The 71,904-nt window shown below is 43.5% G+C and overlaps 1 protein-coding gene and 2 long non-coding RNA genes across 50 annotated transcripts; 2 read left to right on the forward strand and 1 right to left on the reverse strand.

Moving 5' to 3' along the window:
- The first annotated feature begins 11,006 nt into the window (after window positions 1-11,006).
- On the forward strand, window positions 11,007-30,609 carry LOC145543835 (uncharacterized). The gene is made up of 6 exons (XR_014081088.1): window positions 11,007-11,357; window positions 14,050-14,127; window positions 20,943-21,154; window positions 25,850-26,137; window positions 28,128-29,476; window positions 30,412-30,609. It is a non-coding gene; the product is annotated as an uncharacterized LOC145543835 (long non-coding RNA).
- A 583-nt stretch (window positions 30,610-31,192) lies between these two features.
- Window positions 31,193-33,955, forward strand: LOC145543836 (uncharacterized). Its single transcript, XR_014081090.1, has 3 exons — window positions 31,193-32,767; window positions 33,104-33,416; window positions 33,636-33,955. It is a non-coding gene; the product is annotated as an uncharacterized LOC145543836 (long non-coding RNA).
- A 6,010-nt stretch (window positions 33,956-39,965) lies between these two features.
- SRRM1 (serine and arginine repetitive matrix 1) lies at window positions 39,966-69,580 on the reverse strand. Of its 48 annotated transcripts, none has more exons than XM_081586722.1 (19): window positions 69,526-69,580; window positions 66,807-66,896; window positions 66,374-66,496; window positions 65,955-66,084; window positions 64,103-64,273; window positions 63,029-63,144; window positions 60,703-60,879; window positions 60,035-60,229; window positions 59,625-59,744; window positions 57,319-57,587; window positions 52,503-52,583; window positions 51,910-51,996; window positions 50,599-50,743; window positions 50,204-50,245; window positions 46,836-46,946; window positions 44,369-44,830; window positions 43,595-43,790; window positions 41,332-41,541; window positions 39,966-40,991 (listed from the first exon to the last, which is right to left on the reverse strand). In XM_081586722.1, exons 5-19 carry the CDS (start codon window positions 64,256-64,258, stop codon window positions 40,887-40,889), a joined length of 2,472 nt encoding a protein of 823 aa, XP_081442848.1. In that variant the 5' UTR covers window positions 64,259-64,273; window positions 65,955-66,084; window positions 66,374-66,496; window positions 66,807-66,896; window positions 69,526-69,580; the 3' UTR covers window positions 39,966-40,886. The 48 variants fall into 48 exon arrangements, with proteins under 48 accessions (XP_081442848.1, XP_081442847.1, XP_081442846.1 ...); XM_081586721.1 differs by having other exon boundaries at window positions 51,910-51,993; window positions 57,313-57,587; XM_081586720.1 differs by having other exon boundaries at window positions 57,313-57,587.
- Window positions 69,581-71,904: the final 2,324 nt, after the last annotated feature.

A 71,904-nucleotide genomic window follows, 5' to 3' on the forward strand; every position in this document is an offset into this window, starting at 1 on the left:
ACACAGAAATACTGCACAAAAAAGATCTTCATGACCCAGATAATCAGGATGGTGTGATCACTCACCTAGAGCCAGACATCCTGGAATGTGAAGTCAAATGGGCCTTAGAAAGCATCACTACGAACAAAGCTAGTGGAGATGATGGAATTCCAGTTGAGCTATTTCAAATCCTGAAAGATGATGCTGTGAAAGTGTTGCACTCGATTTGCCAGCAAATCTGGAAAACTCAGCTGTGGCCACAGGACTGGAAAAGGTCAGTATTCATTCCAGTCCCAAAGAAAAGCAATGCCAAAGAATGCTCAAACTACTGCACAATTGCACTCATCTCACATGCTAGTAAAGTAACGCTCAAAATTCTCCAAGCCAGGCTTCAGCAATACGTGAACCGTGAACTTCCAGATGTTCAAGCTGGTTTTAGAAAAGGCAGAGGAACCAGAGATCAAATTGCCAACATCCGCTGGATCATCAAAAAAGCAAGAGAGTTCCAGAAACACATCTATTTCTGCTTTATTGACTATGCCAAAGCCTTTGACTGTGTGGATCACAATAAACTGTGGAAAATTCTGAAAGAGATGGGAATACCAGACCACCTGACCTGCCTCTTGAGAAACCTGTATGCAGGTCAGGAAGCAACAGTTAGAACTGGACATGGAACAACAGACTGGTTCCAAATAGGAAAAGGAGTACGTCAAGGCTGTATATTGTCACCCTGCTTATTTAACTTATATGCAGAATACATCATGAGAAACTCTGGGCTGGAGGAAGCACAAGCTGGAATCAAGATTGCCGGGAGAAATATCAATAACCTCAGATATGCAGATGACACCACCCTTATGGCAGAAAGTGAAGAAGAACTAAAGAGCCTCTTGATGAAAGTGAAAGAGGAGAGTGAAAAAGTTGGCTTAAAGCTCAACGTTCAGAAAACTAAGATCATGGCATCTGGTCCCATCACTTCATGGCAAATAGATGGGGAAACAGTGGAAACAGTGTCAGACTTTATTTTTTGGGGCCCCAAAATCACTGCTGATGGTGATTGCAGCCATGAAATTAAAAGACGCTTACTCCTTGGAAGAAAGGTTATGACCAACCTAGATAGCATATTTAAAAGCAGAGACATTACTTTGCCAACAAAAGTCCGTCTAGTCAAGGCTATGGTTTTTCCAGTGCTCATGTATGGATGTGTGAGTTGGACGGTGAAGAAAGCTGAGTGCCGAAGAATTGATGCTTTTGAACTGTGGTGTTGGAGAAGACTCTTGAGAGTCCCTTAGACTGCAAGAAGATCCAACCAGTCCATCCTAAAGGAGATCAGCCCTGGGTGTTCATTGGAAGGACTGATGTTGAAGCTGAAGCTCCAATTCTTTGGCCACCTCATGCGAAGAGTTGACTCATTGGAAAAGACCCTAATGCTGGGAAGGATTGGGGGCAGGAGGAGAAGGGGACGACAGAGGATGAGATGGCTGGATGGCATCACCGACTCGATGGACATGGGTTTGGGTAAACTCCGGGAGTTGGTGATGGACAGGGAGGCCTGGCGTGCTGCGATTCATGGGGTCGCAAAGAGTCGGACATGACTGAGCGACTGAACTGAACTGAACTGTACAGTAGTTTGAACTTTTGCATTGCTTTTCTTTGGGGTTGGAATGAAAACCTAACTTTTCCAGTCCTGTGGCCACTGCTAAGTTTTCCAAATTTGCTGGCAAATTAAGTGGAGCACTTTAACAGCATCATCTTTTAGGATTTGAAATAGCTCAGCTGCAATTCCATCACCGCTATTAACTTTGTTCTAAATAATGCTTCCTAAGGTCCACTTGACTTTACACTCCAGGATATATGGTTCTAGGTGAGTGACCACACCATCGTGGTTATCTGGGTCATTAAGACCTTTTTTGTATAGTTCTTCTGGGCATTCTTGCCACCTCTTCATAATCTCTTCTGCTTCTGTTAGGTCCTTGTTGTTTCTGTCCTTTATTGAGCCCATCTTTGCATGAAACATTCCCTTGGTATCTCCAATTTTCTTGAAGATCTTTAGTCTTTCCCACTCTATTGCTTTCCTCTATTTCTTTGCATTGTTCACTTAAGAAGGCTTTCTTATCTCTCCTTGCTGTTCTCTGGAACTCTGCATTCAGTTGGGTGTATCTTTCCCTTTCTCTGTTGCTGCTCTTCTTTTCTCAGTACTCAAGCACCGAGTACTTCTCTTCTTTTCACTTCTCTTTTCTCAGCTATTTGTAAGGCCTGTTCATACAACACTTTGCCTTGTTACATTTCTTTTTCTTGGGGATGGTTTTGGTCACTGCCTCCTGTACAATGTTATGCACCTCCATCCATAGTTCTTCAGGCACTCTCTACCAGATCTAATCCCTTGAATCTATTTGTCACCTCCACAGTATAATCATAAGGGATTTGATTTAGGTCATACATGAATGGTTCATGACATTATACAGGAGGCAGTGATCAAGACCATCACCAAGAAAAAGAAATGCAAAAAGGCAAAATGCTTGTCTGAGGAGGCCTTACAAATAGCTGAGAAAAGAAGAGAAGCAAAAGTCAAAGGAGAAAAGGAAAGATATACCCATTTGAATGCAGAGTTCTAAAGAATAGCAAGGAGAGATAAGAAAGCCTTCCTCAGTAATCAGTGCAAAGAAATAGAGGGAAACAATAGAATGGGAAAGACTAGAGATCTCTTCAAGAAAAATCAAAGATACCAATGTAACATTTCCTGCAAAGATGAGTACAATAAAGGACAGAAATGGTAGGGACCTAACAGAAGCAGGAGAGATTATGAAGAGGTGGCAAGAATACACAGAAGAACTACACAAAAAAGATCTTCATGACACAGGTAACAACGATGGTGTGATCACTCATCTAGAGCCACACATCCTGGAATGTGAAGTCAAGTGGGCCTTAGAGAGCATCACTACAAACAAAGCTAGTGGAGGCGATGGAATTCCAGTTGAGCTATTTCAAATCCTAAAAGATGATTCTGTGAAAGTGCTGTGCTCAATATGGCAGCAAATTTGGAAAACTCAGCAGTGGCCACAGGACTGGAAAAGGTCAGTTTTCATTCCAATCCCAAAGCAAGGCAATGCCAAAGAATGTTCAAACTGCCGCACAATTGCACTCATCTCACACGCTAGTAAAGTAATGCTCAAAATTCTCCAAGCCAGGCTTGAACAGTACATGAAGCGTGAACTTCCAGATGTTCAAGCTGGATTTAGAAAACGCAGAGGAACCAGAGATCAAATTGCCAACATCCACTGGATCACAGAAGAAGCTAGAGAATTCCAGAAAAACATCTAGTTCTGCTTCATTGACTACTCAAAAGCTTTTGACTGTGTGGATCCCAACAAAGTGTGGAAAATTCCTCAAGAGTTGGGAATACCTGACCACCTTACCTGCTTCTTGAGAAACCTGTATGCAGGTCAAGAATCAACAGTTAGAACTGGACATGGAACAACAGACTGGTTCCAAATTGGGAAAGGAGTACGTCAATGCTGCATGTTGTCACCCTGCTTATTTAATTCCTATGCAGACTACATCATGGGAAATGCCAGGCTGGTTGAATCACAAGCTAGAGTCAAGACTTTAGAGAGAAATATCAATAACCTCAGATATACAAATGATACAACTTTAATGGCAGAAGTTCAGTTCAGTTCAGTTGCTCAGTCGTTTCTGACTCTTTGCGACCCCATGAACCACAGCACGCCAGGCCTCCCTGTCCATCACCAACTCCTGGAGTTTACCCAAACTCATGTCCATTGAGTCGATGATGCCATCCAACCATATCATCCTCTGTCGTCCCCTTCTCCTCCTGCCCTCAATCTTTCCCAGCATCAGGGTCTTTTCAAATGAGTCAGCTCTTCGCATCAGGTGGACGAAGTATTGGAGTTTCAGATTCAACATCAGTCCTTCCAATGAACACCCAGGACTGATCTCCTTTAGGATGGACTGGTTGGATCTCCTTGCAGTCCAAGGGACTCTCAAGAGTCTTCTCCAACACCACAGTTCGAAAGCATCAATTCTTCGGCACTCAGCTTTCTTTATAGTCCAACTCTCACATCCATACATGACTACTGGAAAAACCATAGCCTTGACTAGATGGACCTTTGTTAGTAAAGTAATGTCTCTGCTTTTTAATATGCTGTCTAGGTTGGTCATAACTTTCCTTCCAAGGAGTAAGCGTCTTTTAATTTCATGGCTGCAATCACCATCTGCAGTGATTTTGGAGCCCAGAAAAATTAAGTCTCTCATAGGACTTTAATTGCAGAAAGTGAAGAGGAATTAAAGAGCCTCTTGAAGAAGGTGAAAGAGGAGAGTGAAAAAACTTGTTTGAAACTCAACATTCAAAGAATAAAGATCATGGCATCCAGTCTCAACACTTCATGGCTAATAGATGGGGAAACAATGGAAACAGTGACAGACTTTATTTTCTTGGGCTCCAAAATCACTGTAGATGGTGACTGTAGCCATGAAATTAAAAGATGCTTGCTCCTTGGAAGAAAAACAATGACAAAACTAGGCAGCATATTAAAAAGCAGTGACATTACTTTGTCTACAAAAGTCTGTATAGTCAAAGCTCTGGTTTTTCCAGTAGTCATGTACGAATATGAGAGCTGGACAATAAAAAAGGCTGAGCGCCGAAGAACTGATACCTTCAAACTGTGATGTTGGAGAAGACTCTTGAGAGTCCCTTGAACTGCAAGGAGATCAAACCAGTCATTCCTAAAGGAAATCACCCTGAATATTCACTGGAAGGACTGATGCTGAAGCTGAAGCTCCAATACTTTGGCCATCTGATGCAAATAGCTGACTCATTGGAAAAGACCCTGATGCTGGAAAAGATTGAAGGCAGGAAAAGAAGGGGACAACAGAGGATGAAATGGCTGGATGGCATCACAGACTCAATGGACGTGAATTTGAGCAAACTCCAGGAGATAGTGAAGGACAGTGAAGCCTGACATGCTGTAGTCCATGGGGTCGCAAGTGTTGGACATGACTGAGAGACTGAGTAACAGCAACTATGCGTCAGGCACTGGTCTATGAGATTTATATCTGTATATTCATTAAACACTCACAACTCACTTAGTAGGTAGATGTGACCTGTGTCATTTAAGACCTCGTGGGTTTTCACAACTCTGTTACTTATTGTATAAACTTAAACGTCCTATGCCTCAGTTTCTTCATCTGAAAATAGAAGGTACTTCATAGGGTTGTAGTAAGAATTTTGAAAAGGGTAATCCACATAAAGTATACTGATATCAGTGTTGAGCACATACTAGGTACTGAAAAAATTAGTCTTTATTATTCCCATTTTATAGTTGAAATCAAGGCTCAGGGATCCTATGACAGGATCTAAGTTTACAGATGTAGTGAGTGTGTCGCACTGACATAATCTAGCTCTCAAGTTTGCACTCTACCACATGGCTCAAGCCTCCAGTGCCTGCCTGTAAGAAGCCCAGGATCTAGATGTGCGGGTTGCAGATAGCCTGACTCAGCCAGCCTCCCAGGGCTGCATTTACTGAGTCCTCAGTCTCCAGACATCTCTGTGTCCCATGTGTGCTGTGCATACCCCCCAAGTCCCACTCCAGAAACAAGGCCCTACTCTTCACACCCTCACAATTTATCCCACAAGGCCATCTGGAAGGTGGGTGGTGATGGTAGGGGGAGGCGCCACTAAAAGATAAAATTTGAATATTAAATATCCTTCTTCATAAAAGTCCAGCAACCATTTCCATCCTAGGAGCTTTCAGAGTCTAGACAGGTTGCTTCTTTCTTCTGATTGCATTTCTCTGCTCTCGTTCCCTCCTCCCACTTTCAGGCCTCAAGTTTCTCCTTATTTCCTTCCTGAGGCCTTTCTAGGCCTCCAGGCTGTGGTCAGCAAGTGGGCAGTGCCCAAGGCGGCCAATACTGGATTTGGCCATGCGGAGACCCTCATCTTCCTGGAGGGGTGCTGTGGCCGGATTTTAATCCAGTACATGTGGCCTGAGAGCATCTTGTGGTTCTGGGTTGGAGGATTCAGGCCCCTGGCTCCAGGGCCCAGCCTTATTCCAGTGAGTGTCCAAGAAAGGAAGGATGAATTTAGTGAGCTGCTCGCCCTTCCCTACCGGCTGCTCGCCCCACCTCCTGGTGAGTCAGCACTGCAGCCAGGCCTCTGAGCCTTTCCTGTTAGCTCCTCGGGCTCAGGCTCCGGAAGAACAGCAGGATGTGAGCTGTTCCCAGGCCGTTTTTGGACTTGGCAGAGCGAAAGGTTTTGGCAGACTGTCCCAAGAGGCTGGACCCATTGCTCATTTCTGCACACCTCACAGCCAGTCCCCACCTCTCACCCTGAGGATGGGAGAATCCCATCCCAGGAGATGTGTAACGGATGCCTGTGGATGGGTGGGTACACTGTGTATGTCAGTTCTTGAACAGAGAGGGCTGGGTCAGAGAAGGTCTGAAGATGAACCTGGAGCCAGAGGGCCTGGGTGTAAATCCTGGGTACACTATCCTGACTCCCTGCCTCAGTTGCTTCATTTGTGAAAAAAACGGAGATAATAAAGAGTTCCTCCTGGGACTTCTCTGGTGGTCCAGCGGCTAAGACCCTGGGCTCCTGCTGAAGGGGGACTGGGTTTGCTCCCTGATCAAGGAACTAGATCCCACATGCCACAGCGAAGATTGAAGATCCTGTGTGCTGCAAGTAAGACCTGGTGCAGCCAAACACATAAATTAATTAAAAAAAAAAGAGTCCCTCCCTCCAAGATCACAAAGAGTGAATGCATTTATATCTGTCTGTAAAGACTTCAGAGGAGTGCCTGACACATAAAAATCTCTAAATCAGTGTTTGTTTCATTAAAAACACACACACACATAAATTCAGTAAACATTTACTGAGGGTCCGCCATGTGCCAGGTCCAGGTCAGGCTTTGGTGACCCAGCAGGGAGTGAGGCAAGAGGAAGGAGGACGCAGCGGCTCCCAGAGAAAGGACATCTGGCCTCTCTCCTAGAGAGAGTGATTCAGTGGTGCGGGCTGGAATCTGGAATCTCTTAGGAAATGGCCCCAAGAGCCAAGTCTAAACTTCACTGAATAGATGGGAAAGCCAAGGCTTGGGGAGGGACTGGTTGTCACCCAAGGTCTTACAGCTGGAGAATAATAACAACAAGCACTGAAAGGTATGAAGCCTCCTTAATGTGCCAGACGCATAGTTGTTTCATTATGTCTTGTCATTGTCCCCGATTCATTAGTGAGGAACTGAGCACAGAGAAGTTCAGTAATTTGCTCAAGGTCCCACTGCTAGGAAACAGTAGAGCCAGGACAGAGACCCAGACAGTCTGGTTGAGCAAAAAGGAAAATGAGACGGATAATCAACTGTCTTTCACTGAGTGCCCACAACACATACTGCAAAACACACCATCTTTCATCTTCACACCTCCAGATCAGGTAGGTATCATGACTGTCCCCACTTTACAGATGAAGAAACTGAGGCCCAAGGTGATTAAGTGATCAAGTTCTCATATCCAGGCAGTGGCAGAGCTGGGGTTTCTAGAAATGAGGCCCTCTGGCTACCCCAGACCTCCCAATTCCCAGAAGCTTTCCCTAGCCTGGCTGGAGCCCATGCTGTCCTCTTCCACCCCTTCTGCGCCCAGGGAAGTGCATGCAGAGACTGCAGAAGCCATTGACCCATGGTCTGGACAAATTAGCATTATGAGCAGAATCCTCCTGCCAAGCAGAGAGAGCCCTAAAATGCAGCCAGAGCCACGTGGACACTGTCCCGGCCCAGCCACGGCCCCACTCCCTCCAGCCTGGTCTAGGATTCTCTGGGAAGACTGGACTTTACCAGACTCAGAACACACCAGAGGTAACAGCAGTGCTCAGCTCTGCTAGTCCTCTGCACACATTATGTGAAGGTTGAACTTCACAACAACCTTAAAAAGAAGGTTCTAATACTGTCCTCATTTTGCGAGGGGCAGGACTGCTCTGGCGACTGACTGTGAGTTCCAATCCCAGTTCTACCACCTCTGAGTCATGGCTTCAGGCAGCACTTAACCTCTCTGGACCTCTATTGCCTCATCTATTATGAGGATAATATTAGTGCCTCCATCCCAGAGGGTGGACAGAAGAATGAGGCGCACTGGCACCAGTAAAGCACTTAGAACAATGCTCAGAGTGTAATAAACACTATGTGCTTGCCACTTTAAGGAAACTGAGGCTCAGGGAAGTTCTGACTTGCCCTATAAACATGTGTGCCATGTGGAAGAGCTGGGACTTGGACTCAAATCTGTTCAATTTCAAAGCAGCCCTCATCTCATATATTAAGAGCTTTGAGCTCCTTGATGGATGAGCAGGATTTATAGATCGAGGGGAGACTTTTTTTATTATTATTATTAATTTGACTGTGCCAGATCTTAGTCGCAGCAGATGAGCTCATACTGATGGCACGCGGAATCTAGTTCCTTGACCACGGATCAAACCCATGTCCCCTGCTTTGGGATCATGGAGTCTTAACCACTGAACCAGCAGGACAGGCTGAGACAGACATTTTAAGCTGAGGAAAGAGCACCTGCACAGAGGTGGAAACGGGCTGCAGAGTTGCCTAGTAGTGGTGCCAGAGTCAGGGCCCATCCCCACAATGCCAACCCCAAGCTGGGAGCCACCCAGTCTGACGGCAATTCAGATCATCTCACAAGCATTTCTGAGTCCCTACGATGTGCCAGACCAGGTACTGTACACTGAGAAAAGAAAGAGAAACCCCAGTCATTGCCCTCGAGAAGCTCGATAATCTAGTGAAGGAAATGGATTCACCCACAAACCACTGTGATCCAGCCAAATAATGGTTCTATAGTGACCAGGGGCAAAGAGCAAATTCTCCCCGGGGAGGAGCTGGCAGAGGCTCTATGGAGGAACTGGGCATTTGAACTGGACCTTTAAGAGCTGAGCAAATGCAAAAGGGAAAAGTGAGTTCACCATAGGCAGAGAGCCCAGTAGAGTCATAGGGTACATGGGGTGTTTGGGAGAGCAGCAAGTTTATCCAGAGGAAGGCAGACAAGACTGCAGATGCAGTGTCCCACCGGACTAGGGAGGGTCGCTGAATCGGTCAGAACTCCTGGGTTGCAAGACAGAAGACACAATCCCAAGAGGTTTAAATGAGACGGAAATTTGCCCCCGCCAAAAATGAAAATTTCATTTTCTCTCCTTCAGGAAGAGCTGGATCTAGGGATTGAAATGCTGCCATGAGGACTCAGTCTCCATCTTTCTGCTTCTCCCCGTGTTCGTGTTGCCTTCCCTCTGGAGCAGTTCCTCTACAAATGAAGGCAGCTCCAGGCTGATCCCATCCCAATTTCCAGCCCAGTGGAAGGAAAAAAATTAACTTCTCCCAGTGTTTAAACACAGGTCTTGCAGTTGATGCTCCCTGGACTGGTTTGGGTCACATGACTACGCCTGAACCAATCACTGTTTGGGGGCAAGGCTGAAATACTCTGATTGGGCAGGTTGGGGTCACCTGCCTTTCCCTAGGCCAATGGCAGCCCAATCCTGTACTCTTGCCTGGAAAAATCCCATGGACGGAAGAGCCTGGCAGGCTACAGTCCATGGGGTCGCTAAGAGTCGGACACGACTGAGCGACTTCACTTTTACTTTTCACTTTCATGCATTGGAGAAGGAAATGGCAACCCACTCCAGTGTTCTTGCCTGGAGAATCCCAGGGATGGGGGAGGCTGGTGGGCTGCCGTCTATGGGGTCGCACAGAGCCGGACAGGACTGAAGCGACTTAGAAGCTTCTCTGTCCTCAGGATTCTCCAGGCAAGAATATTGGAGTGGGTTGCCATTTCCTTCTCCCTCCCTAGGCCTGAGCCCCATCCAAATGGCATGGACAGAGTGAGGGTGGGATGGCTTCCCTGGAATAAAGGAATTTAGAGATAATAAGGAAAAGGAATGGGTACTGGCCGGGCGAAGTTGACAGTCCAGACTTTGAGGTCATGGTCCTTTGGGCAGTAGGGAGCCAGTGAAGGCTTTAATTTGGGGATTGAGTGGCTTAAATTAGATTTAGGCACTAGGAGTGGAGAAGGGGGCAGCTAACAGGGACAGAGCGCCGAAGAACTGATGCTTTTGAGCTGCGGTGTTGGAGAAGACTCTTGAGAGTCCCTTAGACAGCAAGGAGATCCAACCAGTCCATCCTAAAGGAGATCAGCCCTGGGTGTTCATTGGAAGGACTGATGTTGAATCTGAAACTCCAATACTTTGGCCACCTGATGAGAAGAACTGACTCATTTGAAAAGACCCCGATACTGGGAAAGATTGAGGGCAGGAGGCGAAGGGCACGACAGAGAATGAGATGGTTGAATGGCATCACCGACTCAATGGACATGAGTTTGGGTAAACTCCGGGAGTTGGTGGTGGACAGGGAGGCCTGGTGCGCTGCAGACCATGGGGTCGCAAAGAGTCAGACACGACTGAGCGGCTGAACTGAACTGAACTGAACAGGGACAGAGATACTTGTAGGAAGATGCAAGTTCCTTTAAGAGCTCCTGGAGGCCTGGGGCAGAAGGCATGGGGACAAAGGGGAGGGGCAAAAGGTGCCTGGCTGGGATGCCTCGATTGTTACGGGAAGGGCTGTTTCAAGGACCAAGACCACGTCACCCTTTTGCTATGGGCCTGGAGATGCCAGCCAGAGCGTGGGCTGAGGGCCCAGCCTCCCTTCCCCCAGAACCCCATGACTAATTCCTTCCCTCCATCTGCTCCCACACTTATTTGTCCCCCCACACCCGGGCCCCAGGAAATCTGATCTCTGTTGTGTTGGCTGTGTGGCGGTCACCTCGCTGTCACGTGGTGATGGTAGCAGCAGGGGCTGAGTACCTTGCCCTCTCCCAGCCTCGGCCGCCCCTTCCTGAGTTTCTGACCTCCTCCTCCCTACCCCTGGGGCTGGGATGTCACCCCTGGGGCTCCGGGGTAGCCGGCTCCTCTCCCTGGTGAAAGGGGCCATTGTGAGATCAGCCTGAGAGCTGGCAGGCACTGGGCTGGCACACGTGGCTCTCCCAAAGGCCCTTGGTCCAGCCATGCCTGTCTCTGGCTGCTTGGGCCTGCTGGCAGGGGAGGGCGGAGGAGGTGTGAGGAGGCTTGGGCGGCTCTGAGGGCTGCTCGGCCTGCTGTAGGTGGGCCCTGAAGAAATGCTGTGTTCTGATTTCCATCTGCCTGGGGGCTGAAGGAGGCTGGAGGGTAGAACACCCTGCTGGAACCTTCTGAACCTTGGAGCAGAAACGACTTGATAGCTAACCCTGGTATATCTGGGGCCTTCGCCAAACTGAAAGCCATGGTGTGCTTGACAAGGCCAGAACCCTGTTCCTCAACAGCCCAGCCAAGCCTGCAGAGCCCTGGAGAAAGAGACCAGGCACGGAGGCCATCCAGGAAAGGTTATGAGGTTTGGGAGTGGGCGGTGAGAAAGGGAGGCGCCAGGGACCTGCAGTTTCACCACAGACTGCCAGACACCTTCCAGACAGAGCCTGTGATGAGGGTGTCATGATATTTAGCTACTATTTATCAAGCACTTACTAAGTGTTGGGCATGGTGCCAAAGACTTTATGTCATTTAGTCCTTATAACAACCGTATAAGGCAAGTGGCTCGGTGATAAAGAATCCCCTTGCCAATGCAGGAGACTTGGTTTTGATCCCTGGGTGGGGGGAATCCCCTGGAGAAGGAAATGGCAGGACACTCCAGTATTCTTCTTGGAAAATTCCATGGACAGAGGAGCCTGGAGGGCTACAGTCCAGGGGGTTGCAAAAAAAGAGTCAGACACAATTTAGCAACTAAACAACAACAATCTACATCTAGAGCTGTTATGTATAGTTATTCACTGCACAAGGGAGGTGCTGTTGTGGTTTTAGTTGCTCAGTTGTGTCTGACACTTTTGCAACCCTATGGGCTGTAACCTGCGAGGCTCCTCTGTCCATGGGGTTTCCCAGGCAAGAATACAGGTGTGGGTTGCCATTTCCTTCTCCAGGGGATCTTCCCAACCCAGAGATCGAACCCATGTCTCCTTCAGTGGCAGTCAGGTTCTTTACCACTGGACCATCAGGGAAGTCCCCTGGCCCTATCTGTTATCATTCACATTTCCTCTCCACACCTCATCCCTCTTACCTGTAAAGTGGGTATGTCAATTAGAGTTCTTAAGAAACCAGGACAGAAAGCAACCTGGCTTTCCCTAAATGACAACAAATGGAATGCCTTGGAAGGTTCTGGGGCTGCCCAGAAAGAATGGGAGGAGGACCTGAATGAGGCCTTGGAAAGGCCAGCAACCAGGGCCACTCGGGGGATCCAGTGGCTGGGACCAATGAACAGTACCTTTTAAACAATCGACCAGGCCCTATTATCAGAAGAGGGCATGATTGTTGTGTAGCCTCAGGCAGCCCGTGTGCACCTCAGGGAGGAAGATGGTCTGCGTGTAGGCATGGCCTCTGTCAGATGAGCTCTGGTGGGAAACTCTTTGCCGGCTGTAAACAAGCAGGAGACCCATGCAACTAGCCTGTGTCCCTCCTATGGGGTGAGGGAACAGTGCCGTCTTCTGCTCCTGCTTTGCCACTGACCAGTTCTGTGCCCTCGGGCAAGTCGCTTTTCCTTCTGGACCAGAGTTTCTTCATTTGTAGGAGGAAGGTGATCGTGTTCAAGGCCCGCTTTTAGCTCATTAAGGTGTTGGTGACCCACTTCAGAGGGATTTGGGGATATTACAGGATGTTTCTGGGAGCTGTTGCTCAACTTGAAAGAATGAATCATGAACGCTAGAATTTCAGGCATCCATGAAGGTAATATGGATTGGGTGGGGTTTGGTGCGGTCCCACCGAGTGGAAAAACACCCAGTTCACCTAGAAGACCAAGTAAGGAGAGGGACAGTGTGAGCACAGGGCCCTGACCTTGTCCCTCCGGAAACTCTGCCCTGAATGGGTTGTGGAGATCCCCGCTCAGAAGTCAGAGGTTTGAGGTTAATCATGGTTGAGATTTCGTTTGCTGAAGGATTTATGGGCAGAGGAAGCACGGTTACCAGACAGGAGAAAGGCCCATTCATGTTGGAGTGTCTTTGTTTTTATGTTTGCTTGTTGTTTGTTTTTTAACTTTTTGGCTGCACCCCACTGCATGTGGGATCCTGGTTCCCTGACCAGGGATCAAACCCACACCCCCTGCATTGGAAGGCACAGTCTTAACCACTGGACTGCCAGGGAAGTCCCCAGAGTCCCTTTGTTAAAGGGACACATTGATTTGTGCCAGTAGACAGAGGCACTGTGCGAAGAGGACATCCATGCTCCTCTCTGGGCCTCAGTTTCTACCTCTGTCAAACGGGGAGAAGGTCACTATCATGCCAGCCTCATGGGCTCTTTCTGTTTTTTGGGTTTTTTTAATAGTCTCTTCCTGAGGATCAAATGGGACAAGACGCATGAAAGAAAACTTAAGGAAGCCTAGGGTCCAGGTGCCAGATAAGGACAAAAATGTAACCCTCATGTGGCAGGTCTTGTATCTGCCCAGTTCTCAGCTGCATCCTCAGTGCAGTAAGGGGTCCAGCATAAAAATTATTTGTTGAACTATTGATAGCTAGCATGTAATATGTATTTATGTTCCAAGCACTATTCTAAAGGTTTCCAAGTATGTGCTCTTTTAATCTTTATAATAATATAAATACTGTTATTATCATTCCTGTTTAGAGATAAGGAAGCTGAGGTACCAAGAGATTATGTTACTTGCCCAAGGCCATGAGGGATATGGGTAGGAAGAGGAAGAACTGGGCTTTGAACCCAGGCAGTCTCTAGAGTCTGGGTTCTTAAGTATACCTGTCTGTCTGAAGGGGTTACTAAATGGGTGAATGAATGAATGAGTGGATGAATAAGTGAGTGAATGAGTGAATTAGCATGGGCATTGATGAATGAGGGCTGGGGTTCTAAGCTGAAGCTTCCAGAGAGAATTCCTCTTTTTTTCTCAGTCTATCAGCAAGCTCTTGTATTTATAGAGGACACTTGGCAAATGCAATGTTGTGTCCAGAGCTGAGCTCATCATCTCCCGCCAAACCTGCTCATCCTCTTGCTCCCCTCTTTCCCAGTTGCATCTCCTGCTATCACCGAGGACAGTTGCTCAAGATAGAAACTTGCAAGTCATTTTTGACACTTTCTCTCACCTGGTGAGTCTCTGGCCAACTCCTAAAGGCCACAGCAGAAACTTTTTATCTCATGCCAGTTTCCTCCAGATGGCACTGCTTTCGACCTCCAAGTTTAACAGCTTGCTGGGGGTCCTCCTGTGCTTTAAGATCTCATGAAAAATGGGCTTTCTTATCCTACCCCACTGTGAAAGGATTCATAGCTGGTCTCATATTCCAGTTAAACTGTTGCTGTAAAATGAATCAACCAAATACTTAGTCGCTTAAAACAATATCACTTGTTATTATTTCTCACGGGTCTCTGGGTCAACTGTGCTCAGCTAGGCTGGGTTCTCTCTCAGGGTTCTTCATGTGGTTGCGATCAGATGGTGGATGGATCGCTTCTTGGCCTTTTGGCTGAGATCAAGTGTAGATGGTGGATGGAGTTGGAGTGTCCTAGAGGCTTCCTCCACTCACATGTCTGCCAGTTGACACTGGTTGTTGGCTGGTATGTCAGCTGGGGCTGTCGGCCAGAACATTTACACATGGCCTCTTAAGGTGTCCTGGGCACAGTATGGCAGCTGGATTCCAAGAATAAGTGTTCCTGGAAATAGGAAGTGACCTTCTAGTCTCTTAAGATTTGGGTCATTTCCTATATTCTATTGGTCAGTCACAAAATCCATATTCGAGGGGAAGGCATACAAAACCCCACACTTTTATGGGAGGGTCAGAAAGCATTTGGGCACCATGTTTTAGGACCACCACACCTCCTAATCTCCATGGGGATTCTTGGGAAGGGGATCCATTTCTCCTAGTCAGCCTCTTTACTTCCTCCTTTCATAAAACATACTCCTGCTAAATTCTTGATGTCCTTTCCACTCCATTGGCCCTTTCCACTCCATTGGCAGCCCAAAGGTTGAACATAGCCCTCCCACTTTGTAAAAACTTTCTCCAAGGTCATGTGTGAGGATGTGGTAGACTTTCACTGATCCATGCGTGATGGGTGAGGGCAGTTGTCTGTCAATGAAGCTGTATACAGATGGGAAAACAGATCCCAGAGAGGGGAAGGGAATTTCCCAAACACAGAAAATTAGATGCCCAGATGAGGCTTGAGCTCAAGCCTCTTCTCTCTCCTGGTCCAGCTTTTGATCAGTTTAACTATGGGCTGATGCCAAAAGGAAAGACCAACACTGAGTTTGTTTAGGATTCAATTCTGTGGAGCTTGCCCATACATGGACTCCTTTATCTGCTCAGTAACCCTGTCAGATGAGAATTAGTAGCCCCAGCATTGGCTTCCCATGTGGCTCAGTGGTAAAGAATCTGCCTGCCAGTGCAGGAGATGCCAGAGATACGGGTTCTATCCTTGTGTCGGGAAGATCCCCTGGAGGAGGAAACGGCAACCCACTCCATAATCTTGCTTGGAGAATTCCACGGGCAGAGGAGCCTGGTGGGCTACAGTCCACGGGGTAGGACATGACTGAGCAGCTGAGCACAACACGCACATGGCCCCGACATACTCACAGAAAAACTGAGGTTCAAAGAGGGTAAGAGACTTGCTCACAGCGATGCACGTGACTGTTGCTTGAAATGGTCAGAGCTGCGTCCAAAACACACAATCGGCAGGGGAAAAAGTGGAGAAACACTAGGACGGAGAAGAATAAGCCTCTGTTAACAATGAGCAAAGAATTCTGGTGGTGGAACTGGCCCAGACCCACAGGAAAATCAGGATAAGAGGAGAAAACACTTGCAAAAGCCAAAGCTAAAAAATGACCCCAAACATCTCTGTCCAGAAATGCGCGGGGCTCTGGTCTTTGGACAGCCATCTATAGGTTGGCTCGCCACCAATGGGCAAGCTGGCATGAATGCTCTGGCCAACAGGTGAAGCACTGGCAAGCTAACGAATGAGAGAACCAATCACATCCTCTCTTACATGAGGTTTGGCTCTACAAGGTGTAAAAATTATTTAGAAAGAAGCAGAATGAGGAAGCAGGTTTTTGCCTTGACTTAAAATTGTGTAAATGCTGCAGCCACAGACGTGAGCATATGAGCAATGGTGAGTTCAGAAGAAGGAATTACTTAAGAGCCCTCAACCAATAATGAGGAATAGGGGACAATGGTCCAATGACGTAAAGAACAATTGCATAGGAACCTGGAATGTTAGGTCCATGAATCAAGGTAAATTGGACACTATCTAGCAGGAGATGGTAAGAGTGAATACCAACATTTTAGGAATTAGTGAACTAAAATGGACAGGAATGAGTGAATTTAATTCAGATGGCCATTATATCTAGGGCTTCCCTAGTGACTCAGTTGGTAAAGAATCTACCTCAATGCAGGAGACCTGGGTTTGATCCCTGGATCGGCCATTATATCTACTACTGTGGGCAAGAATCCCTTAGAAGAAATGGAGTACTCCCCCACAATCAACAAAAGAGTCCAAAATGCAGTACTTGGGTGTAATCTCAAGACAGAGTGATCTCTGTTCATTTCCAAGGCAAACCATTCAACATCACAGTAATCTGAATCTATGCCCCAAACACTAAAGCCAAAGAAGCTGAAATTGAAGGTTCTGTGAAGACCTACAAGACCTTCCAGAACTAACGCCAAAAAAAGATGTCCTTTTCATCATAGAGGATAGGAGTGCAAAAGCAGAAAGTCAAGAGATGCCTGGAATAACAGGTGAGTTTGGCCTTGGAGTACAAAATGAAGCAGGGAAAAAGCTAAAAGAATTTTGCCAAGAGAATACACTGGTCACAACAAACATTCTCTTCCAACAACACAGGAGATAACTACACATGGACATCACCAGATGGTCAATACTGAAATAAGATGGATTGTATTCTTTGTAGCCAAAGATGGAGAAGCTCTACACAGTCAGCAAAAATTAGACTGGGAATTGACTATGGCTCAGATCATGAACTCCTGATCGAAAAATTCAAGCTTAAATTGAAGAAGCTAGGGAAAACCACTAGACCATTCAAGTATGACCTAAATCAGATCCCTTCTGATTATACAGTGGAGGTGGTATACATCTCTCAAATACATTTAAAGGATTAGATCTAGTAGTCAGAGTGCCTGAAGAACTGTGGATGGAAGTTCATAACATTGTACAGGAGGTAGTGACCAAAACTATCTCAAAGAAAAAGAAATATCAGGAAGCAAAGTGGTTGTCTGAGGAGGCCTTACAAATAGCTGAAAAAAAAAAAAGAATTGAAAGGCAAAGGAGAAAGGGAAAGATACACCCAAATGAATGCAGAGTTCCAGAGAACAGCAAGGAGAGACAAGAAAGCCTTCTTAAGTGAACAATGCAAAGAAATAGAGGAAAGCAATAGAGTGGGAAAGACTAAAGACCTTCAAGAAAATTGGAAATACCAAAGGAACATTTCATGCAAAGATGGGCACAATAAAGGACAGAAACAACAAGGACCTAACAAAAGCAGAAGAAATACTGAAGAGGTGGCAAGAATGCCCAGAAGAACTATACAAAAAAGGTCTTAATGACCCAGATAACCATGATGGTGTGGTCACTCACCAATAGCCAGACACCCTGGAATGTAAAGTCAAATGGGCCTTAGGAAGCACCAGTACGAACAAAGCTAGTGGAGGTGATGGAATTGCAGCTGAGCTATTACAAATCCTAAAAGATGATGCTGTGAAAGTGCTGCACTCAATATACCAGCAAATTTGGAAAACTCAGCAGTGGCTTCAGGACTGGAAAAGGTCAGTTTTCATTCCAGTCCCAAAGAAAGGCAATGCCAAAGAATGCTCAAACTACTGTACAACTGTGCTCATTTCACATGCCACCAAGGTAATGCTCAAAATCCTTTAATTAGGCTTCAACAGCATATGAACTGAGAACTTCGAGATGTGCAAGCTGGATTTAGAAAAGGCAGAGCAAACAGAGACCAAATTACCAACATCCATTGGATCATAGAAAAAGCAAGGGAATTCCAGGAAAACATCTACTTCTGCTTCCTTGATTATGCTAAAGCCTTTGACTGTGTGGATCACAACAAACTGTGGAAAATTTTTGAAGAGATGGAAATACCAGACCACCTTATCTGCTTCCTGAGAAACTTTATGCAGGTCAAGAAGCAACAGTTCGAACCAGACATGGAACAACAGATTGATTCAAAATTGGGAAAGGAGTACAGCAAGGCTGTATATTGTCACCCTGTTTATTTAACTTACATGCAGAGTACATCATGTGAAATGCTGGGCTAGATGAATCATAAGCTGGAATCAAGATTGCCAGGAGAAATATCAACTACCTCAGATATGCAGATGATACCACCTCAATGGCAGAAAGTGAAGAGGAGCTAAAGAGCCTCTTGATGAGGGTGAAAGAGGAGATTGTAAAAGCTTGCTTAAAACTCAACATTGAAAAACTAAGATCGTGGCATCCGGTCCCATCACTTCATGGCAAATAGATGGGAAGAAATAGAAACAGTGATAGATTTTATTTTCTTGGGCTCCAAAATCACTGTGGATGGTGACTGTAGTCATGAAATTAAAAGATAGTTTCTCCTTGGAAGAAAAACCATGACAAACCTAGACAGCATATTAAAAAGCAGAGACATCACTTTACTGACAAAGGTGAGTATAATCAAAGCTGTGGTTTTTCCAGTAGTCATGTATGGATGTGAGAGTTGGACCACAAAGAAAGCTGATTGCAGAAGAATTGATGCTTTCAAAATGTGGTGCTGGAGAAGACTCTTGTGAGTCCTTTGGATAGCAAGGAGATCCAATGTGTCAATCCTAAAGGAAATCAACCCTGAACATTCATTGGAAGGACTGATGCTGAAGCTGAAGCTCCAGTACATTGGCCACCTGATGGGAAGAGCTGACTTACTGGAAAAGACTCGATGCTTGGAAAGATTGAAGGCTGCAGGAAAAAGGGATGACAGAGGATGAGATGTTTGTATGGCATCACCAGCTCAGTGGACATGAGTTTGAGCAAGCTCCGTGAGGTAGTGAAAACAGGAAGCCTGGTGTGCTGCAGTCGATGGGTCACAGAGTCAGACGTGACCGAGGCACTGAATAACAAGGGACAATGGATGGCACTGTGCTGCGTGAGTAATAAGAGCGCCATCACAGGAGATACCCAAGACTTCTTGAATATCTTGAAGGATGGGGGCTGTGAAGGCATCACTTCCTCTACCCGCTACATTCCTCTTAGAGAAGCCACGAGCACTGGCATTTTCAGGGTCTGCTCCCACTATCATGGGTCCTGGGTGGTAGCCCCTGAACTGGAGGTGGCTTCCAACCCCAGCTAGCCAATCAGATTCACTCTCAAAGAATTTGAAATTGAAACCTAGACACCAGTCTCAGTTGGGTGTCGGAAATGAGAGGACCTGCACAGCTGGGGCTGAGGTAGCCAGGAGTCCTGAAAAAGCCAGTGTTCAGAGAAGGGGAGGAAAGAGGAGGCGTTCAGCCCAGATGGGCAGGGTTGGTGGCGGGTGACATCATTTTTTTTCTCGTTGTGTTTCTGACCCTTTGGAGCTCAGTCTGCTTTTCCTGACCTTGCCCTTATACAAGGGTCCTGCCAGTGACCCTCTCCACCTCCCACCACCCTGTTTATGGTTAAGGAGGCTGAGGGGAGTCCGTCCTTGGAACTAAAGTAAGGTGTGTGTGTGTGCGCGCGTGCATTGGGGGAAATGTATTAAATGTTGTGTCTGTGAGAACCTGTGTGCCTTGTGAGGGATACCCCCAGCAGTCTTCCCATGTGCAATGTCAGGGACTGAAGAAGAGGCTGTTCTTTAAAAAAAAAAACAAAAAAAAACAATTATTCGTTTGGCTGCACCAGACCTTAGTTGTGGCCTTGGGGATCTCTTTAATGGTGGCATGTGGGATCTAGTTCCTGGACCAGGGATTGAACCCTGGCCCCCCCCAGCATTGGGAGCAGAGTCCTAGCCGTTGAACCACCAGAGAGAAGTCCTAAAACTTGGTTCTGATAGTCAGCTTTCTGTTTCAATTCTAAGTGCCTCCAGAAAACCACCTTCATTCAACAAGTCAGTCATTCTAAAAATGTTTACTGAATGCCTATGATGGGCTAAGCACTGTTCTAGGCAAAAGGATGAGGCAGTGAGTGAAACACATAAACCAGACTTTTATGCAAGATTAGCCTCAGTTTTTCTATCTGGAACGTGGAGTAGGGGGCTCAGGCAAGAGACTTGGAACTTGAGAAGCAGGCAAGGTGGGTGGCTGGGGTCGCCTCCGGGGCTTGTGTTACAGGCTGGGCTGGGCTTGCCAGCCAGCCTGGCCCCAAACCTATTCCTGGCAACTGGACTTCCCAAGCAGCTGACCCTCCCCTGTCACTGCTCAGCAATCTCTATTTTGCCTGGGGGCTGCCCCACCTGCCCTCTGATTCACCCACCTGGGCCTTCTCTAAGCCCCTCCTTTGATCTTTGTGTGTGGTAGGATCCTGGAATACCAGACAGAGTTCAAATGCCAGGGCCACCACTTTCTGGCTGGGTGACCTCAGGCAAGCGTCTTGTTCTCTGAGCTTCCATGTCTCCCTCTATAAAGTGGGTATAACATTAGCATCTCACCTCACGGTGGTGGGATAATACACAGCTGGCACAGTGGTCATGGAGCAGTAGGGCTGCCTAAGGAAGCTCCTGGTTTCCATAACAGGAGCCACAATTTTCTCCTCTGACCAGCTAGATGACCTTGTGCAGACATCTCCTCCCACGGCAGACCCCTTCTTCCTCAGCTCCAAGACCCCCCTCTCAGTATCCAGCCTCCAGAGGGATCCCACCCTGTAGGTGGGTCCAGATGGGTCTGGGCCACACGTGCGGTATGGTCCCTAACCTAGTGATGGTTTTAGGCAATTCTGGCTGATGGTAGGGGTTTCCCAGGTGATGCTAGTGGTAAAGAACCTGCCGGCCAATGCTGGAGACATGGGTTCAATCCCTGGGTCGGGAAGATCCCCTGGAGGAGGGCATGGCAACCCACTCTACTATTCTTGCCTGGAGAATCGCTTGGACAGAGGAGCCTGGCTGGTTACAGTCCATAAGTCACAAAGAGTCAGACATGACTGAAGCGACTTAGCCCACATGCACAGCTGATGGTAAGTGAGGGGAAGTGTGCTGGGAGTACCAGGAGGGTCTCCTCCCTCTTACAAGGGGTGACACGGGAGGAAAGGGTTCTCTGTTTGCCTTCAGATGCCATAGTTGGCTTGTGGCCCCTGAAACTGTTACAGGCTTTCTGGGGGCTGTGAGGGAGGGATGAGCCAAGACATGAAGGATGAAGGCCACCATGAGGAGAAGAACCCAGGTCTTAAGAGCCCATGGGGACTCTGGATAACAACCTGGCTCTTGCTGAAGCTAGAGCTTTGCAGGTTTTGTCAGCTAAATGTATTTATTGTTTAAGCCACATTTTTTTTTTTTTTGGCCCAGGATCTTAGTTCCTTGACCAGATAATAAACCCGGGCCCCAGCAGTGAAAGCACAGAGTCCTAACCACTGGACTGCCAGGGAATCCCCTAAACCACTTTCAACTGGCTTTTCTGTCACTGGAAGCTGACACAGTCCTGACTGATAGACTCTCCTGAGCCTCAGTTTTCCCATCTGTAAGATGGAGATGATCATTCTCACGTCTTAGAGTTACGGTGAACGTTATAGGAGAGAACCTGTGTGGAAAGCCTAGTGACCTCTGTGAGGTTGCTCAAGGGGCTCCCACCGGGTCCCCGACCCGGTGGCCCTCACGAGAGTGGCTGACTCACTTCCTGCCCCTGCTCTGGCCCCAGCTCCCTGCTGTGCCTCCCAGGCTTGACTGGTTATCCCCAGAGGGCCCAGTATGACAAAAGTCAACGCAAACGTCATCCCCAGTCACACAATGAGTCAGAGCCAAGAAGGAACCAGCACTAGTTCTCTTCACAGGAGAGAGGCAGCTAGACCTTGGGACTGAGTCATGGCTCTGCCCCAGCCTACATGTGTGTTGTCAGCCAGCCGCATCCATGCCTCTATGTCTCAGCTATTGATCCGTAAAATAACAATGCCACCTGCTTCCCAGATGTGTGCTATAATTAAATGAGCAGACGTGGTCAGGTTCTTGGCACCAGTAGGAGCTCAAAACAGCAGCTCCCTTAGTTCTTGACTCTCCATGACAGCTTTCTGGTCCTTAAGAGCCTTCAATTTGGGGGGAATCACATTATCTAGCTTTTTAAAAAAATATGTACACATGTATACATTTTTACTGGCTTCTTGAGAAACCTATATGCAGACCAGGAAGCAAAACTTAGAACCAGACATGGAGCAACAGACTGGCTCAAAATTGAGAGAAGAGTTTGTCAAGGCTTTATATTGTCACCCTGTTTATTTAACTTATATGCAGACTACATCATGTGAAATGCTAGACTAGATGAATCACAAGCTGGAATCAAGACTGCCAGGAGAAATATTAGTAACCTCAGATATGCAGATGAAACCACCAAAATGGCAGAAAGTGAAGAGGAACTAAAGAGCTTCTTGATGAGGGTGAAAGAAGAGAGTCCAAAAGCTTGGTTAAAACTCAACATGGAAAAACTAAGATCATGGCATCCAGTCTCATCACTTTATGGCCAATAGATGGGTGGAAAGGGGAAACAGTGGTAGATTTTATTTTCTTGGGCTCCAGAATCATTGCAGAAAATCACTGTGGATGGTGACTGCAGCCATGAAACTAAAGGATGCTTAATCCTTGGAAGAAAAGCCATGACAACCCTAGATCGAATATTAAAAAGCAGAGACGTTACTTTACCGACAAAGGTCAGTATAGTCAAAACCGTCGTTTTTCTAGTAGTCATGTGCGAATGTGAGAGTTGGACCTCAAAGAAGGCTGAGCACCGAAGAACTGATGCTTTTGAATTGTGGTGCTGGAGAAGACCTTTGAGAGTCCCTTGGGCAGCAAGGAAATCAAACCGGTAAATCCTAAAGGAAATCAACCCTGAATATTCATTGGAAGGAATGATGCTGAAGCTGAAGTTCCAATACTTTGGCCACCCGATGGGAAGAGCTGACTCATTGGAAAAGACCCTGATGCCGGGAAAGTGAGGGCAGGAGGAGAAGGGAACGACAGAGGATGAGATGGTTGGATGGCATCATGGACTCAGTGGACATGAGTATAAGCAAACTCTGGGAGATGGTGAAGGACAAGGAAGCTCAGCATGCTGCAGTTCATGAGGTTGCAAAGAATCAAACATGACTTAGAGACTGAACAACAGCAATACCTATGAAAACATTTATTTATTTGGCTGCATCAGGCAGCATGAGGGATCTTTGTTGCATCCGGCAGATCTTTCATTGTGATGCAGGGGCTCAGTAGTTGTGGTGTGGGCTTAGCTGGTCCACAGCATGTGAAATGTTTGTTTCTGGACCAGGGGTTGAACCTGCATCCTCTGCATTGCAAAGTAGATTCTTAACCACTGGACCACCAGGGAAGTCCCCTAGCTTTTTTTTTTTTTTAAATAGTGCAACTTTTCCAGATAAAATCCTATGGACTGGAACACTCATAGCAGGAACATGCATTTGCAATAGCTAAAAGCTGGAAACAACCCAAATGCCCATCAACAGGTCAGTGGGTTAACAACTGTGGTACATCCATACAACAGAACACCAGGCAGCATTAAAAAGGAATGGGCTATTGACACATGTGCCTACATAGATGAATCTCAGAGTAATTATGCTGAGTGAAAGACACAAGACAAAAAGGAAACTGTTCTGGGTGAGTCCATTTACATAAAAAAATATCGAAAATGACCACTGATCTGCGGTGACAGAAAGCAGATTGGTGGTTCTTGAGTAATGGGGGTAACTGGAAAGGGACATGGGGCAAGCTTTGAGGGTGATGGATACATCCGCCCTCATGATTGTAGATGGTTTGCTGCGTGTACATATATGTCAAAACTTATCAAAGCGTACACTTTCTTTTTTTAAGTCTTTTTTTTAAAAATTAGTTTTGGTTTCTCTGGGTCTTTGTTACAACACACCAGCTTCCCATTTTAGTGACTTCTCTTGTTGCAGGGCCCTGGCTCTAGAGCACAGGCTCCATACTTGTGGTTCATGGGCTTAGTTGCCCCACCGGATGTGGGATCTTCCCAGACCAGGGATCTAACCTGTGTCTCCTGCATTGGCAGGCGGATTCCCTGATAGCTCAGTTGGGAAAGAATCCGCCTGCAATGCAGGAGACCCCGGTTTGATTCCTGGGTCAGGAAGATTTCCTGGAGAAGGGCTAGGCTACCCACTCCAGTATTCTTGGGCTTCCCTGGTGGGTCAGCTGGTAAAGAATCCACCTCCAATGTGGGAGACTTGGGTTCGGTCCCTGGGTTGGGAAGATCCCCTGGAGAAGGGAAAGGCTACCCACTCCAGTATTCTGGCCTGGAAATTCCATGAACTGTATAGCCCATGGGGTTGCAAAGAGTCGGACATGACTGAACGACTTTCACTTTCACTTTCTTATCCACTGGACCACCAGGGAAGTCCAAAAAGGTATACGTATTAAATATGGCAGTTTATTGTGCCAGTATTCTTGCCTAGAGAATCCCACGGACTGTAGCCTGCCAGGCTCCTCTGTCCTTGGGGTCGCAAGAGTTAGACATGACTTAGGGACTAAACCACCGTTGTGCATCAGTTTTGCCTTAAAAACACACACACACACACACACACAACGTAAATCCCAGGTGAAAGCCCAATGCATACAAGTTAAAAGTGAAGGGCAGAGCAGCTCTGGGGGCAGGGTGGTGATGAGGTCTCAAGTACCAGCTCCTGCCCTGGCCCCACCCCACCACCCAGGAATACCCACTGTTCACTCTCCTCGGAGCCACAGTGTTCACTGGGTCTCCACTGAGCACGTTTCAAAGAGCCACGGATGCTTCTGGGAGAGGGGAAGGGCCCTGAACAAAATCACGCAGTCCGAGGGGAGGGCAGCTGGGGTCAGAAGGCAGGATTGCCCCCTCTGTGTGGCCAGAGCCCTTTCCAGGAGGCACTGGGAGTCGACTGAGTGTCCGTCAGGGGTCCCCAGGAGGGCCCAGCAGCACGATCAGTAAAGAGGCATGAGGTTCACTCTGTGCTCAGCCCCGGGCTAGGCTGCAGAGAAGCGAGCAGGACCCCATACTCGCAGCCTTAAGGACCTCTCAGCCTAACTGGGAGCAAGAAAGACCTAGAATTCAGGAAGCAGCAGAGATACAGAGCTATAAAGATGGCATGCACGTGGAATCCCTGGGCTGGAGGACTGTGACCGTGACCCAGAGGGCAGCCTGGGAAGAAGGATGAGGGGCATTTTGTGACACGGTAGCAGGGGCTCTGACTTCACCCCAGGATTGCGGTGCACTTCCCTGACATACCTGGTCCACAGCGGGGACACTGAGGTCCAGAGAGGGGAGAGGACTAAACCAGAACGGAGGCTGGGCCTCCTGAGTCCAAATCCCAGTGGCCCTTAAAGCTGCCGCTCAGGAGGGTTGGGAGGTGGGCCATTGCTGCTGGGGTCTGCGGTCCACGGCTCCTCTTGGGAGGACCGGGCTCTGGGGCCTCGGGTAGGACGGTGAGACCAGGGCAGGGCAAGGACGGAGGCTGCGAGGCCTGGATTTCGGCCAGCCCTTCCGGGCCTCTCTCTGGCTGCTGCTGGCTCAGGCGATGACAGCCTTCCTCCACGCTGAGCCCTCTGGAATGCCTGGAACTCGGTGGTGACAGTTCAGTTTCTCTTCCCTTGGAAAGCCCAGGGTGGAGGGAAGTTCTAGATAAGAATCTGGGGCTTGGGCCTTTCCTCCTGCCCTATCTCTGCCTTTCCAGGGGACTTGGTGGGCGCCAAGCATGGAAACGGCCACGCTGGGACACTTGCCCCACCCTGATCAGCCTGCCTACTTCCTGGCCCAGCCTCTGCTCCGGGATTAAGAAAAACAACAGTCTCTTCATTTAGACCGCTCTGCAGTACAAAAGGATGCTCACTTCCACACCCTTGCTACGTGTATTTTTCCCCCCAAGTCCTCACAATTCAGATGAGAACCATTAGCCCCATTTTAAAGAAAAGGAAACTGAGGCTCAGTGAGATGGGAGATTTTTGCCCTGGCCACAGAACTAGTAAGTGTATAGAGTTATTTTCTTTTTTTTGCTTTCTTCTTTTCCCCCCAGTTTTTTGTTGTTTGTTTTGTGTGTGTGTGTACGTGCACCCCCAGTGTGTGCTAAGTCGCTTCAGTCGTGTCCAACTCCTTGCAACCCTATGGACCGTACCCTGCCAGGCTCCACTGTCCATGGGATTCTTCAGACAAGAACACTGAAATGGGTTGCTATTTCCCTCTCCAGGGGATCTTCCTGACCCAGGGATCGAACCCACATACCTTATGTCTCCTGCATTGGCAGGCAGGTTGTTTATCACTAGTGCCACCTGGGAAGCCATTTTTTTAGTGGTAGTGGTAGTGGTTTAGTCGCTAAGTCATGTCCAACTCTTGCGACCCCAAGGACAGAGGAGCCTGGCAGGCTACAGTCCATGGGATTCTCTAGGCAAGAATACTGGAGTGGGTTGCCATTTCCTTCTCCAGGGGATCTTCCCAACCCAGGAATCAAACCCAGGTCTCCTGCATTGTAGGCAGATTCAACTGAGCTACAAGGGAAGCCCTTTTTTTTAGTGAGGTAGAGTCAATTTGCAGTAAAATATTAGTTTCAGGTATACAACATAGTGATTCAGAATTTGTATAGCTTATACTCTCTGTAAAGTTATTTTAGACTATTGGCTATATTCTCTATGCTGTATAATATATCTCTAGTCAGGGCTGTGGTTTTTCCAGTGGTCATATATGGATATGAGAGTTGGACTATAAAGACAGCTGAGCACCCGAGGAGGAATTTATACTTTTGAACTGTGGTGCTAGAGAAGACTCTTGAGAGTCCCTTGGACAGCAAGGAGATCCAACCGTCCATCCTAAAGGAAATCAGTCCTGAATGTTCATTGGAAAGACTGAAGCTGAAACTCCAATACCTTGGCCACCTGATGTGGGGAGCTGACTCATTTGAAGGGACCCTGATGCTGGGGGTAGATTGGGGGCGGAGGGGAGAGGGGGACAACAGAGGATGGGATGGTTGGATGGCATCACCAACTCGATAGACATGGGTTTGGGTAGTCTCCAGGAATTGGTCATGGATGGGGAGGCCTGGCGTGCTGCAGTCCATGGGGTCACAAGGAGTCGGACACGACCGACTGAGCGACTGAACTGAACTGAACTGAACTGATAGCTAATTTATTTATTTTTTATTAAGTTTTACTGGTGTCTAGTTGCTTTGCCATGCTGTGTCAGTTTCTACTGTGAAGAACTAGTAAGTGTTTGGAGTTGATTTGCCATCCCAAGTCTCTGCATTCCTAGTTTCGCCCCACCCTACTCCCACCCTTGTGCTCCTGTTAACACCAAGAGGGAGCGCTGTGTGATGGAAAACACGGGCGGCCTCTGAGACGCTGGAGCTGCACGTGAACCCCAGCTCCACCGCTTCCTTTTGCTTCCTTTTCCTTGGGCAGTTACGTCACCCCTTTGAGTTTCAGGGTCCTTATCTGGAAAAGGGACTAATAATAGTAACCACCCAGCAGGGTTGACGTGAGAGTGAAACAAAATGGTCATACATAAAGTACTTGGCACACAGTCAGCAGAAAGTACTCAATAATCCACAGCGGCTATTTTATCCCAGGCCCTGGAGGTGAGACCATATCTGTCCTGCAGGTCTGTCTGGTTCTGTCTCCTCACTGGCTTCTGGGAGGATCAAATGAGATGGCAGATGGTAAAGGGCATAGAGTGTATGCCATTATCTCTGCTAGGATACCACTGACTGCAAAAGACTCAGATTGTCTGAGCGAGATTACTTCTTAAATTTCATGTCTCCTCTGGACAGAAGGGAACTAAGAACATCCTAAAGCAGGTTCTGACATGTTGGTGTAACCTTCCCCTCCTTTTGTAAGGGAGGACACTGAGGACCAGAGAGACGCAGGGACCTGCTCACATTCACATGGCAAGGCAGGGTGAGGGTGGACACAAAACTCTTTCCCCTTGACCATGGGACTGACTCCTCTGTCTCTCTCCTCTCCAAGGGGCCTGACTCAAAAAGACTCGGAAACTGTTGCCAAATATCTAAGGGCAGGTCGTGGATGGAAAAGGCATGTTTTAGCAGGAGCCACCGGTGGAAAAATGAATCCGAAGGATCATGAGTCAACGGAGCAGTGCGTTTTCCCACATCCATCTTCACCAGCGGTCATGGAACTGTGGCACGTACTTTGTTGCAGGATAAAGGACTTCTCCTGGAGCCTGGGCCCAGCTCTTATCGTGCACTTAAGAGGGACATGGTCAGAAAAGGCAGGTCTGGAGAAGGAGACGAGGCAGACAAAAGCTCTTCCCGTGAGGCACCGGAGGTACTAACCAGGGATCTTTGATTTGCTGGGATCAGAAAACCCAGGCCAAACCAGCTTCAACAAAAAAAGAGAAGTTGCGGACTTCCCTGATGGTCCAGTGGTTAAGAATCTGCCTGCCAATGCAGGGAACACAGATTGGATCCCTGGTCCGGGAAGAGTCTTCATGCTGCAGGGCAACTAAGTCTGTGCTCCACAACTACGGAAGACCTCACACCTAGAGCCCGCGCTCCACAACAAGAGAAGCCACCGCAGTGAGCAACCCGTGTAGGCCCCAACAGGGGCCACGAAGAGTAGCCCCTATTCGCTGCCACTGGAGAGAAGCTGCATGTCGCGAGGAAGACCCAGAGCAGCAGCCCCACCCCCAAAAAATAACAACAACAAGGAGACTGGACTAACTCATGTATCAGAGACAGATCCTCAAGTGTGTACTCGACAGAGCAGCTCAAGTGGTATCACTACAGTGGTGGGTTTAAACCAGTCCGTAAGAAGAGGGAACCCTCCCACACTGTCGGTGGGAATGTAAGGTACAGCCACTATGGTCAATACTATGAAGGTTCCTTACAACACTAAAAATAGATTTCCCACACTCCCTGGCACACATCTAGACAAAACTATAATTCAAAAAGGTACACACACACCCTAGTGTTCATAGCAGCGCTATTTACAACAGCCAAGACATGGAAACAACATAAATGCCCATTGAAAGATGAATGGGTAAAGAAGGTGTGGCACATATATACGATGGCATATACTCAACCATAAAAATGGGTGAAATAAAGCCATTTGCAGCAACACTGTTGTTGCTGTTCAGTCGCTCAGTTGTGTCCGACTCTTTGCGACCCCATGGATTGCAGCGCGCCAGGCCTCCCTGTTCTTCACCCCTCCCGGAGCTTGCTCAAACTCATGTTTATTGAGTCAGCGATGCCATCCAACCATCTCATCCTCTGTCGTCCCCTTCTCCTCCTGCCTTCAATCTTTCCCAGCATCAGCGTCTTTCCTAATGGGTCGGCTCTTTGCCTCAGGTAGCCAGAGTGTTGGAGCTTGAGCTTCAGCATTGGTTCTTCTAATGAATATTCCAGGTTGATGAACCTAACGATTATCATACAAAGGGAAGTAAGCCAGAAAGAGACAAATACCATATGACATCTCTGACGTGTGTGTGTGCTCCAGGCAAGAATACCGGATTAGGTTACTAGTTCTTCCAGAGGATCTTCCTGACCCAGGGATCGAACCTGTGTCTCCTGAGTCTCCTGCGTTGGCAGGCAGATTGTTTACCACTAAACCACCTGGGAAGCCCCACTTACATGTGGAATCTAAAATATGACATGGACTTATTTATGAAAAAGAAACAGACTCACAGACATAGAGAGCAGACTTAAGGTTACTAAAGGGGCAAAGGGGTGGGAGAGGAATACAGTAGGAATTTGGGATTAGCAGATACGAGCTACTACCTATGAAACAGATAAGCAACAAAGGCCTACTGTATAGCACGAGGAACTAGATTCAGTAACCTGTAATTAACCATAATGGAAAAGAATATGAAAAAGAGCATGTATGTATATATATATATAACTGAATCACTTTGCTATACAATAGAAATTAATACAGCACTGCAAATCAACTATACTTCAATTTTTTAAAAAAGTGTCCATTAAAAAAGCCAACTAGTCCGCAAATTCTTCAACACTTACTTCAAAGGAAACCTAATGATCCTCCCCTTGAGTGTGGGCTGCACTCAGTGACTTGCTTCTGGAAGATAGTAAAAAATAGAAATGACAGCATGCGACTTGAGAGACTAGGTTCTAGAAGGCCCAGTTGTTTCTCCCTTGCCCTCCAGGGTGGGCGGGAGCAGGCAAGCCATGTGCCATGGAAAGGCCCACTTGATGAGGAACTGAGGCCTCCTCCCAACATTGATGTAAGTGAGTCATCTTGGAAAGGGATCCTCCAGCCCCAGTCAAGCCTTCAGATGAGTGCAGCCATCGCCAACATCTTCCTATAAACTCATGAGAACCTGAACCAGAACCACACCCATCGAGGCTCTCCAAATTCCCAATCCTTGACCATGTGGGATAATACAAGTCTGCTGCTTTAAGTTGTTAAATTTAGGGTAATTTGTTATACAATAGTAACTAATAAAAAACACAGACTGGGTTCTATTTCTCAATGAAGTCTCTAGGCTCTGCCTGCCTGTGTATATCGACTTCAGCCTCAAAAGGAATCCTCCTTGGGCAGTAGAGCTGCTGCACCTCCAGCTCTCACATCCCCTCAGTACACTCTGCAGGCAACTAGATCCTGCCCAATACCTCTGCAGAAGCAAAAAACAACTTCTCTCCTCTAAAAGTTGTGCTTTTCTTTAAAAAAAAAAAAAAAATCTTTATTAAGTGTTACAATAGTGCTTTTGTTTTTTAATGTTTTGTGTTTTTGGGGGGTGGGGCAGTGAAGCTTGCAGGATCTTAGCCCCCATCTAGGGATCCAAAACGCACCCCCTGCTTTGGAAGGTAAAGTCTTAATCACTGGACCACCAGGGAAGTCCCCATGCTGACTTCTTTTTGCAGATCCCTGGCTCTGGCTCAGGTGGTGTCTGTTTTTGTGACTGAGTGTAAGGGGATGAGGCATTGCTTGGTCCAAGCCATCAGAGCCCACCCTGGAGGTGGAGGCGCCACCCCTACCCCCAGCTAGTCACGTGGGGTTCCAATAGAGCCAAATATGGTTCCGACGTGGGAGAGACGGTGAACACGTGATGAGAAGCCACATAATAGCCATGATGTCACAGTGCTGGTGGTGGAATGCTCAGAAACAGGAAATGAACCACAGGCTCCAGCATTCTCCAGAGTGAAGGGATGACAGGACTGAGGGGGTAAGGTGCAGGCTGCGATCAGACAGGATCCAAATCCTGGATCTATACTCACCAGCTTATGTGACTTTTCTGGGATGAGTCCTACTGTTCATTCAAAATCTTCACTGAGCACCCCCTGTTGCTCCCTTGTCTCTTTCCATGGCTAGACAAAGAGGCACCCAAAGAAAACACTGCAATCAAGTCTTTGTTGTAGTAACCCAAGTGCTTGGCACACAGTAGGCACACATGGCTTGCAGAGTTGAAGCATTTGGAGAAGTGAGCAAATGTTCTTCGTGGCTCCAAGGAACAGGGCTAAGCCGAAAGGAGCTCTAAAGGACAACTTTCAGATAAGAGGAGCAGTGATGCTGGAAATACAAAAGAAAATGAAAGAAATAATTGTAGATACTTACTATGTGCCAGGAAAAAGCCTGTTTCAGGTCCTATTGTGTTAATTCTTCGCAAACATATGAGGTAAATACTGTTATTAACCCATTTCACAGGTGAAGAAACTGACGCAGAAGACAATTGACTTTGTTCATTTACTTATTTACCAGATGAGTGCCTTTCCTGTGCCAGGCCCTGGTGATTCACTCATAAACAAAGTAGCAAGGATCTGAATCACTCGTTGAGCAAAGAGCAAAACTGAGACATTAGAACCCAGCTGGGTTTATCTTCAAAGTTTGAGTGCTTGACTATTACATGGATTCCTTGCAGAACAGAAGCCTCATAATGTAGTGAGTTTCCTGTCACTGAGGGTATGCAATTGAGAACTGGAGAGAGCTAGAGACTGGCTGCAAAAGAATTACAACTTGGGATGGACTAGGTGAGCTGCAAGGGCCCTGGAGCTGTTCTTCAAGCTCTGGAACCCTCCAGAGAGCCTCTGAGCATTGAATCTCGTGTCTCACTGACCAGAAGAAAGATAAGGATGGAGGGAGAAGGAAAGAGAAAGAAAAAGAAAGAGAAAGCAGAAGAGATGGACTAACATCTAAGGTGTCTGCTCCTGCTGTGGGGCCCAGGGTCCGGGCGCCACCTCGTGGAAGAATGTGAGAAGCTGCTGGAACAGGAAAGAGAGAGAAGGAAGGAGCTGGAAGTAGATCCAGTCGCTATGTCCAACTCTCTGAGACCTCGTGGACTGCAGCACGCCAGGCTCCTCTGTCCTCCACTATCTCCCAGAGCTTGTTCAGATTCATGTCCACTGAGTTGTTGATGCCATCCAACCATCTCATCCTCTGCCACCCCCTGCTCCTTTTGCCTTCAATCTTTCCCAGAATCAGGGTCTTTTCTAATGAGTCGGCTCTTCACATCAAGTGGCCGAAGTATTGGAGGTTCAGCTTCAGCATCAGTCCTTCCAGTGAATATTCAGGGTTGATTTCCTTTAGGATGGACTGGTTTGATCTCCTTCTGACAAATCATGGTCCAGTGGAGAACATAATGGCAACCCACTCCAGGATTCTTGCCTGGAGCACCCCATGAACAGTTTGAAAAGGTAGAAATGAGGACAGAGAAACTGAGTGTGACAGATGAGTGTGTTCTTTCTTCAGGGTTCCAGACCCTTCTGTGCATAACATTGTATATAATGTAAGATATATATACATTATAAGTTATAGTGTAAGACTCCCCATCCCCATTTTCACTTCTCCAGAATTGCCTTTACAATGAACAGGATAACATTTAATAGATGGTGGCACATTCTTTAATTGCCAGCATCCAAGTTTTGATAAAACTCGGTCATAACTCTCACTAATGAAGTCCTCATGATGCTCCAGGCACAAGCTAAGCCCTCAATGTGCATTATCTTATTGAATTTACACCCATTTTACAGGAGAGGAAACTGAGGCTGGTGGTAGATCAAGATGGCAGAGTCAGAGGACATGAAGCTCATCTCCCCCCACAAACACAGCCAAGATAAATGTACATGTGGAACAAATTCTCCCAGAAAACCAACCAGAAACAGGCTGAGGGAGGTGAAGTCACTTGCCTTGTCTCACAGAGTGTCTGGCTGAGATGCTGCTACAGAACGTTACTCCTGACCATTGCAACTCTGCACCGCTCCTCTCTTTCACGTCCTTGAGCGTGAGGTTTCATCCCTGATTCATCACCCCTCTTCCCGGCCATGTGCCAAGAACTTCACTGGGGTAGGGACTACGTTTTGTTCATCTTATTTAATCCTCCTCACAACCCTGTGAGGTGGGTACCATTATTACCCTTTTACCCGTAGAGGCAAGAGTTTAAATAAACTAGAAGTACCTAATATATACATAAAAAAGACTAGATATTAATAATAAGTATACAAAAGGGAGAACTGTAGCTGTGTTTTGATGTTGGCATGAGTTAATTCACTTTCTATTTTCCAGATTTCCTGGTTGTAGAAAATCTTTACAATGTAGCCGCAATTTTAGTTCATGGTATGTTGAATGGACAAAAAATTACTAAATTTTACAACGGACTTCTCGCATGATCCAGTGGTTTGGAATCCACCTTGCAATGCAGGGGACGCAGGTTTGAGCCCTGATCAGGGAACTGGAGATGTCACATGCTTTGGAGAACTAAGCCCGTGTGCCATAACTAGAGTCCCTGCACCCCAACAAAGGACCCCACATGATGCAGTGAAGATCCTGTGTGCCACAATTAAGACCCAATGCAGACAAATAAACAATAAAACATTATATATACATGGTTTGGTCCTGATATGCTCTGTGAGTACTTCTAAATATATTTGGGGGAAAACCTGGTTTGTTCCATATATTAAAGGAGGGGAGCTCAGGGATGGTTGAGTGTTTTCAAGTAGAGTACTTGACCTGAGGTAGGTGCCTTTGGTTGTATTTGGATGATGGGAAATTGACAACAATTTCGTTTTTGGGGGGTGGGGGGGTGGGGCACACTGCTGTGCTGTGTAGCTTGCGGGATCTTAAGTTTCTAGACCAGGAATTGAACCCAGGCCCCCACAGTGAAAGCCTGAGTCCTAATCACTGAACTGCCAGGGAATTTCCCAAGTTTTTTTTGTTTTCCAATTTCTCTAAAAGTAAAAAAAAAAAAAAATATATATATATATAATAGTTAGAAACCATCATTTTAAATACATTTCTAAGTCCCCAAAGGACTTGGACATTAGGAGACAAGAAAGGATATCCCAGGCCGAGAACAGCAGGAGAAACGCAAAAGAACGGGAAGTGGGAAATCGCAGGGTACCGGGGGCCGCTCAGCACACCTTAGCTGTCTGGTGGGTCCCACTGGCTGAAGTGAGCCTCTCCCTCCAGGTGGGGTCCAGACCCGGCAGGCTCACCACCCTGTCTGAGCCTGTGGGCTCCATAAGCCAAAGCCTCCACACTTACGCTGCTAGAAAGGTCCCTACCCAGTTATGCTCTAGAAGGAGCAGGTGTGGGACTTGAGGTTCACAAAGGCCACTTTTGCACATCCTTTCCTGTTTGGGGTTTTCCTTCCACGTCTCCACTATTCACTGAAAGCTACTACTACCCCTGCCTCAGAAGCACCTGAGTACTCTGTTTCCTTCGACTATAACAGAATTAAAGCTGGGTGCCCTCAATTCCTTGAGGGGATGGAAATAACTATCTTCTCTGTAGTAGTGTTTATATGACTGTATACATTTGACAGGGCTTCCCTGGTGGCTCAGACGGTAAAGAATTTGCCTGCAATGCAGGAGATGCGGGTTTGATCCCTGGGTCAGGAAGATCCCCTGCAGAAGAAAACAGCAACCCACTCCAGTATTCTTGCCTGGAAAATTCCATGGACAGAGGAGCCTGGCAGGCTATGGTCCACAGGGTTGCAAAGATTTGAACACGGCTGAGCAACTAACACTTTCACTTCAAACCTGCCTTCATGACAAGAAATAAAGACACTGGGTGCCCCCCACAGCCCCCGGCTGAGGCAGTGTTGGGGGTGGCAGGGCACCTGGAGGAGTGTGGCTTTACTTTGGGGCAGTCAGTCCCCCATTGCAGTTTTTATCTGTTGATCACCAGGTCTAAGCTAAATGGCCAGTTTTCACATAGTTTTGGTTGTGGAACCCTTATCAAACAGAATCTAACAGGGAAGTTCAAAGTTAAAGGAAAAAAACCCACCAGAGCAGAGCAAGGCCCTTGCAAAACTTACCTGTATCGTATCTCAATCCCTCAAAGAAGATCGTATTACTAGAGACCCCATCCTACAGAGACAATCTGAATCATACCACCCCCACTCAGGGCTCTGCAGGGCGGTTTAAAGGCTGGTGGACTAGGCAATCTGTCAGGTAGCAGTTTTCCATTTTGTTGACTATATTAATCACATTAGAATACATTTTACATTGTAACCCAGTACACAAGCACACAAGAACACAGGCACATACATACTTCATGAAATAATACTTAACCTACTATATGTGATCCATACTTAAATTTACTATTTCATTTTTTTCTTTACACGATGGTTGTGACCCATTCAACTTTACAATTTACTGCTGCGTCTCAACCTGCAGTCTGCAAAACACTTCCTCTTAAGGAACTTGCCAGCTGAAGAGTTTACGACTGCCCTGTCAGGTGAGAGGTACCCATAGTCCTCTGCACATATGGTGCCACTCGGGAAATCAGCACATCAGCTTCTCCTACCATAATACACCTGAAATAAAAGGGCATCTTGGCAAAAATCCCTTATGATGTGAAAGCATGTCAACTGAACATCATTGACATATGTGACATATGATGTGAAACTTGACAAATGTGGATTTTGCAAGGAGCTACGGAAAAACCTGTATTTCAGACCCTATCTTCCTTTTAGAAACAGATTTGCATAGACCAGTTAGGAGTACAGCGATAATTGAGTTCCTAAGGGCCAAAAGACAGGTTTTGTATGAGCTAAAATGCATCTTTTATATGAAAAATAATGCAAATAAACTTTCAAAACAGTCTTACAGACTTTTGGAGCTGGCCTTTCAGAAAGGGACGAGCAGAGTTGGGCCTTCAGAATATTAATGCCTTTCCAATTCCAACTTCTAAACTTGGATTTTTCAGAGTCGTAAGCTCCATCCTTAATTCCAATGCCTTTCTAAGAACCATACATATTTGGGTAGAGTTTCTACTTCCATCATCTAATGTGATTTTAATACCAGGCAGGTATATTGAGAAAGTGTTCTCCATCCATCAGATGATAAGGGGGACAGTATCAAGCAGACCTGCATGTACCTTAAGGAAGTCACAACCTTACTTAGTCTCCTGATCCTCTTTATAATATGCGAACAAATTTTTGTTTGGCCATAATCCCCCAGCCCCAACTTTTGCAACAGGCACTTTACAAATGCATTATCTACTCGTTTGTTGTTGGTGGTGACTCGGTTGTGTCCAATTCTTTTGCAATCCCATAGACTGTAGCCCACCAGTCTCCTCTGTCCATGGGATTTTCCTATTGGAAGGGGCTGCCATTTCCTCCTCCAGGAAATCCCGACCCAGGGATTCAACCCGCATCTCCACTGCCTACTGGATGGCAGGTGGATTCTTTACTGCTGAGCTCTAGTCTACAGAAACCCTGAGAGCCTACAATTTCAAAAGTATTCTCATACAGATACAAATCTGCCTAATATGGCATTGACATCTGTCAGCACATGAAAAGATGCTCAACATCATTAGCCATCACAAGACAAGCAAATCAATCCACAGTGAGATACTTGTTCACACCCTAGGCTCTAGTTATCATCAAACAGTATTGTTAAGGACGTGGAGAAGTAATAATCCTCATACTCTGCTAGTAACAATGTTAGGACAGTACAGCTGCTTTTGAAAATAGTCCAGCAGTTTCTTAAAAAGTTGAATTACATATGACCCAGCAATGCCACTCCTAGGTGTATATATATACACCCAAGAGAATATATGTCCACATAAAAACTTGTATGCAAACGTTCATAGCAGCTTTATTCACAATAGCTGGAAAGTGCAAACAGCTCAAATGTCCAACTGATGAATGGATAAACAAAATGTAGTATATCCATATAAGGGAATACCACTTAAGAAATAAAAAATATGAAGTACCATTGATGAACCTTAAACACATGATGTTGCGCTTCCCAGGTAGTGCAGTGGTAGAGAATCCACTTGCCAATGCAGGAGATGCAAGAGATGCAGGTTCTATGCCTGGGTTGGGAAGATCCCCTGGAAGAGGAAGTGGCAACCCATTCCAGTATTCTTGCCTGAAGAATTCCATAGACAGAGGAGCCTGATGGGCTACAGTCCATGGGGTCGCAGAGTCGGACACAACTGAGCAGTTTATAACTTAAATGACAGAAGTCAGACACAGAAGGGCACATACTAAATGGTACCAATGAAATGTCCAGAAGAGACAAACCTATAGACAGTTGGGTCTGCTAGGACTGTCAGTAGAATGGGAAGTGACTGCTAATGGGCAGTTTCTTTTTAGGGTAATGAAAATGTTCTGGAATAGTGGTGATGGTTGCACAACCTTGTGAATATACTAAGTACCACTGAACTGCACACTTAAAAATGGTGGATTTTATTTAAAGAAAAAATTACCTTGAAAAGGATGATTAAAATCCCTTTCAGACATCCAAACTAAAACTTTGTCAGAGTTAACAGAATGACCACATATTATGTTACTGAAGAAAATGGGGACCTCACTTTGTACTATCATTGCTTTATATGTATTAACTAACACATTTAACTCTTTAAAAACAACTGAGGTAGTTCCATTATTTGACTCAGATCCAAGAAATGGCAGCACTTAGAGGTCAAGTTACTTAACCAAGGTCACACAGTGGAAAGCTATGGTAGCAACTTTGGCCTGCCCACTCCAGATTGTATGTTTTTATCCCCAGGAGGCAAATACTAGATGGCTGGCAGCAATCACCATGTCTTCATTTTCCCCACCTCAAGCCCTAGCAGTGCCTGGCAATGACAGTCAGTTAAACTTATTTCTCATCTGTTCATCGAGTATTTGTGCTTCTATAGTGTACTGGGCACTGGGGACACAGTCACAAGCAAAACCAAGTTCCTAGGGACCAAAGATACATCATTTCAGGTTGTAATAATCACTATAGATGAAAAGAGAGGAGAGGAAATTAGGGAAGCCTGCCTGACAAAAACCTAGTCAAGCAACAGGTCAGACCGGGCAGTGAAAATAAAGGCCTCTGGAGAGAACAACTTTGAGTAAAGCCAAGAGCAAGGAGGTAGATACGGCTTGAGTAGACTGAGGGGAGGAGATGAAGAGGCCCAAGCAGGTGCTACTGGGTCTTGCAGGCCAGAGTAAGAAATCTGGATTTTACTGAGGCAGGAAAAAAGTCTCTTGAGGGTTCTGAGCAGTATTATGATCTGACAAGACTCCCTGGTAGCTCAGTCGGTAAAGAATCCACCTGCCAATGCAGGAGACCTGGGTTGGATCCCTGGGTTGGGAATGAGTCCCCTGGAGAAGGAAATGGCAACCCACTTCAGATTCTTGCCTGACAAAATCCCGTAGACAGAGCAGCTGGGTGGGCTATAGTCCATGGGGTCGCCGAGTCAGACACAACTTAGCAACTAAACTACCACCATGATCTGACAGGCTACTGGGAACAGAATGGCCTTGTGTGCATGAGTCCTGGAGGGGGGACAACGCCACTACTGACAGTATCAACTCAATTTTGAGTTGAGTGTGACAGGTACCAAACGAGACCGAGACAAGATCGGAGGACACTTTCAATCTGGTATGCGTTTTAGACACCCAAATGAACTTATTAACCAGGTAGCTGGATACGGGTCTAGGTCAAGAGGAAGTTTAACTGGAAAATTTGACACATCAACAAAAAGATATTTAAAATCAAGGGACCTAGGGATTTTTTTCTTTGGCAGCTTTCTCCCCAGACTCCATCACATCACAATTCAGCTCGTCACACTGCAAAGGATCCACGAGAGATAAAACAGCTAGTGAGGTAGGAGGAAACCTAGTGTTTTATCTAGAAGGCTAAGTGTTTCAGCAAAGGAGTGAATAAGTCAAAGTCTGCAAACAGGGGGCTAGTAAAGGAGAAACTGATCACTAGTCAGTAGCAACCACCTTAGAAACTGGATATTGTGTGCACTCCCGACATTACTGAATTATAAAGTCAAAAGGAAGTCACATGGAAGATCCCTAAAAGCTCTAAGTCACCCCATACACACAGAAGATGTGAATGCTATTTTACCTTATATAGTGTTATCAGCTTCCAAGTTCTCTCAAATTATATTACTCTCCTCAATCTTAAAATTCAAAAATGGCCAGTAGGGAGCCAAACACCATACCCACCCACACCAGACACCACCCATACCACCCCCACTCCCACCCCCCCCAGCCACACACACACACACACACGCGCCTCTGATAGAGGGAGACTGCTTCAGTCATTTTTTAGCCTTCATTCACTTCCTGGAATGTGCCAGACTCCTTCTGCCTTGGGGTATACACATAGTGTGTGCTCTGCCTGAAACTCCTCTTCCCCTATGCCTGGCTGACCTGCCCATTTTATATGTTCCAATCTCACTGTGCACTTCCCTCTCATTGCACTTATCACATTAATTACTAATATAAAGATGCCAGGATAATTTTATCACCTTGCATTTCCCTTGCCCAATCCTCCCTCTGCCAAAGTTGCCAAGGGGGTAAAAATATAGGCACTGTTAAGATTTCTAAGGTGGGTTTCCTGCAGTATTCAGATGAGTAATAAAAGTGAGTGGCCAACATTTTTAAATTTAGAAATTTATTCTGTTTAATCCACAAGCTTTATATAGCTTTAGTTTAAAAAAAAAAAAACAGAAACAAAAACAAAACAAAAACAGTGAAAACAAGACACTATTTCAAAGTCTGGGCCCTTCCAGCTTTCCAAATACAAGAGCTCTGAAAGTTGTATATACTGACTGGAACAAGACAAAATTATGAATGGAGCCATGACATTTCATAAAACAAAATTTTATGTAACTGAAGGATCCTTCCTGGGGCTAGTTAATTGCCTTTACAAAAAAAGAGAAAAGAATGAAATTCCAGTGTTCCAAATCAACTTGTTACACATCTATATAAACCCACAGTGTCCTGGCAAACAACATGCTTTCATTTTCTGTCTCATCTTAGAGCTCGAATCCTGATTCATTTCAGCAGAGACTCCACAGGCAACAGCAAAGATTGTGGCATTAAAATATTCGTTTATACTTTTGTGGTAGTTCAACAGTGGTCTTATTTCTGGGCAAGCTTGCAAACCATCAAGGTTGAAAGCATCATAACTTAAATGGGTGCTAAGACTCAAATGAGAAAAAGGAAAGAAAAAGTAGAAAGAAAAACCTCTGGGAATAGCCAGGGGTATTTAAAGGAACCATAAGAATGCCAACAATATTTAAACCCCCTTTTTTAAAAAGGGGATTTTTCTTTTTTGGCTTAAAATATTTCACTCTAAACGAATTTATGTCAGCTGTCAATGAAAGAATGTCACTAATACACTGTGGACACCTTTTGCAATGTAAATCCATGCCCTTTTTTTTTTACATGGTGAACTTCAACCTAGCAATTATTACAACAAATGTTATAGTCTAAAGCTCAAACACATTTTAGCAATTTTGAAATTGAATTGCGTACAAACCAAATAAAATTTACATCATAACAAACATTTCCACCTAGGACTGTGGGGATACTTGAGCCTTCCGCATTGATCTCAGGGCCTTTTCACGCAGGTGCTTTTCTAAGTCATCAAGGTTATCTTCAGCCTCACTTTCAGTCTCCTTTAAAAAAAAAAAAAACACCAAACCAGACAGGTCATATAGTTAAATCTTGAGACAATGTTTGGCAATGTTGAGTCTATCTGTGGTGATGGCAGCACAACTGTATGAATGTACTAAAAACCATAAAATCACTATACTTTAAATAAACTTTTTGGACGTTATTCATATTCTTATCTTTAGCCTTAGCAAATTCCTGCTCTTGGTAGGTTGGTCCTAGAGAAACCAATCAGAAGAGAGTTAACACTGGGCATCTAATTATTAGAAGAAAATCACTCAGCTACTTCTGCAAACCAAATGATTTAGCTGTTTGTACAAACTTCAAGACAGGGCCTATGAATACCTTCTTAGGCTCTGGCTCTGCCTCCGGTTCTTCCTGTGCTGATGTGGTTGTGGGAGCAGCTGCGGCTGCAGGGGTTAGGGCAGCTGCAGCAGCGGCAGCTACAGCCTTCTCCTTCTTGTGTTTTTTGTGCTTCTTGTGCTTCTTATCCTTTTTGTGTTTCTTGTCCTTCTTTTTCTTCTTTTTCTTTCCACCTCCCTCTGGGTCTGAATTCTAGAAATCCAGAAAAACAAAAGCAATAGTCAACCTGTCCAATGAAACATTTTATTTCAAGGGAATAACCAACTGGATTAATCTCAGGATTTCACATGGCTTCAGGGGGAAGAAGGTCCAAGGCCAGTCACCACCAAGGAAAGTACTCCTGAAGATGGGAGTAAAGACTTTCAAGAGCTGAAATGGACCCTGAAGGTAAATGATTTAAATTTCCCCAAGTAACTTTGGGCTTTCCCGGTGGCTCAGCAGTGAAGAATCTGCCTGCAATGCAGGAGACGTGGGTTCGATCCCTGGGTCAGGAAGATCCCCTGGAGGAGGGTATGGCAATCCACTCCAGTATTCTTGCCTGGGAAATCCCATGGACAGAGGAACCTGGTGGGCTACAGTCCATGGGGTAGCAAACTGTCAAACACGATTGAAGCAAGTGAGCATGCACGCATCTAACTTCACACTAAACCAGGTCTCCCGATCACAAACTATGAATCAGGTCTCCGAGACTGGCCTGAGTATGGGTCTGCTTCCAGATGCGAGGAAAAGCACCATGATGAATAGAAAGAAAAGTCTCTTTTAACTCACCCAAATTGAATTCTGGTTCTTGAACCTACTGGTCAACCTCACACAAATTGCTTGACTTGTTCTGAGGCCTTTTTATTAACCCCAACTGGGTATAACAATCCCTAATAAAGCTGTTTACAAGAATTAAATGGGAATATCTGTAAATCACTCATCATACCAGCATAAATAATAATAAACTATTACCCTAATTATAAGTGTGGGTGACTGCCACATCTCTAGTCACTGATCTCTAGAATGCAGGGTATTTATTCTACACTGCACATATTCCAAATTTAAGCCAAGGGCTGCTACTGCTAAGTCACTTTAGTTGTGTCCAACTCTGTGCGACCCCAGCCGGCAGCCCTCCAGGCTCCACCATCCTTGGGATTCTCCAGGCAAGAACACTGGAGTGGGTTGCCATTTCCTTCTCCAATGCATGAAAGTGAAAAGTCAAAGTGAAGTCACTCAGTCGTGTCCAACTCGTAGCGACCCCACGGACTGCAGCCCACCAGGCTCCTCCGTCCATGGGATTTTCCAGGCAAGAGTACTGGTGTAGGATGCCACTGCCTTCTCCAAAGCCAAGGGCAGGGTCTGCTATAAATGAATCTAGTCTGTAATGTAATTTTTAAATCTCACATCTCTAAGCAATTACTTAAAATTCCTCATCATTCAATTAGTCTGCACAATAACATAACCCTATTAAGATGGATAACTAACTACTGATGTTTTTTATACAATATAAGAATCTGTCACGATTAATGAATCACAAAGAAAGGAAAACAGTTTGAGCTCTCATTTTTAATATCCCAATGATATGTAAGCTTGATGATGTAAAAACAAGAATGCTATTCTTACTTATATAGCCTGCCAAAGATAAGACTATATGGGTCAATAACGTACTTTCTATTTCATCTAATATTTCACATGCTGCAAGATTCATTTGTGATTATAGAAATAATGTATGTCCATTATAGGAAAAATTAAGACCATTAAAATGTAAAGGAGAAAAATTAAAGATCACTCATTACTCTCTTCCAAACCACTGGTGACATTTTGCTATCTTGTGATACTTTTTTTAAAAAAAATAAAATGTAATCATACTAGTAGACATGATCCAATATCAAAACTTTCATTGATTGTGTAATCGTAACTATCCCCAAACCTGTCAAATACTAGAGAAAACAGAAGAAACACTAATTTTCTCCTAGATATTAGAATCGAGGGGTTTTTTTTTCATGTTTTTCTAAGGTAGCTATATAGCCCAACCTTTACCAGCAAGATTATAGACATTACTAATATAAGACACTGGAAATTAGTGGATGTCTCAAGTATTAAGCCTGCACAGAGGTACAAACACCACCACTTAATATGCGCGTCCTTTTGAAGTCCATCTGAATCACAGAAAATTATGCTCCTCTGAACTACAAAAGACAAAACCCCTCTCCTTGCAAGTAACCATGTACACTTATAAAGGATGTCCACAACAGGCCAGACATACCCTTGCGGGTGATGGGCTTGGTGTTGGGCTTTTAGCCTTTTTAACCGGTACCACTGGTGACCAGTTAGTGGAGGGTGACTGAGACTGGACAGGTGACGGAGGTGCTGGGGGCTTTTTAGCTGCTGGCTCAGGAGATCCCGAGACAGATCGGGAAGATGAGACCCTCCTTATCGACTGAGGGCTTGGTGAGGCAGCTCTAGAAACAAGGAGAAAATAAAACATTTAGCATTCAAAACAGAGGTCCTTCTTTAAGAGAAAACCACCAACTACCATCACACAACCAGATCACCAACTTTAAATATTTTACAGCGCTTGGTCTGCTGGTTGACTGTACTGACATCATTTTTATCATCTACGTCTCCTGGGGAGTAGGTTCAAGTCCCACTATCCTCTATCCATTCTGTTAATGGTTCTTCCTGTATGCAATTGGTAATGCCAGCTACCATATTTAACACTGCTTTTATCAGTCTTACAGACATGCAAGAAGCATCCTATGCATCACTTCAGAGCTGGGTTTGGAAACACACTTCTCAATTAACCTGATATCCTTAAGAACCAAATAAAATCCTCATTTAGCTTATACCACAAGGAACTATCCTGAAAACAGAAAAGGATATATGAATAGGACCGAGAATTTGCCTTAAAGTCTGTATTCACAGCTGTTCTTTCCTGTGATTTCTCAGTGTGTGTGTGTTGGGGGGGGGGGGGAGATTCCAAACATAAAGATCTATGCAAGTTAAGTGTTCCTAACCAAAAAGGATAAAATATTTTTACTTTTTTATCTTTTTGGGTTCCGGAGTCCTGGAGACTCTCCTAATGGGCCTAGAACTTGGAGATGGGGACTGCCTTCTTTGGGGTGACGATGATGCTCCTCTTCGAACAGGTGGAGGACTTGAGGTCTGAGGAGCACGAGGCCGTGGTGAGGGCGAATGCCGTTTGTTTGGTTGTGGTGACCTGGCCTCCCGGGCAGATCGGCTTGGGGAAGACCCTTTCCTATGCTTTGATGACAATGAAGGCGAACGTCTCTTGGTGACTGGGGAGCTTCTTTGTTTGGGAGGTGGTGAATGGGAGACCCGACGCTTTGGTGGTGGAGATGGTGATGCCCTTCGTTTAGGAGGGGGAGGGGGTGAAGCCGTTCTTCTCTTCGGAGGTGGAGAAGGAGAGTATCTCCTCTGTATCGGAGGAGAGTATCTTCTTGGGGAAGGCGAGCGACGACGTGGAGGAGGAGACGGAGTCCTAGGAAAAATACATCATGAAAGCTTAAAGGTCCAACAGATTAGAAACAGAACGCAAAGAAAACTATGCACTTACAGCAACAGACAAAGAGAGTATTTCTCAGGGGCAATGCCATGCCTTTATCCTTAAGTTTAAAAAAAGAAATCACTTAGTAAATCACTGCGCATCCTAGATGATTACAAATAAGACATTCTGGTTAGTGGAGATTTAGTCAATGACTAATTCAATGACTTGAATTTGTCAAGTCATTCAGCAAAATCCATGTAGACTCAATTTAATATTTTTTCAGAAAAGAATCTTGCATTGCTCTGAAGAAACTGAAAATCCATTACTACTATATAGTAACTAGATAGCTGTATTAATACGATTCTATTGACTGTGCAACTTGAACTCAGGAAGCCTGTGCTTTAAAGAGCTCTCCTACACCGCTCCTACACAGCACATGGGAGCGCTCTCTACACTGGCGCTTGGACTCTGTATTGACAGTCAGCGCTCAACTGCACAAGCTTTGACAGACACAGCCCTGCCCTCAGAGAGACTCGCATTTTGGGGGCCAAAGGAGTAGTGTTCAATGGAAATCCCCTGCTAGGGAGAACGCATGCCTGCTCAAGTCCCACCCAGCCTTCCTCTTAATGCTTAATTCCTATATAACCTTAACTTGCCTCTTAGAAACTAAACCTCAAAATAACATTCAGTTTCAACCACTTGATTTTCTCCTGAAACATTCAGACCTCGAGCTCAAAAGTTTTACTGTCTAAAAATCTTTGGGAAAGGCCATACATTGTGCAACATCATAGAATGCACTTCCATTTAGCTCTTATTATTAACTCTGAACCTAGATTTCCTCACCTGGAAAGTGGGAATACCACTATTAAACAAGATCATCTTAAGGACTAAAGATAAACTACTAATGCTTATCTAATGCTAACATCTAACATCTAATGCTTTAGCTGGCACATAAAAGGCATTCAGAGTGTAGTCACTATACCACTTGACAATGTGTTGGAGCAATTCTCTTAAAAAAATTTTCCCCCCTTTTACTTTGAAATCATTTTTCACTGACAGAAGAGCTAAACAATAGTAAAGACTTGCCACTTAACGTCTCATGTAACTATAAAAAAACTACCAAGACTATAAAATTAACCTTAGTGCTAATTTGCTATTAACTAAAAACATACTAATGCCACCCTAGTTTTCCCCAGTAATGTTCTTTTTCTGTTCCAGGTTCCAAAAATCAGGATCCTACATTGCATCCAACTGTCCCATGCCCTTAGTTTTTCTGCCAATTTGTAACAATTCTTCAGTCTCTCTCACAATCGACTTTTCTTTGAAGAGTACTCATCAGTTACTATGTAGAACAGCTTTCAATTTGGGTTTGTCTGAGATGGTCAGTTCTCTGTGTTCAAAGACCCAGCATCCAGAGATTCAACCAACTCACATTCAATGGGTTGAAAATATTTGAACATAAAAATGTTCCCCCTATAATCACTAGAGTGATTCTATCTTTTAATTTACTTAACCTCTTTTAATGATATACGGTTTACAAATCATGAAATTCACCCAACTTCAATTGTTTTAGTATACAGATTACCACTGAACATAGGTTTGAACTGCATGGGTCCACTTATATGTGGATTTTTAAAAATACGCACTGCAGTACTACACAACTTGCCGTTGGCTGAATCCACAGATATGGAAAGCCCAACTGTAAAGTTCGAGTCAGATTCTCAGCTGCTCGTCAGTGCCCCTAACCACTGACCTTGCTCAAGGTCAACTGCGTTCACAGTCTTCAACCATCGTGACTCCTGGTTCACATCCCACCCTGGGCACCATCACGAATCTACTTTCTCTCTCCCTCTAGATTTGTGTGTCTTGGACTTGTCAGGTAAATGGAAATGTTAGTATGTGGTATTTTGTAAACAGCTGAACAAGGCCACTCAAATAAATATTTCACAGAAATCCAAAGTTGCTCCCATCAGCACCCATGAGCCTATCTCATAAATACCTTCGTCGTGGTGGTGGTGTGGGAGACCTGCGTCGACGAGGCGGAGGAGCAGGAGAAGGAGAACGTCGCCTTCTGGCGGGCGGTGGGGAGGGACTTCTCCTCCGTCTACCACTAAACCAAAGAAGAATTATAGTTGATTCAGAGTCGGTAACATCTATAGCTAAGTGATTGAGAAGATTTAGTTTTAGTCACTGTCAATCCAAAGGGCAGCAGCCATCACTCCATCCCTCAGAGCAGTGTTTTTCAAACTACACTGCAGTCGGTCAAAACTCCGTGAGAACAGATTTAAAAAAAAAAAAAGAAAGAAAAGAGAAAATCTAAGTGTTTTAACTATAGTAAATTTTGTTGTGTGAAACTTTTGTTGCAGTATATAAATATGCAGTCTGGGTCACATAAAACATTCTTAACATGACACGAGGTGAAAAAACTTTGATAACACTACCTCAGGGAGTTGCTTTTTAACTGGACTGTACATTGGAAACAGCTGGGAAACTTATTTGACCTTTGTGTTCACCGGGTCTTGGCTATGGTCCAGCTGATGTAGATTATTAATAAAAAGGTTCTTCAAGTAATTTTTGATTCCTTGTTAGGAACAACTGCTGTAAAGCCTAGAAAACTGCAATGTTCTAATATAGATATTTAAAATTAAAGCCCCAAAAGCTGAGTGTCAGTGCTCCAAGTTCTTGATTTTTTAAAAAAATACATTCCTATGGTTGAACAAGAGTTGCAAACAATTAATTAAAAACACTACTCCAAAGACAAAGAAACAAAGCTGACTAAGCACTTAAGCCATCATGAGGAGCACTGTGGTTAAACTATAGATAAGAATCATAGACCTTAATTCTGAACTCTGTTGCACAACGACAAAAGGCACACCTGTAAAATATGATTATCATCAACTGGACCAACTCATAGTAGTCTCCCAGCAGATATACTAAAGTAAATGTCAGGCCAATTTGACATCTATTGGCTAAGTCTATGTATAAAGAGCAGTCAAATAAAGTACAATTGACCCTTGAACAATGGGGAACTTGGGTTACTGAATCCGTGCAGCTAAAAATTTGCAGATAACTTTATAGTCAACTGTTTGTATCCAGATTCTGCACTGGCAGACTCAATCAACTGAGGATCATGTATTACTATACAGTATTTATTTGCTTGAAAAAAGATTTTTTTTTTGGTAGTAAGTGGACCCCCACAGTTCAAATGCATGTTGTTCAAGGGTCAACTGTAATTAGTTCTTAATTTCTTGCCCAGTAAAGGATTGAAGCTCCCTGTGAATCTGGAAATATTTTCTCAAGTTTACTTGTCTTGATTCCCCAATAAATCTAAGCAGAGTTCATTAACACAACAATGAAAATTCTAACATTCATTAATAAATTTGATTTTTAATTTAAACTTGCTTATGCTTTGTGGAGACTAAGACTTCACTCTGAACAGATTTAAAATATAAACTACAAAAGGTCAAGACAGATATGCTTCAGATGACATGCAGACACCAAAGTTTTAATTATAAGGAAGACAGTAAAGGAGAAGTCACTTTATTAGCAGGGTTCATCTGAGAATTATAGGACCTAGAGAAACAGGGTGGACTACTGTACTGCTTCAATAGGAAATGAAGATTTCAAATGGGTAAAGACATCTGGGTTTTGACTCACAGAGAAAAAGGTTTACACTCACAAACCTGAGTGATGAGATGATACAAAGCAGAACTCCTAGTGTGTTATCAGTAGATATAATAGCACAAGAGGCTATTACTGTTGATTATATGGCTCCTCATGTAAACCCATGGCTGATTCATGTCAATGTATGGCAAAAACTATTACAATATTGTAAAGTAATTAGCCCCCAACTAAAATAAATAAATTTATTAAAAAAAAAAATATTCTCATTAAAAAAAAAACTGAACTCAGATTAGAATCTATGATACACTTATGACCTGAGATATTCATCCTGTGCCTCAGTTTCAGTTGTAAAATGAAAGGCTTGGCATAACTAAAAGGTCCCTTTCAGTGATGACTTCCAATGTCCTATGTTTCCATGTGAGAAAATTGGAAAGAGAATAAAACTATAACTTGCTAAAAATAATAAAATAACCAAACTAGCATACTTAAGGAACTACAAGAAAAACTTGATAATCACTTATAACTGGAATCTTGACACCGAATAGATCTATAGCTTCTTTAAGCTGATATGACACACATTTCAGGGGTTTAAAAGAGAAAAAGGCAAACATCTTCTAGTTACTCTGAACACTCATGCCAACTGAAGCCTTCAACTCTGTTGAGAAGTCTCCCACCACCCCAAATTGTGTAAGAACCAGCTTCATTAACCCTCAAAACACAAAGCAGCCCTTAAGAATTAGGAATAGACAAGTCTCAGAATGAAGACAGCTTGCTATCTGTGCAGTGACCTCTTTAGAACCACATCATTTCCTAGTCACACTGGTAATGAGGACAAGTTTTACATGCAACAACTACCTTTTTTACACTAAGTATGATTAATATTTTGGCTTCACAGGTGCTGCTGCTGCTGCTAAGTCACCTCAGTCGTGTCTGACCCTGTGCGACCCCATAGACGGCAGCCCACCAGGCTCCCCACTCCCTGGGATTCTTCAGGCAAGAACACTGGAGTGGGCTGCCATTTCCTTCTCCATTGCATGAAAGTGAAGTGAAAGTGAAGTCGCTCAGTCGTGTCCAACTCTTAGCGACCCCATGTACTGCAGCCCACCAGGCTCCTCCATCCATGGGATTTTCCAGGCAAGAGTACTGGAGTGGGGTGCCATTGCCTTCTCTGTCCCAGCTGACACAGGGGTAAAGAATCTGCCTGCCAATGTAGGAGATGCAAGAGACATGGGTTTGATCCCTGGGTTGGGCAGAGTCCCTGGAGAAAGAAATGGCAACCCACTCCCGTATTCTTGCCTGGAGAATTCCATGGACAGAGGACAGAGGACGGGCTACAGTCCATGGGGTTGCAAAGGGTTGGATACGACTGAGCACGATTAATATATCTGTAACTATTAAGGAAGAAATGTTCAACAGCCAAAGACAAAAGTTTAGAAGCATGAAAAATACTTCTTTAAGCCTTACAGTCATTTTTTAACCTTTTAAATGTCTCTCCCAAGTTTCTCTTGCCTTCCTTATCATTATCACAAAGTCCCTCCCCACTAAATCTAAAGAGCTATTATTACTGTCCTACCTCATTAATTTGTTGTGTAAGAAAATATAATTAAATCAAACCAAAACAACTGAGGAACTTCTCCACCATCATAACCTGTAAACCTGGGAACAGGATGTTACCTCAACAGTAAATTAAGTCACTAGAACTTTGACATGTAATCCTAATTTACAAAATAGCATCTAACCAACCTTTTAGTCATTGGCGATTGCCATCGCTTTCCCATCTGCATCCTGAGAGCAGTGGAAAAAAACAAGTGTCAAGAATTCCATTCACCAAATTAATGGAAATACATATATATATATATATATATTTTAGATGTTCAAAGATAGTCAGAAGTAAATGCCATGATTTAACTGGTCTATTCAGGTCATGCACATGCACGACATGCTGGTACAAACTTACTAAATTCTCACTAAACAGTAATAATCACTGAACAAAAGAAAACCCAAATACCCCCAAATCTGGCCATTTCCTACTATAAGCTCTAATGAAATGGAGTTAACCAAATTCTAAATAAGCCCACAGCCCATCCCTTAAGTCATGAAGCTTTATCACAACTACAGATCAAGCGTGAAGACATTACCGAGGGGAAGCCTCTTTCTGGCGCTTTCGAGGTGATGGAGAGGCACTCCGGGAAGGGGAATGTCTCCGTCGCCTGCCTACCTCACCATTCTTCACATGGGACCTTTTGGGTCGTTCATCTTCTGAGGAAGAGGAGGAGCCAGAATCTATAATTACACAATAAACAAAAATTTACATCAGATGTATGCTTAACAGCCTGTACCTGTTTTTGGAAGCTAAGCAGAGGGAATATCCAAATTAGCAAATCAAGTTCACTAACAGAAGTGAGCACACACACAAGCCATGAGTTCTGAAAAAAAGACAATTACCAATATGTGCTCAATGACTTCAAAGTCAAGCATACATAAATACACATTATTATATGATTATTTTATACAAATCATTTCTATAGCTCAAGCCAAGACGACAGCACTCTTTAAGAATCTAGTGACTTTCCAAAAAGCTCAGTAAAACTTTCATATCCCTATTATTTATCAAACAAAATGTATCTGACATTTCCTATAAATACCAAAAAATATCCAACACATAAATGTATTTGCAAAACAATTCCATGATTAACCACATCTTAAAGGAGTTACAAAAGCTATATAGCTTTAACTGACTTAATGTCACTGTAGAATGCTTTGGTTTCCATTTTATGAGTGAAAAGGAAAGGCAGTGCCTAGACTCCGTCACAAATACCAACTGAGCTAATAAAACCAGGATATCTGATTTTAAAATCAGTTTTCTGTGTACATACTTTTTAATTCAGAAATTTCATTTTATAGATACACTCATATAAACACATACACAGAAAAAAACTAGAAATAACCTAAATGTCCAAATAGGCAAGTGGCTCGATAGTATATTATCAATATTTTAAAAATGCTGCAGCCAGTAAATAAATGAGGAAGATCCTTAAGAACTAACAGGGGAAGATGTCTAGATATAGTAAGTTAAAAAGGCAAGCAATATAATATACAGTTTGAGCCTGTTAGGTGTTTTTGGTTTGTTTTTAAACTATAGATACTTAATACATGCACAGAAATTTTCTAAATAAAAGCTTTGGTGAGTAAGACTGAGGGCTGGAAAGAAACATACTTTTCCAACTTTTATTCCTGTTTTAACTTTTGTACTCTGAGGACCTATTACTTTTACAACAATCTAAGAGAAAATTAAGTTTTAAGGAAGTACTTAATACCAAAGCTCCCTCATATTTCTATGAAGGCACAAAAATATTTCTCAATACACTCACTACACTTTTGGATATTTTTATCTTAAATATTTCTATTAGGATATGCAGAGAGAAAAAACATGTAATCAGTGTCCATACCAGATGAAGACTGCTGGTTCTGTCGTCTATATTGGCGTCTCTGCTGCACAGAATCTGCTGCCGCCATTTTGCCACCTTTATCTTCTTCTGAAAGAAGGACGCATTTAGAAAGTGTTTCTTTAGTTAAGCACACAGAAAATATAACATATTTGAGTTGGGAAATGGTCTCCTAAACTTTTATCTGTGATAGCTGGGTCAAGTACTATCTACTCTTTTTTTTCCCCCTAAATAAAGGAGGAGCTTAAAATGCCAATTTAAATGCTAATTTAGACTATTTTCACCAAATATAATGAAAAAAACTTATCCAGGCATTTGTGACAGTTCGGGCTGTGTGCCAAGCACGTATAAACATTATTTCAGTTAACCACCAAAGACTAAAGGATGGTATTATTAGGCATGTCAGAGATGGAGGGGAGGGGAGAAGAGGATCAGATAAATCAAGTAATTAAAACAAAAAGTAGTGGAGCTGGGGATTCAAACAGGCCAGTCTGACTTCAAAGTCCTAGCTCTTAATCATTAAGCCATAAACTGTAATTAATCTTTAACCAGAATCAAATTCAGCTTAAAAAACAAAACAAACACAAAACACTTACCCGATTCAGATAACTCTACTTTCCGAGGCTTCGGTGCTGGTGAAGGGGATTCTCGTTTCTCAGTACCTTTATGTTTTGTCACTAAAAATAAGCGGGGAGGGGGAAAAAAAGCCCCACTTACATACATAAAAAAAGAAACAAAAGGCTACACATCTTAATGATACAAAAAGAGTGTGACTCTTCTCATAAATAATTAACTGACAATTAAAAAGTTCTTTTAAAGATCCTGTTGTCATTATCTGAAGCAAAAGAAGTAATTCGTAAACATTTGGTGAAAAGCCTCAGAAAGTTCTACAATGATTTTAAAACTTTCAAACTTTCTCCCAAGAGAAACAGTGAAGACAATAGCATTTCAGTTCAGTTCAGTAAACCTCTATGTGCTACCTTAAAATTTCAAGCACCCACTCTTGACTATGTAAGCACTTTTAAAGCACCACTATAGGTTGGTCCAGAAAAGTAATGAAGATGATAATTGATTAAGAGACATAAGATCTGATGAAACTTTCACAGAGAAAAATATCTGATCTGGAAATCTGAGGAACAAATTGGTCATCTAAGAGACAGAAGGCTCTTGATGTAGAGAAGAGCCTTCACAATAGCAGGAGGGACTTAAACTACCTGTAAAAAAATTTTTTTAAATAGTAGGGCTTCCCTGGTGGTTCAGTGGTAAAGAATCTGCCTGCTAATGCAGGAGACACGAGTTCAATCCCTGGTCTGGGAAGATCCCACATACGGAACAACTAAGCCCGTGCACCACAACTAGTGAGCCCTCATACCGCAAGGTCTGAAGCCCACACGCCCTAGAGCCCAGTGCTCAGCAACAAGCGAAGCCACTGCAATGTGAGACCCGTGCACAACTAGAGTATCGCCCCAGCTTGCCACACTAGAGCAAAAGCCCAAGAAGCAATGAAGACCCAGCTCAGCCAATAAATAAAATTACACACACATATATATATATATATATATATATATGTTAGACCTTCACCATGGTAAAAATATTAAACGCTAAGACTAAAGGTTTCTTTCTAAAGCTTAATTTAAAAAAGTAACGTCAACCAAAGTCACGCAAATAAAGTGAACTAGGATCTGAATCCAAGACTCTATTTATATGGCACAGGCATAAGCTTTAATTTCTAACAATTACTATTTCTGTTTATACTACCCATCCCATTGCTTCAACTGAAATCAAATGTTAATACATAATCACTAATCTTACCCAAGATTAACCTGAAATATCAGAGAACAGTCCTCTAAGAACTAAACTTGAAGACAATATGATCCCCTCAGGATCCTCACACTTGTTTTTGTTTCACTGAAGCGATTAGCATAGAATGTTTAACCTAACATTTATATAATTTTATCAGACACTCATATTCAAATTTCTCTAAAGATTTATTTTAAGAGGCAGTAACAGCAATCTAACCATCTTTGCTGAAGCAATCCAAAGAACTTAACACTATACTTTTTATTAATTCTACCTAATAATAAGCCTTTTGGACAAATCACTGGAATGGCTAAAGAATCCAGTGATTAGATAATCCAGTGATTATTTAATTAGTCATCAGGAGCAAGACTGCACTTAAAACTTGCATTTTAACAAATTCAAAGGCACAAATAGAAAGGCCTTTAAAATTTTAAACAAGCAAAGCTCTTTTTTGGATAGGTCCTCTTCATTTTCAAGTGTCAGTGAATCTTCAACTCTTAAAACGATATTTTAGGGAATCTAGTTTATAAACCTGCATATCAAACTACCACTTTAGAGAACTGGGTTCTGAAATGTGTACTTGGATGCCAGAATGCATTTTCCTCTAAGAAACATTAAAAATGTGGTTATTATGTTTGCTATATATTTGGCAAATGCCTGTTTAGTAAATAATGCAATTGAGCTATAACATTATATTCTTCCCCCACAGAAGCTTGTATTTGGAGTTTTATCCTGATTTAATCTCTATAATGGCTTGGCTAAAATAGTCCTGAGTCATTATTGATATAATCAGTGTTAAACATACTCCCTATTCTGGCTTAATAAGACTAACTGAATCATAGCATTATTAGTACTATGTTTCATCAGTGTTTGCTTGTCTAGGTAAGATTTTCAACAGTTCATTTTTATTAAAAAAAAAAAAAAAAGCTTATTTTTATGTTGTTTCATTTTTAGTATTCAAGGGGGAAAATCATTCTAGCATGAAGTCTGAAATCTCCGAAGTCACTGAAAAGTCAGTGTTTTAAATTTATTTCAGTAGTCCTATTAATCATTAATCTTGCAGACCTGCTTGAAAGATCAATCTGGTAAAGATAAGTCCCTCTGTGACCAGAATTAGTAAAAGAATCATTAAGTATTTACAGAGCACAATTTATATTGTTGCACTGATCTCAACTTAAAATTATCATCACCACTATAGGAACAGATCCTCTGGAAACATATTTCATTAACTATTTCACTGATTTCAAAGCACTATTTTATGTACTAAGATAATGCCAATTTAACTATGACATGCCACTGATTATAAAATGCTTCCTTTCAGATGAGAATGTATAGTATATTCCAACTAGTTTACCTTTAATTTTCCAAAAGTTCTCCTTCCTCCCTCCCACTCCATCTGCCCACTATTAACAGTAGAACCTTAAGGCCCTGATTTGTAACTACCACATGAAATACAAAAGTAAAATTTATCACTTTTCAATGGTATCACTACCCTTATTAGCAGTGGAGACAAGAAAGGAATTTCTGAAATCACACTACCAGCTACAGAAGCTGAAAAACTTGATCCTGCCTTCCATCTCTCTCCCCTAGCAATCAAAACAGGCATTTTGGGGTAGGAAAGCTGGGAGAAATTTTTCAACTGAGAACCCAAATTCTAGTCCTGGCTGGTTGACCCTGACCAAATCACTTAACCTGAGAACTTGTTTCTTGATGACAATCTCTGAAGTCTTTCCTAGCTCTGAAATTTCATCACAAAGGGTTGGGATCGCTTTACTATAAAAAGCTATTTATCTCCAAGTAGTTAGAACCAATATTCAGCTTCAGTGGACAAAAGGCAGCCTCTCACCACACTGCCCACAGTCTGTTTCTTTGGTTGGATTTTGCCTGTACATGGAAGACCTGTCCCATAAGCTACAGGAATATAACTGGTCCCTTGTCTTCCACCTTCACTTCCCTTCGCTGTGACTTGTTTTCAAAAAGCAGCAGTCCACTCTTTCTGACAACACATCAAAACAAGAGGTGGTCCTGTGCAGACCCTAACAAAGTTAATAAATAATGCTTAATCAACCTATTTAATAAGGATACAGTCCTTCTGCTCAGGTACTTTTATTACCCTTTAGTGATATGATGCAAATAGAAAAATCATAATCTGATATATGTCTGCAAGGTAACAGGTAACATTCATAACATTTTTTTTTTCTAGACAACTTTCTAGCTCCAGAGAAAGGAAAGAAGTATTCAAAAGTGCAAAAACTTCACCAGAAAAGAAAAATAGGTCAGGACAATAGGCATCAGATCTAGACACAGGGACTGGAAACTCTTCAACAGAAAACTCTTCCCATAATATGGGACATGACTATTATGAAAGTAAGTTATCCTAAGACACCCATACTAGGTCTGAATCTGGAAGACCTAAAGGTGTCTCTGTTTTTATCCAGCTGTCAGTCTGATGAGTCAATGCAACAAAAATGACTGCATAATATTCATGTTATCAGCAAATTAACCTGTTGAAGTTCAGAAATAATCTATACGTTACTCTTTACATATTACCATCATCTTACAGTACTCTCACCCCTCACTCTGATAGCGTGTCTACACCTTACACTAACAGACTTCAAAAAAGCAAAATTTGTCTTTCTAGATATCACCATATTGCACAGTTGTGGGGCCAGGGGGTGATGGAAGGGTGGACACAAATGAAGCAGCAGGGTGCTGATTAGAAATGCTGCTCTCGTCAACCTCTTAAAAACATAACAGTCAAGATTTTGCCTGGGATATCCCTTTTCATTTATAACCTGAAAATTTAAATGTGATCAGAGCAATCCCAGTATATATTAATCTACAGACTGCTCCTTAAAACCCAGTTACTGTAACAGTTCTTTTATGATCTCACCCTTCCCCCTCTACTCACCTATCAGGTTATTATTCCAGCCCTAAGCACCAGAGGCTCAACTCAAATGGATACCATAATTTTTCTCCATTGTGTATTTAACGCTTAAGAAACAAATGCCAGCAGACCACAACCTTTACTCAGACTAACACAGCATTCTACTTGCCTGGCAGGATCACAGATCATACATTCCTCAGAAATCAATCTGCAGAATTAAGCAAGGACAACACTCAGAAGAACCTTGCCTAGAGCCTAAATTAAAAAAAAACAAACCAGCTTTTAGGAGGACACCACGTCCCTCCCTAGGGAGTACAATGTGGCCACAGAAAGAATTAAAACAGAATATTAAGTCCTCAAGTAAGATATCAAACAAAATATCTGCAGGGTATAAAAAAAGTTAACTGGTCTCATAGTAATAAAACGATCCCTTTACCATGACAACACAAACTTCTGGTAAGTTACCCCAACTCTAACAGCCCACGGCTGGTAACAGCACATTTTTCCACCTACTCAACGCCAGAGGGCAATGCTAAAAACAAAACCATTTTACATGTAAACTCCATTTCAGCAAACCCCCAAGAGCTTAAAGCAGGAAAGAAAAGGTGAGAGTCTAAGCAAATTTACAAAAAACATGACACAAATATTACCCAGCTATTTCACACTTTGAAGGGAGTAGGGACGGCATGAAGAATATCCTGTTTTTATGTGATTTTTACCTTTACCTGAAGTTCTCCCTGGAGAGACAGAAACACGACTTTTCCGGGTACGGTTTGACTGCTGGGGTGTTGGGGAATGACGAGTTTTTGGCGGTGGAGTAGCTGGAGGTGATGCCCTATGCCTTCGCCTCGGAGGACTTGCGGAAGGAGATAACCTACGAGTTTTTCGAGGAGGGCTGGATGTCCTCTTTGGAGGCTTCTTTGGCGGTGACCGGGAACGAGATGAAGAAGATGATGAGCTACTCCCAGACAAGGATGCCGATGAACGCCTTCTTCTGTGGAACAAAGTACTCATGTTTATTAACTGCATGCTCAGAGAGAACGACCTTACAGGTATGGATGCAGTTTACACAAAAATACAGCTATTTTTATCCAACTTTTGAGTTTATGTAGCTAAGCACATAAATGAGTCTGCTTTTTTAAAAAAGTGTGAAACAAAACCGTAACCCAGGATATAAAACAGCTAGTTCTGAGACTAACTAAATAACTTATTCTGATAAATGCTTCTGTTTGAGAGTTGTCTTTCCCATAGTTATAAAATGTCAAGTGCTATACAACTAACCGGTCTCTTCTCGCCTTAGGAATAATGAGTGTTTTGGAGTCTGCATACAAAATTGGGGTGGCAAAGTATTTTTTCATTTAATAACACAATGTCAAGCAACCTTTTATGTTGCATTAAAAAAAAGCACAATATTAGGAATTCATTTAGCTACATAAACTTAGAAGCAGGGGACTCTCGAATTCTGCGGCAAAATCTGTGGTAAGTTCTGTTGCAATTATGTGTACCTGCAGAATTCACCTTTGGCGGAAGAATTCCTGAGAACCTGAAAAAAAGAAACCCTACCTTAAGTGTGAGACAAAAACTGGCTGAAAGGGAATCTTACACAATCTGCAAATTATCTTGACTGCTAAATGGCTTAGTAAGCAATTAAAACACACTGTTTGCAAAACTCCAGTATGAGAAGTAGCTGTTTCCACTAATCTTATACTACAAAGCACCAGCATTACTTTTCTCCTAAGGAGGAACAATAAATTTTAGAAAAGTGTGATGCCTAAATTGACTGACCATTTACATCTTTAGTCTCTTCACTAGTAACATCAACTGCACAATTCCTAGTAGTACTTATAAAAAATGGTTCAACATATCTTGACAACTCCTCCCTGAAGAAGAATACTGTCCTTTTTGTTTGTTTCTGTTTTATTTTGGCCACAATGCAAGGGTTGTGAAATCTCAGTTCCTCAATCAGAGATTGAACCCGGGCCACATTAGCTAAAATGCCTAATCCTAACCACTAGACCACCAGAGAATTCCTCCAAAATATCTTCTTTAAAAATACAAGATCTGGAAAACTTCACTTCAGACTGCAGAAACAAAACAAAATTACAGAGCTTATTATCTCCAAGTTGACTTGGTTCCTTGAAAAACCTTAAGAGACTCAAAACACAAAAAATTCTGTCCTAAATATAATCTGAAGCACAATCATCAGTTCCTTTCAAAAACAGGTGAAATGCATCATCAAGAAGGCACAGAACTCTACTACCAGTACACTACACCTCTACTCGAGGCAGGTGTGGCAATAATCTTTTTGTTAAAAGTGTTCGATCCTAACATTTTACCTTATGCTAATTTAAAAATTGTTTTTTTAAAAAGAACACCAGTATTGACAAAGTGACTTTTATGCCAAGTCTCTTCAAAAGTAGGACCAAACTGCCATTAATGGTTATATCTATGGAATGAGACTGTAATTTTCAAATCATTTCATTTCTACTTGAACTGTTTCTAGTAAGTACTCATTATTTCTTTAATATGGAGGAAACATCAAGGTATAATGGATTATTTTAACACTCCAGCATTTTTGCCTGGGAAATCCCATGGCGGGCTACTGACCACTGGGTTGCAAAAGAGTTGGACACGACTTAGTGACAAAAGCAGTTATTGATTCTATAGTTATCTATATTCAGAAGCTAGTGGTAATGAAAAGCCAAAGGGAGAAGGTGGACAATTCTCTTACTTGCTAAGATTTCCTGGTAGGGTCCAAAAGAGTAAAGATTAACACAAATAACCAACAAGATGGTGAATGTCTTGTTTTTTATCTTCTAACCCTGGATAAGTATTATCACTCAAAAATAACAGCATTATACCTCAAATGGTATCCTTTCATGAGACGTTACCTATTACTCATGAGTTCTTTTTTTCCTTTCCTGAAGGAACACTAACTCAAAGATTAGCCTGAAACAAACACAAGGCACTTTTGTACACCTGACAGCTCCAAATTTAGAAAAACCACCCCCCCAAACCCCTAAACCCTCACCGTCTCACTGGAGATCTACTCCTTCTATGCCTTGGTGGAGGAGGCATTCGTCTTGGTGGGGTTCTTCTTCGAGGAGATGGCCGTCTTCTTGGGCTTGGCCGCCTTCTAGGTGAGTATGATCTGCCACAACAGAATTAGAATCTGAATAAACCATATGCAAGGAATGAATTCCTTAGCACAGTTTTCTCAACAACTACATTTAAAAAATGGATTTCAAGGGACACAACTTTTTATTTGTGTGGAGATTTTTAACAGAACATAGACAGTGTTGTCAAATCACCTCTGGAAATCCAAAACATAAACCTGTGCTAAATTATTTTCTACTGCTTTGAAATAATTTACCTAATTCTACCTAGGAGAACAGCATATAAAAATTCACGATCTATTCAGATCTTAAAGCCACTATTCACCTTGATCGAGATCTATGGCGCCTTCTCGGTCTAGTATGAGAAGGAGAGCGAGAACGTGTCCGGGACCTTGACTTGGAACGTGACCGAGATCTTGGTCGGGTCTTCTCCTTTTCCTTCTCCTTTTTGGAGTTTTTCTCCGGAGAAGGTTCTTTAGGCTCTAGTACTGGTTCAGTCTTGGGAACTTTCAGGATGTCACTGTTGGGTGGGGATGGGAGATTGAAAAAAAAGCTTATTTTGTGCCTCTCTACTCAGACTCCTAAGTCTTAATACAATGATATGAAAAAGTTATTTCTCTTTAAAAAGTTTTCAAAATCTATGAAGACATCTAGAAAGATATATATACATCACTGAAAACCAGTGAACTAACAATTTTAATCCCATGTATTTTTTAAGAGTGCAAAGCTGTCCAGGATATGGGGGATGGGGGGAGCAAGTTACAGTATATAAAATACCTGAAACAACACAACCAGCAGATAGCAGTGGTCACCTTTGGGTCATCTTACTTATACTCTACTATAAAATTTGAATTTCTTTTCAACAATCTAACTTTATAATTTTAAAAACCTGTAAGGAAAACAAGTTTACGTTTTTAACTCACAACTATATTTATTGTCACTTAATAATAGCCTAAAACTGAGATCTTTAGAAATGAATTTTTATGTACTTGCCTAGTAGAAGTGGCCTCTTGTACTGAAGGTTCTTTTACTTTCACTGATGGCTCTGGGAGCTCTGGAGTTTTTTCCTTCTTCTCTGGCGCAGGGGAAGGACTCCGGCTTTTGGTTCTGTGACGGGGAGATCGGGAGTGACTGCGCTTTCTCTCTCTCCTGACAGGGGAAGATCGTCTTCTAGGGGAAGGAGATCTGGATTTGCGTCTAGGACGAAAGCAATTTTTTTTTCAGGTTTTTTAAATAATGTGGACCAGGGAAAAGGGTCAAAAGGAGAAGTGAAGTTAACCTTTTAAGTTACACCATTATTGTCGACACCTGTGCAACTCCCTATAGATACAAGTTACCCTCTCACATTTGTTTAATAGGAAAAGGGCCCAGAGAACACCAGCTGCTGCTGTTGCTGCTAAGTCGCTTCAGTCGTGTCCGACTCCACGCGACCCCATAGACGGCAGCCCACCAGGCTCCCCCGTCCCTGGGATTCTCCAGGCAAGAACTCTGGAGTGGGCTGCCATTTCCTTCTCCAATGCATGAAAGTGAAAAGTGAAAGTGAAGTCACTCAGTCGTGTCCGACTCTTAGCGACCCCATGGACTGCAGCCTATCAGGCTTCTCCGTCCATGGGATTTTCCAGGCAAGAGTACTGGAGTGGGTACAGAACATCAGAAAAACAAGCAAATGAAGGATAACAACATTCTCTAGTGTCACAGTTGTAAGTGTTAATCACTCAGTCATGTCTGACTCTGTAACCCCATGAACTGTAGCCCACCAGGCTCCTCTGTCCATGGAATTCTCCAGGAAGAATACTGGAGTGGGCTGCCATTTCCTTTTCCAGGGGATCTTCTTGACCCAGACCCAGGGATTCAACCATATCTCCTCCATTGCAGGCGGATTATTTACTGTCTGAGCCACCAGGGCAGTCCCATAACAGTTATAAGAGAGGAACACATTGACCTAGGACTCTAGATTTAGGTTCTTAATCATTCCGAGAATTAAGAAGAGCAAAGGACAACTTTTTACAGGAAAAGGATGTGTAAAAGGAATGAAATATGTAATAATAAGAAAATTGTCTGTTGAAAGTAAAAGCTGCTCAGTCATGTCAGACTCTGTGATCCCATGGACTATACAGTTCATCAAATTCTCTAGGCCTGAATGCTAGAGTGGGTAGCCTATCCCTTCTCCAGGGGATCTTCCTGACCCAGGAATCGAACCAGGGTCTCCTGCATTGCAGGTGGATTCTTTACCAACTGAGCTATCAGGTAAGCCCTGTATATGTCAGACCTAAAAAAGCAGTTTAGATCCAGACAGATCCCATCAAAATTCATCAGGTACTCTTGGTATTGCACAAAAAATGACTAGGGCAATTAAAGCAATATGCTCTTCAGAAGAGGATGAATATATCAAACTTGCCTAAGATAGCTTTCTGGGAAGAGAAGCCCCCTTTCCATTTCAACAGTAGTTTCCCTATCTAAGAGTAAACCTGGTTTACTTCAAATAGTTATCACTATGATTTGTGCACAACTCTAGAAATACTACTGCTTCCCTGGTGACAGCTTTTAATATCAAGTATATCAATAAAAGGGACAAAGAAATTACCTGCTCTCTTTACCAATTCCAGCCAGCTAATTTATGAACAAATTAGAATCCTAAAAACGGAAAGCCTAATGGAATTCTCACCACCACAAATACAGAAGTTGAATCAAGAAGTTGATTAAAAAATGGGAACCTAACCATAGTCTCAATAGAAGGAAAAAGAAGCAAATATCTGTTTTGCGTTCAGTACAACCATCTAAGAAAAGTACAATATGAAGGGCTAGTGGACATAAACTTCTAATTAAAAAAAAAAAAAAGGAAAGAAAAAAGAATTGGAGTACATTAAAGTAACTGAAAATAATTTAATTATTATAGTCAAATGATGATCTGTCTTTAAAAGAAGAAACATCTTAGTCCAGAGGCCAGCCATAGCTCACCATGAAAATTGTATGATGGAAAAATTTCCTGAATTGTACTGTTAGCTTCTTTTTTAACTGTGTAACATTCTGGACACAATATTTTAATACCTAAGGTATTCATAAAACATTAGGTATGCACCATATGTAAAATAGACAATGTAAATTTGCTGTATGACTCAGGGAACTCAAACCAGGGTTCTGTAACCACCTAGAGGGGTGAGAGGGAGGTTCAAGGGGGGGAGGACATATGTGTACCTGTGGCTTATTCATGTTGATGTATGGCAGAAACCAACACAATATTGTAAAGCAATTATCCTTCAATTAAAAATAAATTAACATAAAAAAACACAAAACATCAGGTATGCAGATTGTACCGTACCTTCTTGGGCTTCGAGACCGCTCCCTTTTTTCTCTGCTGCTTTCTTTTTCTTCTTTATCCCTCTTATCCTTGTCTTCATCTTGCTTTTTCATAGATGCCAACTTTTCTTGTTCAATCTGTAAAGGTAAGGTTTTCAAAGTAAACAGTTGAACATTTGAAATTAAGGAACAAACTGGAAGACTGTACATCTGATAAAAATCAATGTTACATATAACTGTCTTTCACCACCCCAATTTAGGTAACTGTCATTTCATCAGTCTCTGCTTTTCAACACGACTGGCCTTTTTTCATCCATACTCCAGACTGAATAACTCTGATGGCTTAGTTGGTAAAGAATCCATCTGTAATGCAGGAGATGCAGGTTTGATCTCTGGGTCAAGAAGATCCCCTGGAGGAGGAAATGGCAACCCACTCCAGTATTCTTGTCTGGAAAATTCATGGACAAGAGGAGCCCAGAGAGTTACAGTCCATGGGGTCACAAAGAGTTGGACACGACTGAGCACATGGCACTACAGACAAACTTTATGATTGCTACTGACTACTTGAACTAAAGAGAATGGCTGCTGGCTGTTTTCAAGCTTACTAAGAAACAAGAAATCATTTTCACATTTATATTATTATCCTTTTGTGATTTAAAATGTATTGCCCATATGAAGAGCTTGTGCTTACTTTTTACACTGTTACTAAAGTTCAATTTTCTTTTAAGCTAAATGTGGCTAAATGTAGTATATATATACACACATGTATTTTTAATGTATATTTGGTATGTTTAAAAATATATACACACACACACATTTTTAATGCTTTTATATATATATATATATATATAATATATATATATATATAATCTACCAAATTACTGGACTCTAGGACAATGACATTTTAAACTCCCTGTTGGGGGGTGGGGGGGATATGAAAGTGAGAGAAGTAGAGAACTAAAGCCGAACATTCAAACATATTACAGTAGAGAAAAATATACTGACCCTAGCCAGGACATGTAAAATTTAAAAGTGTCTTAGCAGTCTGGATACTGCTCTCTCAAGTCAAACATTACAAAAAAGTAAAGATCTTTACCTGTCTCTGTTTTATTTCTTCCTTCTTCAGTTCTAGGAAAGCAGAAGGGATTCCAGCGATGTTTTCTTGTGCACTTAAGAGTAGGGGCCACAGTTCTCCCATAAATTCTCTAGCATTTTTTCCATTCAAAAACCCGGTCAGGTTGATTTGCATCATTTTCGAATCTGGATTCTGCAAAAAGACATGACAGGAAGAAAAACAGGTTACTTCAAAACAAACCAATCAACCAATCTAAAACTCATTTAAATTAGTATTTTTAAGTCTATCATAGGGGCTTAGATACATATATTCTTTACTATTGTAAAAATAGCTTTCCCTAGTAGTTTCTCAGCAATGTAATCTCTAGGACAGATTACCAAATTCTCTCTCTCACTCTACCAAAAGCCATCAGAGCAGCCTGTTAATCCTTTGTGGATTTCATAAGTATTTTTAGACTATGGCTGTTAGTGGGCCTTACATTTATCAACTTTAAAAACCAACATGGAACATCCACAAATTCTTGCATTTACTAACAAGGAAAGTGTCTGCTTGTCTGGAAATTTTCCCTCATTGAGAAATAAAAAAGTACATAAACTGTTCACTTCTAACACTGTAGGTAGCTTTCTATAAAATATCTATTGTCCAGTTATGCATGCACTCTGTAACTTTTGAAGACTAAGCTGAAAGTTTCACTTCTAAATAAGGAAAATCTATTATAACAACGCCTCAAATTCTCAACTGTCCACAAAGGGCTAAGAGGTCATTATTTCTCAGAAATAACTGGGTTTTTAAATGCTAAATCTGTTGGTCAAGCAACAAGGTCCATATAACAAGCACAGCTCAATAGCACAAAGCAAGTACAGATTCCAGGTGTCTTCAGTTTCTTCTTGGAACCTTGGGGGTTTGGAATCGCCAAGTCCCCTGTAGAGAAAGATGTTCCCTTGGCTTGCTTCCGACTCCCTACTGCAACTCAACCACCTTGAGTTTAATGTTATATCATTTATCTAAATTGCAAAAGACGAACAAGCAATAATGAGTACACAACCACAAAAAAAGAAAAGATTGTTTAAAAAAGTTCTAAACTTTAATCTCATGCTCACTATAAGGGGAATACTACCAGATACTTAAGGTTTTTAAAATGTACTAAAATACAAATCAGTAAAGCATTTCTCCAATAAAATCTATCTTTAATCATCATTTAAAAAACGTTTTCCCATGTTCCTGGTTTTCTAAGTAAAATGCATACATTTTAAAACAAATATGTTCTTAAATATTATTTGCAAATATTCAAAACAAAATGTAATTACCAAATTATGCCTTAAAAATAGAAATACCTTATCAGTTGAAATGCCAACTGTTCTTGTCAAAACACAAGGGCGAACTCTTTGGGAAAAGGATTAATGTAAAAGTAAATTCAAATTGGTATATGTGCCAAAAGGTTATATGGTGCATCTTACTGTCCTTTGGGTTGTTGTGGCATAACAGCAAACTATCTTATAATAAAATTGTTTTTAAACATCAATTCTATTGTCATCTCATATCTCATGTATGAAGAAAGGAACAATTACATCAACTGGGTCTAACAATACTGTCATTTTATTTTAGTCTGAAGTTTAACTATAATGTAAACAAAAAATTCTGTGCCTAAAATGTAATCGATGACTAGCTGACATGCAGCTACAACTAAAAACTTTAGTTTCTTGATTTTAAAAACAATATCCAATCAAATCAGAATTGCCCCTCATGCTTCACATAAAAGTCCATCTCATAATAGTATTTTTAAAGAGCAGTGTATAGATTTACCCATTGCTCTTTCCTGTTTGTATTTTTTGTTGTTGTTGTTGTTGATGTTCGGCCACTTTACACAACTCACCTCCAAACACACACTGCATCATCAAGGGAGTTGGGTCAGAGCGACATTGGGACACTCACTCTGCTGTGACCTAATAAGGTGATGGTGCTATACTTCAGACGCAAGGAATAACTTCCATTTTGGTTCAGGCCTTTTAAATCATAAATCACATTATCATTAGAAAATTGCTGTCAAAGTAACTTAACATGTAACAGCAAAATTACAAACAATAAGTTTGATTTTTCACCTGTGTAGCTTTCAAAACTATGTACCTTCACTAAACTTCCAGCCTTAATAGTTGTTTACAAAGTGAATTCTTTTCACAACAAACATTGTAAAATAACTCTCCTATATTTGTACTCCATAGAAAAATTCAGTTTCCATAGATTCACAAAATTATGTCACATATTCAGAAATAAGAGCCATCTGTATATTATTACCTTCACTTCCAGCTGGTTGAATATAAACTCAATCACAACATCATCTTCAAACCCAAGGATTTCCGTTACTCGTTTTGTTATCCAAGGCTTTATAACCTCCAAATTTACTTTGCTCATGTCCACCTGATAAAAGATGCAAGCAATTATCACTGAGTACAACTTCACAATTCTGAAAGAAAGCTCACATAAGAATTTTATCTAACAAAGTTCCTTTGCTTATGATTCTTTGGTTTAGCACGATACAATTTATTAAGAGCTCATTCTTATTTGCTTGTGCCAGTCTCCAAGTGTTTGCTATTGTTGCTAAAAGATGGAAAATGTTTAACTGTAAATGTTCTCTTAAGCAGTCATGTTACAGTCCAGCTCCAAAACAGCCAAAATGTTTGAATCAACTGTGCTATAAAAGTGCAGAACAGTTTAACCAAGAGAATACCTTTTTTTCAAGGCATTCTGCAAATTTCAGCTGCTTCAGTAGCTTCTTCTGTTTGTTGCTGAACCGATTATCCTGTTCTGCACTCGTTCCCTGTAGGAAGAGAAGCATATTTCAATTACGAGTTCAAAGTTAAAATCCTGTTTTTTATCTGCTGATGATGGCTATGACCTTTACAGTTTTGAAATAGGGTAATCAAGTAAACAGAAATATCATAGCTAATATTCACAGGTACAAAATGTCTACTCTTTTCCCAACACAGCTAACATTTTGAAAATTTGACTGTATTTAAAAATTACAAAATATATGCTTACTATAACAAGTCAAACAATACGCAGAATATAGCATGAACCTAACACCTCCCCCATAACCAAGTTATAGTTGATGTATATCTTCTTCACCTCTTCCTATGCTACGACATTTAAGGTTCTTCTTGGTTTGTTTTTTTAAATGAGAACACACTGAAATACAGTCAATATTAACATATCCTTTTTAAACAAAACCATTAAGCTTCATCCTCTTCTGAAAGCCAGTAGCATGCTTCAAAATTATTGTGACAATGCATATAAACGGAGGGGAAAGGAAAAAGAACACCCTGAGACTATGTTGTGTTAGGTGTCACAACTTTTAGAACTTGAGATGCATGAAAAACATTAGTAGGTTTACTTTAATAAACTCAATTTCTGCAAAGAAACTGGAAAAATGAGAGGCTTCAAACACTACTTGGACCATCAAGTAATCACTATGAGTTCTGTCATTCCTCCTGGCCCAATTAAATATGGAAATAGCTGGCTGTGCTATGAAAACTACCGAATGGTTCATAGAGTTGGCCACTGTCCCTTGGAAAGTGATCAAGAAAATTCTTTTAGGAAGGTAAAGAACGTGGATTAGAATCCCAACTCTGCCACTACCTAAGTCATATGACCTCAAACTTACTAAACCTCTCCAAGAATGTTTCCTTACTTGCTAAAATCTATTCAGTATCTCGCAGGGCTGTGTATATCAGAAATTATATACTTAAAGTAACTGGCAGATGGCAGTAGTCCAGCAAATGAAAGCTACTATTTCTATCTTACTACCTGAATGGCCATGTACTATAAGAATAACTGTCCTAAAATCTTTTAACTCAGCTTAAATCCAACCAATCCCTCTAAGGAACTGTGGGCAGTATATAATATATTGTACCCTTTTCTTCCAGATTTTTACCAACACTAAAAGCAAACCTCGTTTTTAAATTTATCAACCATCTTGCTCTTTTCCCTTAGGAATTCCTTTCCATGGGAAATAATGAAAATATCAAAAGAATAGGCTTGTGTTTTAAAATATTACATTAACACTACAGGAGATGGGAAGTATTTACTACAAAATACTTTGATAGAATTTGCAGTGTGAAAATTTGATAAACTCAATTGAACTATTATATAAATAACTATAGTTCTGTTTGCATAACCTAAAAAGTCATATAACTGGCTGTGTTAAGTCAAACGCCTGCAATAACATTTCAACATTTAATGAAAAACTAACACATTTAAAGTCAACTGAAAAGAAATTTCAACGCTGGTTCTGGAGTGCCAAGAGCTTTCTTTAGTAAAGTCCGGGTCTTCCCCTCTTTTAACTTTTCCTTTAAACACACACACACAAGCTGCGTATTTCATACTCCAGGGAGTGGAAAGAGCCAACCTATATTCTGACTTAGACCAACTGGTCTGGTCTCTACACGGTCCGTTCAGCATTAAAAAGAACCTGCAAACTCTAGTTCTCTTAAGGTCACTTGCCCAACCACGATCTAGATCTCGACTGGGTGCTCATTTCCTACAAGAGTGAAAAAGGGGATGAACAGGCTCCAACACGCGCTCGATAAATTATGGGCCCTGAGGGCCAATTTCGAGGCGGTAACGTCCCTGCTTGCAAGTGATGGGCCCGCAGACCCTCGAGAATCTAGAGGCACCTTTCCTCGAGCAGACTTTCAAAAGAGTCAAACAAACTGGAGAGGTAGCGGGACGGTGAGCGGGAAGGAGAAGAGCAGATCCCTTCCATAACCCCGCCTTCATATACGCGCACTTTTTGTTGCGCTCTCTGCTCTGAGAGTCTCGGATTCAAACGTTCTAAACACAAATAATCCGCGTTCCCCTCCCTGAAGGAGTATCAAATTGGGCGGGAGCTCCCGCGAACTCTGACCCCGTGCCTTCCCGAAGGCTTAGACCCGGGTTGGGGGCGGGGGTGGGTGTCGGCGCCCCGCTTTCTCAAGAAAAGCTGCTCAACGTCGCTTCCGGTCCACACTCTCCTGAGGCGGTACCCCCAAACCCGTCCTTCCCAAGACCCTTCTGCAACCAGTCACCTCAGGGTTTCCCTCCGGCCTCCCCCCAGGGACTTCCTCCTCGCGGGCCCGCTAGGCCCCAGGACGCTGCGGGACGCGAGGCTCGGTCTGCAGGCCCCATCAGGCAGGCCGGGAGGCGAAGTATCGCTCCCTGCCATTCCCGCCGCCATTTTCCGGCGACCGTCGTCGCCGCCGCGTAGGGGGGACGATTCCGGAGGAGGAGACTGCGCAGGGGCGCACCGGTCCCCGCCGCAGGGCAGGGGGGAGCGTCCGTTGCCACCGAGGATCCTCAGGATCTTCGAAGCCTCTGCTCGCCGGCTACCCCGTCCTGAGCTTAGGCGTCCTGCCGGGCTTTACGGACACCCCCCCCCCCACCTCACCCCAGGTCCCCGCGTTCCTACTTACGCGGAAGAATCCCGCGTCCATCTTGCTGCCTCGCTCGGAGATCGCTCCCTATCCCAAGATGCACCGCGCCGCCGCGACGGAGGGCGGGACCGGCAGGGAAAGCCGAGCCCCGCTCCCAGCGCGCGCCTCTCCACCCGCCCCTCCAGCCGACACGAGGCTGCGCTTGCTCAGTGTGGTGGGCGCCCGTCACACTTGCGCACGCGCGTTTTGTAAGGCGTGGGGAGGGGTTGCTACCGGGCTCTGAACCTCCCCATTGGCCGGTTCTTGAGGAGAGCCTCGCGATCTCAGCCAATGGGAGCGTGCGAGGGTCACTGGCTCGCCCTGCCCTGCGAATCCTTTTGTGGTGCTTAAGAAGCCCCGTTCGCCGAGCGTGAATTGACCCATCCTTCTACCCGTAGTGGGGAAGGCCTCCCGCCTTGGGGGTTCCATGGCGCGGTTCAAGAAAAAGACTGTTACCTCAGAGTGACGCTAGTGAGGCCGCCGTTGCGCAGAGGAAAAGCCTACGGCCTCCCCTGTCGTTATGAAAGTTGTGATTGTGTTGGTTTTACGAGTTTGCCAGTTACTGACTTCGGCCCTGAAGTAGCCGAGCTACGTAGTATGAGTGAAGTTTGCATTCTGGCCCCGCTCCCTCGGCTTGCTCCCGTTTCCGTACAACCCCTTAGCTTTAGGGAGAAGCTGGAACTGTTCTTTAGATGAGTTTCGATTTCGGCTGCTCGGTCCCCACGCTTACGGGCAGGAAGCTGAGGAGGCTGTGGCCCTGCGGGCCTGACGGAGAAGCGGACGGTCTCCAGACCAGAGGCCAGGGCGTCGACCTCGCTGGCCCAGCTCTGCCTCTCCAGCGATCTGCTCCGCCTGTGAGGACTCCAGCATCGATGTCTTCTGCTACACTTACTCTAAGCGCTCTCTTTTTCTCTGATAAGCATTTGACCCTTCTCTGACCACCTTTTGTCACTCCTCCAACACACACTCTCACCTCCCTTTGCTGCTTTATGTTCACAGCACTCATCTGGAGACTATATTCACTCTCACGGCTTTAAACACCAGCTCCCTCCTAGCAGCTTCATAGATTTCCACCTCAGATTTCTCTCCCGAACTTCAAACGTGTGTTGGCAACGTCCTCCTGGACGTTTCCACTGGAAAGACATCATCTACTTAACCTGACCCGGAACTGAGCTCCTGGTTCCTCTTCCTCTCTCTCGAACATCCTCCACTCCGCCAAAAACCGACCCTCTCCCGAATTCGTCCCTGCCTTGGTTGATGGCAGTTTTGTTAAATAAGAGACAAACACTGATGTTGTTCTTGACTCCTCTTCCTCCTATATCCCACTTCCAACACATCAAGAAACTCACTCTGCTATCATCCTAGTTCAAAACACCATCATCCTCTGCCTGAACTTCTGCACTGGTCCAACTGGCCTTTCTGCTTCTACCCTTGTCACTCAGCATCTGTTCTGAATATAGCAGTCAGAGTGGCGCCATTAAAAAAAAACCAAAAACTTAGAAGTGTGTCCTAAGCTCAAAAACCTCCCAATAGGCCCTCGTATTTCCACCTGACATCCCCTTGTTTCTTTGATCTTGTCTTCTAGTACCCTAACACAGCTCAATGCTTGAACTTCTTAAGCTAGCTTCTGCCTCAACGTCTTTGCACTGGTTTTAACTTCTGCCTAGAAGGTGAAAGAGGAGAGTGAAAAAGTTGGCTTAAAGCTCAACGTTCAGAAAACTAAGATGGCATCTGGTCCCATCACTTCATGGGAAATAGATGGGGAAACAGTGGAAACAGTGTCAGACTTTATTTTGGGGGGCTCCAAAATCACTGCTGATGGTGATTGCAGCCATGAGGTTAAAAGACACTTGCTCCTTGGAAGGAAGGTTATGGCCAACCTAGATAGCATATTTAAAAGCAGAGACATTACTTTGCCAACAAAGGTACATCTGGTCAAGGCTATGGTTTTTCCAGTGGTCATGTATGGATGTAAGAGTTGGACGGTGAAGAAAGCTGAGCGCCGAAGAATTGATGCTTTTGAACTGTGGTGTTGGAGAAGACTCTTGAGAGTCCCTTGGACTGCAAGGAGATCCAATCAATCCATCCTAAAAGAGATCAATCCTGGGTGTTCATTGGAAGGTCTGATGTTGAAGCTGAAACTCCAATACTTTGGCCACCTCATGCGAAGGGTTGACTCATTGGAAAAGACCCTAATGCTGGGTAGGATTGGGGGTGGAAGGAGAAGGGGATGACAGAGGATGAGATGGTTGGATGGCATAACCGACTCGATGGACATGGGTTTGGGTGGACTCCGGGAGTTGGTGATGGACAGAGAGGCCTGGCATGCTGCAATTCACGGGGTCGCAAAGAGTCGGAGACGACTGAGCGACTGAACTG

Source organism: Giraffa tippelskirchi, chromosome 3 (genome assembly GCF_054371585.1).
Source record: "Giraffa tippelskirchi isolate mGirTip1 chromosome 3, T2T-mGirTip1v1.2.pri, whole genome shotgun sequence".
NCBI lineage: Eukaryota > Metazoa > Chordata > Mammalia > Artiodactyla > Giraffidae > Giraffa > Giraffa tippelskirchi.

What these genes read in the sequence shown, in the direction of transcription:
- SRRM1 (XM_081586677.1), bottom strand. Translation starts at nt 69,546, where the DNA reads ATGGACGCGGGATTCTTCCGC. An exon ending in AGTAGATCTCCAGTGAGACG is followed by an intron (nt 57,588 to 59,624) that starts GTGAGGGTTTAG and finishes TTTGTTCCACAG; the next exon opens with AAGAAGGCGTTCATCGGCAT. An exon ending in GAACCCAAAAAGATAAAAAA is followed by an intron (nt 43,791 to 44,368) that starts GTAAAAATATTT and finishes CCTTGTTTCTAG; the next exon opens with AGCTGCCTCACCAAGCCCTC.